Source organism: Salvia miltiorrhiza, chromosome 2 (genome assembly GCF_028751815.1).
Source record: "Salvia miltiorrhiza cultivar Shanhuang (shh) chromosome 2, IMPLAD_Smil_shh, whole genome shotgun sequence".
In the NCBI taxonomy this organism is placed as follows: Eukaryota; Viridiplantae; Streptophyta; class Magnoliopsida; order Lamiales; family Lamiaceae; genus Salvia; species Salvia miltiorrhiza.
In genome coordinates, this window is record NC_080388.1 from 18232374 (window position 1) to 18304462 (window position 72089).

Genomic DNA, 72089 nt, shown 5'->3' on the forward strand with positions numbered 1-72089 from the left:
AAAATGAAGCATCTCATCCTACAACTGATTCAAGTCGACAATATTTCCAATTAGGCACAATTGGAGGTATCGGTGCAGCATGGTCTAATAAAATCTATAAAAAATTAAAATAATCATAATCAAATAATGAATGTGAGACCATCATAGATTAAGAAAAGTCTAAAATACCTATACAAAATGATTGCCATTTATGAATCCAATCGCTATTACCCTATGTTGCGATTGCGGAGGTAGACTAGATCGCAAAGGAAGATGAAGGAACCATATTTTGATATATGATTCACGTGTCCGTGACCAATTCCGGATACCAAACGAATACATACAAAAACCATTTGTGCCTATTACAAGTGAACGAGTCTTACTTGCAAATCCGGCATTGAGTGACTCCAGTGTTGATTTTCCAACTTGTTCCCATGGCAAGACTTGATGTTGGATGGCAACGATCTTCAAGTCCTTTCTGAAGGAATATTAAACTTAATTAATACTCGATTTTCCCGAAGATCGTCTATTGGATTATCTTAATTCACCATACATCGATTAAACCTAGCATGCTCCTATTAATTTAAGTGCTGCACCTTGGAGTTAGAAATACCTGAAGAATTCCTAAGAATTCATCAATTCGTCGCTGAACAGGTCATCCAACTTCAATCCTTGGTTTGAAGCCTCAAACGTCCTCCAATCGTATTTTTCCCAGAAATACGACTTCTTCCTTTTCGGAAGAGCTTTCCGTGGAAGCCTGTTTCGTCCAAATCCAAGTTCGATAGAGGACGTTATGGTCGTTCTTCGGAAACTGCCAGAACTTGATTTCCTGCGAAAAACTGACTCCAGCTCAGATCTTCTGAACTGTATCCCGCTCAGTTCCCAACGTTGGATGGACAACGAACTATGAGAACTCCCAGAGACAGTAGCCGCCCACTCAGTATTGTCGCCCCACTCTGCTCTCTCAAAATCCTAATTTTTGTGTGTTTTATTCTGAGAGCAGATATCTGAAATCTTATTAGTATTAAGATTCTATTAAGTCACCGAGATCTTGATTCTTCACTTATGTCAGATAGAAGAATACATCTCACTGTGATCCTATCAATACGTTATGACGTACCAGTATAGACAAATAGTCAAGACAAACTTTTTCCATCTATACTGCAGCCTAGACCAACGACTCGTCATAGAGTCATCTCGGCTGTGATCTATTTATATCTCTTAAGTTTATTCCAATTATATGACCTTCTGTGATCAGTTAATCACCATATAATCAACTTATATAGAGATAAAGGACATACATAGGCAATCATGAACACAATCAGATAGGAGATTAAATAGTGAACTTAGGAAACATTGTATACAAGCATAAAATGTTCTTGCTTTCAGTATACAAATCTAACAATCTCCCACTTATACTAAAGCAAACTTTTAGTATAGAATGCGTCTATTTACCAATCACCTAACACTTCTCCCACTTATACTTAAAGTTTTCTAAGTGGGTGGCATCAATCGCATTCCCATCTTTCAATGACCATTTGCGATAAGCCTTTTGTGAAAAGATTAGTAGGTTTCTCCAATATGTGAGAATTTATTCTATGAGCACATAACCTCTATTTACGAATAATCGTATAACTTGGTACTTACTCTCCATGTGTTAGACCCCTTGTGGTTCTTGGATTCCTTAGAGTTTGCAACTGCACTTGAGTTATCACGAAGGTGATCCTCTCACGCAAACTAGAAATCACTCTTAGATCCTGGAGGTAGTGGTCAAACCAAATGGTTTTACCTCCCAAGGAAAACATATAGCTCGAGGTAATTATTCTTTGTTCTGGTCAGCCTGGAAATCCGAAATCGTATAATCCAAAAAAGAACTAAACTGTCTAACTGATAAACTATCCTTATTCTCTGGTCAGGGACTTGAGAATATAATTTATCACAATTCAGTGTCCTTAACTAGGACTATACTGATATCTTACAACCATGCTTAACTGCATAGCATATATCAGATCTCGTACATAGCAATCCATACATGAGGCTATCTACTGCGGAAACGTAGAATACTGCCTTCATTTCCTCAACCTCAATAGGCATCTTAAGACATATGTCTTTAGATAAAGGAACGTCATAACTCAAAAGTTGCAATCTTTTCTTGGCGGTATGCATACTAAAACAAGTATTCTCAGTATCAATGTAAGACACTCGAGATAAGCCCAACATCATTTTCTAGTGATCCCTTATAACCTTGATCACAAAGATGTATACTATACCTCCTTAGTCTTTCATTTGAAACTGTTCGGATAACCACTAGTTTATGTCTGATAATAACTCCATATTGTCGCCAATTAGGAGGGTACTATCTACATAAAATGCAAGGTAAACCACATCACCGATGACACGAGATGCTTCTCTTCCTCCCCCACGTAACCTTAAGGCTGCTGCACATAGATGTCCCTACCTTCTCCGAGGTAACAGTTTTAGAAAAAAATTTGACATCCATATGCCAGACCTTGATGGTTTAAGTGAGCTGCTATGTGTAAAATGGTCTGAATTCCTGAGCATAGAAACTGGCGAAAGAACATCATCATAATCTATACCCTCATACTGGGTATAACCTTTCGTCACCAGCCTAGCTTTAAATGCTACGACCTTGCTCATTCGGACTTGTCATTCTCTTGTACACTCACTTGCAACCTATGGCTTTACGGCATTCTGGTAGCAAGATTTTCCTAGTATACAACCCATAGTATTAATGAATTGCTCCATTGAGGTATGCCAGGAATCTACATTCTCGTCTCCCACTAATTCCAAATAGATATCTGGGTCGATTTTCTTATATTCACTATCAGGGACCGAATCAAAGATTCTCCCAAGAACATAAATCCATCGGGTTGTCCCACAACCCTCCCACTACGATGGAGTTGTGGTGGCACGTATATGTCAACAGTGTGTGTAGTGTCTTGTGGTACAAACTCTTGCACACTTGGCTTGGGTTATGGAATCGCCTGTCTATTGCCTTCAATTTCTTGAAGCACAATACCTGACTTGGATGAATTATTATTCACATAGTCCACTTGTAAGAATCGTTTGTCATTGCTAATAACCATCTTCTGATTCTTTAGGACTAGTTGCAAAGATGCATAACTCATCATCGAACATATTTTTCCAAGAGTGACCTATTTCTTCCCTCCACTACACCATCCTATATAGGGATTACATTGTGTAGTAAACTGGGTTGGAATCCCAAACACTAATAATGAATCAGAAAAGATCATTTCTAACACATTATTGGCCCTTTATCCCCTTTGCCATGAATGACCTGGTCTCCATCTTTTCCTTTATACAGGATTCACAGGTTCCAAATGGTACAACCTGGATTGAATCCAATGTACTATTTTGACACGAGTGATTTATGTTTAATTTACTCTATTTTTAAGGGTTTGAATGTGCGTATTTTAAGATAATCTTCTGGAAATTGGTGCGTTTATGGTGTATTTTATGCTTTGCAGGAGATTTAGGCTTTCGAGATGGAAGAATGCAGTTTTGGATGAATTTGGCGTTCTCCAGGTGTTCTGGTCTTCAGAGCAGAGGAACCGACATCTCCAGGGCAGAGAAATCACCATTCCTCTAGGCGTCAGAGAAATCAAAGTTCAGTGCAGCGAAATCCGCGAACGCCAGAGGAATCGAAGCGAGCGCGGAAACGCCAGAGGAATCATAAGGCGCCAGAGGAGTCGCCATTCCTCTGGTGATAGTCAGAGCAGAGAAATCAACTCGGCAGAGGAATCGAAGCGCCAGAGAAATCACCGTTCCTTTGCTGCCAGAGAAGTCAAGTCCCCAATTCCAGAGGAGTCACCATTCCTCTGGAGAAAGCCAGAGCGGAAAATGTCAGAGGAGTCGCTTCCCCGCTGCCAGAGTGGAGGAAGGCCAGAGCGGAGGAAGGCCAGAGCGGAAGACATTCCGCTGGCGACCCATTCCGCTGACGGAGTACCAGAGATATCACCCAGTCCTCTGGCGAAAGCTGCGAAGTTAGCAAAAGTGGGAGTATTTTCCGGAGCGCGTATCCAGCTGGAGAGTTGCCTTATTTCACACGATTCTATTACCTTTAGAATTATATTACCTTTAGAATTCAACTTCCATGGTGATCAAAGGAAATCTGAAAACTATAAATAGGTCCTCTTTTGACCTATTGAAAAGACACCCGAGAACCCTAGCATTCATACTTTAGTTTTTAGCTTTAGAATTTTATTGCTTTCTAGTTTTTAAGGCTTGGATCAAGATTGAAGATTCAAGCCACTACTTCAGTTTTTATTCGGTTTTTATTTAATTCAGTTTTTACAATTGCGTTCAATTTAATTATGCTTTTGTTTTATTGTAACACCCTAAAATCTCATAACTAAAATAATATATTTCTTTAAATCCTCAAGTTAACGGAAAGATAATTGACCAAAAATACGACTTTGTTTTAACTGATCTAAACACCAAATACTTCCACATCAAGTTCATCATTCACCAATAAAGTTAAACCAATTACCAAAGACCTTCATGAAACAAAAGCAAGCTTAACCTCAAAACAACTCAAAGAAATTTAACAAATTTAGAGTCCAACGTTTGCAGCGGAACCAAAAGTACGAAAATAACTTCACCACACCCATTCCGCCACGCCGCTCCAAAATCACTGACCTGAAAATAATTTAATGAAAGGGGGTGAGCACAAAAACGTACTCAGTGGTGGGAAACAATAAGAGAATATGATTTATCCAAACGTGTATTAAATTGTGGAAAACGATACTCATTCGCAACCTGCCTCACCATCACAACATAAATAACACACCTTACCTCACCTGCAAATAATCCAGCCACGCAGGCATGGAACCATTCTCAACATCGCCACACAGGCAAATAATCCAGCCACACAGGCATGGAAACATTGACAACATTGCCACCCAGGCAAACAATCCAGCCACACAGGCATGGAACCATTCACAACATTGCCACCCAGGCAAACAATCCAGCCACACAGGCAAGGAACCATTCACAACATTGCCACACAGGCAAATAATCCAGCCACACAGGCATGGAACCATTCACAACATTGCCACACAGGCAAATAATCCAGCCACCCAGGCATGGAATAATAATAACCGACTGGCTCAACTGTGCACAGGACCCTGTCATACTCGTCATCCATAAATCAATAACTCACCGTCACGCTGCCATAAGCACCAAAGCGCATACTCACCGTATGCAATCAAACTTGTATCTCAACCACAATATACACGTTGGATTTATAGAAAATATTTCATAAACAAATTTTAATTCACATGGTAATTGAAACATATTTATTGAGTTAGAAGAAAATTCACCCACCTCAATATCAAGCACAACAAAAGAAATTCAATCAATTCTCACACGGGGGTCCTAGTTGCGCCGCACCTAATTCAATAAAAACAATAATTTTATAAGGGCCTAAGCCTCAACCTTAAATAAAGGGTTTAAAGAAAAATAACTATTTTTCGAAGCTAAACTATTTTAATCAGAACTCACTTTAGAGATTTGAAACCCCATTAGTAAGTATCATTAGCTACTGACTTAAGAACATAAATAAATGAATCAATCAAATTAGCTTCTGCAAATAAATTAAATCTAGCTAATTAGTTAATAACCTAATCTTCTTTTCCCAAAACTTAAATACGCAAACCCAAACTATGACAAAACATTATGTATTGATTATTATAGAAATGAAACAATACCTCTTTTTTTTTAAAAAAAGAAAACTAATCACCCATTTATTTAATTAATAATTAGTTCAAAATCAAGACTTTAATTAAAACACAAGAAAAAGATTAATACAAATAATCCTAACCATTAAATAGCTTTCGTCTGTAGAGACAATATCTTTGATCAATTTGAAAATTTAATAATACTTTAAACAACCAATATATGAATCAACTTAATGAAAAAGGAACGAAAATGTGTTATAAATATTTGCGAAAATCGAACCAGCATATATTTTGTAAAACTAATCCCCAACTCCACTTTTCAAATAATAAATAAAGTTAACTATTTGTTATTCTCTTTCTTAACTTTAAAAAAAAATAGAGAACACCTCCCTCTTTTATTCAACTGACCGATACAACAAATTAAATACACAACTCAGTGGATTAAAATCAAACAGCAATATTAAACTCATTATGCTAGGACTGAATGATATCATTATATTATAATTATTAAAATTTCAGTAGACTCAAACACGTGTAATACCAAATCAATTTCTTAAGCTTTAGTAAATATTGAAAACTTTACCGGAAGTAACTCAATTTGACGAGGAAAGAATCTCACAGGCGAAACAACTTCTGACCTTGTTAGGAAAATTTGGGAGAGCGCAAAGAATATTTGTGAAATCTTGTGAATGTGGTAGAAGAGGAGTGCATAACGTAATGTATATCTATTGACGTAATTTAAGGGTTTGTAGTTATAACCCTAATAGAACCCCACTTCATCTCTAATTCTACTTAATAAAATAATACTAATTACAAGTTTTATTTCTCTTAGCCCAGCTTCTCCAAAAGCCCAAATTAAAGGGAAATTATTAAGTTATATTTACTACAAAAACTAATAATAATTCTAGAACCCTATATATATACACATATAAATATTTCTATTTGACTTTTAACAAGGGCGCAACTACGGACTCCCTCAAGTCCGAGATTATAAAATCAAACATGACAAAATTATATTTTAAATCACCAAAATAAAGAATTAAACACAAGTAAAAGGCGGGACGTTACAACCCTACCCACTTAACAAAAATTTCGTCCTCGAAATTTGTCTTACCAGGAGCTATAAGGGTTGGGTATTTAGCTAGGATTTCATCTTCTCGCTCCCAAGTTGCTTCCTCGGGACCATGACGACTCCATTGTATTTTGATTAGTGTCACTCGTCGGTTCCTTAGCTCGTGGATTTTTCGCTCTAGAATTGCAACAGGTTCTTCCTCGTAGCTCAAATCTTTATTAAGAGATATCCCATCAAATGACACCACGTGACTCGGGTCATGCATATACTTCCTTAGCATTGACACGTGAAAGACGTTGTGCACAAATGCAAGCTCGGGTGTTAACGCTAAACGATAAGCGACATCTCCAATCCTTTCAAGAATTTTAAAAATGTTCAATGAAACGCGGCCTCAACTTTCCTTTCTTGCCAAATCTCAAAACTCCCTTCATTGGTGCTACTTTCAAAAACACTTTGTCACCAACCTCGAAATGTAAATCCTTTCTTCTCTTGTTAGCATATGACTTTTGTCGGTCCTGAGCAACTTTGATTCTATCTCGAATTTTCTTAACCACTTCCACCGTTCTTTCCACCATCTCGGGACCCAAGATTTTCTTCTCTCCAACTTCGTCCCAATAAACGGGCGATCTACACTTTCTTCCATAAAGTGCTTCATACGGAGCCATACCAATGCTAGAATGGTAACTATTGTTATAAGCAAACTCTATCAATGGCAGGTGTGACTCCCAACTTTCCCCAATATCTAAGACACAAGTCCTTAACATATCCTCCAAGGTTTGAATCGTTCTCTCTGACTGTCCATCTGTTTGTGGATGATAGGCTGTTGAAAACTTCAATTTTGTACCCAAAGCATGATGAAGGCTGTGCCAGAACCTTGAGGTGAATCGTGGGTCTCTATCAGATACAATGGATATTGGTACTCCATGAAGTCGTACAATCTCCTGAACATATAGCTGAGCAAGTTTATCCATCGAAAGAGTCATCCGCACTGGCACGAAATGTGCTGATTTTGTCAAACGGTCAACAATCACCCAAACTGCATCATTACCTCTCAAGGTTTTAGGGAGTCTAACCACAAAATCCATAGTGATATGTTCCCACTTCCACTCCGGTATTTCCAATGGTTTCAACAAACCAGAGGGTCTTTGATGCTCGGCTTTCACCTGTTGACAAGCCAAACACCGTTCCACATACTTGGCTATTGATCTTTTCATTCCATACCACCAAAAATTTTTCTTTAAGTCCTGGTACATCTTGGTACTACTGGGATGTGCAGTGTATGCGGTTTTGTGTGCTTCATCCATTATCTCATTTCTCAACTCCTCATTCCCAGGCACACAAATTCTTGTATCCAACACAAGAGTCCCGTCTTGCAAGATTGAAAAACCCTTCGGATCGTCAGACACTTCTCTAGCTCTCATCTTTTGCAAAAATGGATCATCCATCTGTGCTTTCCGGATTCTATCCCGCAGCATTGGACGCACTACCAAAGCTGAGATAATTGCATCCGCTTCATCAGGGGAAGTCTCCACTTCAAGGCTCAACCGCTCGAACTCTTTTACTAACTCTTCTTGTTGAGTCAATCTTCTTGCGGGGTTAGAATTCCTCTTTCTGCTGAGCGCGTCGGCCACCACATTTGCCTTTCCGGGATGGTACATAATCTTGCAATCATAGTCCTTTACTAACTCCAACCATCTTCGTTGTCTCATATTCAGCTCTTTCTGCGTGAAAAAGTATTTAAGGCTCTTGTGGTCCGTGTAAATCTCACAACTACCTCCATAAAGGTAATGCCTCCAAATCTTCAAAGCATGAACTACCGCCGCCAATTCCAAATCATGAGTTGGGTAGTTAAGTTCGTGTAACTTCAATTGTCTAGATGCGTAGGCCACGACCTTCCCTTCCTGCATTAACACACAACCAAGCCCTTGTTTCGATGCATCGCTATAGATCACATATCCCTTGGAGCCGTCAGGGATAGTCAAAACTGGTGCAGTTATCAATTTCTCCTTTAGTATTTGGATAACTCTTTTCACATTTCTCGGTCCACTCAAAAGTTACCCCCTTCCGCGTCAGTTGAGTAAGTGGCCCCGCGATTTTGGAGAATCCCTCAATAAACCTTCTATAGTATCCCGCCAGTCCAAGAAAACTTCGTATCTCGGATGCATTCGTCGGTACTTTCCAATTGTTCACCGCCTCAACCTTCGCCGGATCTACTTCAATTCCCGCCGACGTTACCACGTGCCCAAGGAATCCAATTCGATTAAGCCAAAACTCACACTTCTTAAACTTAGCATACAACTGTTCTTTCCTTAGTATCTCCAATACCGTGCGTAAATGTGACTCATGTTCCTCTCGGCTCTTTGAGTATATCAAGATGTCGTCAATAAACACTATCACGAATTTGTCCAAGTACGGATGAAACACTCTATTCATCATATCCATAAAAACTGCGGGGGCATTGGTCACACCAAAAGGCATGACTACAAACTCGTAGTGTCCATACCTTGTCCTAAAAGCCGTCTTTGGAATATCACCCTCATTCACCTTCAATTGATGATATCCAGAACGTAGATCTATCTTTGAGAAAACTCCTGCACCTTTTAATTGATCGAAGAGATCCTCGATTCTCGGCAACGGATACTTGTTCTTTATGGTGAGTTGATTCAGGTCCCGATAGTCTATGCACATTCTCATACTGTCCGTCCTTCTTTTTCACGAACAAAACCGGTGCTCCCCATGGTGACACACTCGGTCTAATATGCCCTCTATCCATCAGCTCCTGTAACTGTGCCTTTAATTTCTCCAATTCTTTAGGTGCCATTCGGTATGGGGCCTTAGAAACTGGTGCTGCTCCTGGTACGAGATCAATGGTAAACTCCACTTGTCGGTTTGGCGGTAGTCCTGGTATTTCTTCAGGGAACACATCAGGAAATTCATGAACTACCTCGACATCCTCCACCGTTGCCTCCGTTGGGGTTGACCCCATCAAGTTTACTAGGAATCCTTGAACATCAGGCTTCCTCAACATCCTCATTGCTTTCATGGCAGAAATTACCTTTGGTAACTTACCAGCAGTTGCCCCATAGAATGTAAACTCCTTCTCATCCGGTATTTGAAATACCACTTCTCTCTGATGACACCTTATGGTGGCATAATTGCTACTTAACCAATCCATCCCTAAGATTAGATCAAAATCACGCATCTCTAGAACATGACAGTCGGCCGCTAACCTTTTTCCCCCCAAAATCAGTTCAACGTTTCTTGCCATCCTATCAGTTCTTAGAGTTTCTCCTGAAGGGAGTCTAACATCAAGTGCTAAGTTCTCTACTTCCACAAGCACATTGGTTTTCTCACATAGCTCAGCAGATATAAAAGAATGTGACGCACTAGAATCAAAAAGTGCTAAGACAGGTAGTTCAGAGATACTAATCATACCTGATATAGTACCACTTCCTTCACCGGCCTCCTGTCGAGTGAATGCATAGAGTCGGGCGTTACCACCTCGTTTCGGATCATTTCTTCCCCTTCTCGGGCAGTTGTTTGCATAATGCCCTGGATCCTGACAGATATAACACACTCCAGGTGGCCCATAACACTTGCCAAAATGCGGTCGCTTGCACTGCGGGCATATAGTTTCTGAGTTGAGGTAGTCGGTGCCGGATAAGGATTATATCTTTCCTTCCCGTTCGGAGCATTCTTATTCCACTTATTCTTATTATCCCACTTTCTCTTCACCGGATAATTCGTCTGCTTGGTATTCTTGTCGATCTCAAGCCCAGCTTCTACTTCATGTGCACGCCGAACTGCCACCCCATAGCTTACAATCTCCTGCACTGCTAGAATTCCTCGTATCTCCGGTTTAAGTCCTCGTAGGAAACGGTCCGCCTTTTGATCATCGGTATCAACCAGTCGTGCGGCATATCGAGCAAGTCTGTTGAACCTTCGTTCATATTCAATCACCGACATCTCCCCCTGCTTCAACTCAAGAAATTCTGCTTGTTTCTGATTGCGATAAGAGCGTGGAAAGTATTTCTCCATCACCACGTCCTTTAAACCTTGCCCAAGTTAAGTTCTGTCGCTGCTGCGCAGTTAAGCTGCTCCGGTACGACTTCCACCAATGCCCTGCATCTTCAGTTAATTGAAAGACTGCACATGACACCTTATGTGCATCCGTACACTCGATATGTTCGAAGATTCTTTCCAGTTCCATAATCCATTCTTCCAAGAGCAGGGGCCCGCTTCTCCCGTCAAATCTCGGGGGTGAATACCGGCGGAACTGTTCAATGACCTGGTTGGTTGCTGGCGGTGTCGGTACCTGGTTTTGCTGGTTAGGCTGTTGCTGCGCGATTCCTTGTAGCGCGGCAATTAGTGCTTGTAGCACATTCCCCTCAGGTGGATTGTTCCCTGTGTTTTCATTATTCCTAGGGATTTCTTGATTGCGTCGCGGTCGTGCCATCACCTATACAAGTTGAGCCTAATATTCAATCACCTACGGTTCTTTCTAATTTCGAGGACGCAAGAGAAACTAATTCACATTTATGTCATGCTTTACAATAATTTATCATTCAAAAAATCTTATAACTCACACTCAATGCCACATATAGATTCCACCACGTATCACCATATAGTAAAACACATAGTTATTTAAATGCTCACCAAAATAAGCAAAATAAAATAAATACCTCGAGCAGAAGCGCGTGTCGGACGTGGGTGGTGGTGGTTTTCTCAATCACGAACCAATTTAAATTTTGCAAGTCTACAGAATCGTAGACCTGCTCTGATACCACTAAATGTAACACCCTAAAATCTCATAACTAAAATAATATATTTCTTTAAATCCTCAAGTTAACGGAATGATAATTGACCAAAAATACGACTTTGTTTTAACTGATCTAAACACCAAATACTTCCACATCAAGTTCATCATTCACCAATAAAGTTAAACCAACTACCAAAGACCTTCATGAAATAAAAGCAAGCTTAACCTCAAAACAACTCAAAGAAATTTAACAAATTTAGAGTCCAACGTTTGCAGCGGAACCAAAAGTACGAAAATAACTTCACCACACCCATTCCGCCACGCCGCTCCAAAATCACTGACCTGAAAATAATTTAATGAAAGGGGGTGAGCACAAAAACGTACTCAGTGGTGGGAAACAATAAGAGAATATGATTTATCCAAACGTGTATTAAATTGTGGAAAACGATACTCATTCGCAACCTGCCTCACCATCACAACATAAATAACACACCTTACCTCACCTGCAAATAATCCAGCCACGCAGGCATGGAACCATTCTCAACATCGCCACACAGGCAAATAATCCAGCCACATAGGCATGGAAACATTGACAACATTGCCACCCAGGCAAACAATCCAGCCACACAGGCATGGAACCATTCACAACATTGCCACCCAGGCAAACAATCCAGCCACACAGGCAAGGAACCATTCACAACATTGCCACACAGGCAAATAATCCAGCCACACAGGCATGGAACCATTCACAACATTGCCACACAGGCAAATAATCCAGCCACCCAGGCATGGAATAATAATAACCGACTGGCTCAACTGTGCACATGACCCTGTCATACTCGTCATCCATAAATCAATAACTCACCGTCACGCTGCCATAAGCACCAAAGCGCATACTCACCGTATGCAATCAAACTTGTATCTCAACCACAATATACACGTTGGATTTATAGAAAATATTTCATAAACAAATTTTAATTCACATGGTAATTGAAACATATTTATTGAGTTAGAAGAAAATTCACCCACCTCAATATCAAGCACAACAAAAGAAATTCAATCAATTCTCACACGGGGGTCCTAGTTGCGCCGCACCTAATTCAATAAAAACAATAATTTTATAAGGGCCTAAGCCTCAACCTTAAATAAAGGGTTTAAAGAAAAATAACTATTTTTCGAAGCTAAACTATTTTAATCAGAACTCACTTTAGAGATTTGAAACCCCATTAGTAAGTATCATTAGCTACTGACTTAAAAACATAAATAAATGAATCAATCAAATTAGCTTCTGCAAATAAATTAAATCTAGCTAATTAGTTAATAACCTAATCTTCTTTTCCCAAAACTTAAATACGCAAACCCAAACTATGACAAAACATTATGTATTGATTATTATAGAAATGAAACAATACCTCTTTTTTTTAAAAAAAAGAAAACTAATCACCCATTTATTTAATTAATAATTAGTTCAAAATCAAGACTTTAATTAAAACACAAGAAAAAGATTAATACAAATAATCCTAACCATTAAATAGCTTTCGTCTGTAGAGACAATATCTTTGATCAATTTGAAAATTTAATAATACTTTAAACAACCAATATATGAATCAACCATTAATTCTGTAAGCATGTTTTACATGTTGCGTTCTAGATGAGCATGTTTAGGATTATGTGTGAGCATGATCAAACCTTTTGAAAGAAAAAGACTAAGCTGTATTAATAATTTTATAGACGATTAAAATTATTTAGATCTCCACAAACGGTCTCTAGACAAAGTGATTGGCGTTGTGAGTAAACGTCCACCCGCGTGGCTTACTTCATATTTGTCCTCTCATAAGTTTGTCAGATGAGGCTTCTATAAAAATATTTAAATCCATTAAAGTAGTGGGAGTTATGCAGTAAACGTCCACCCGCGTGGCTTACTTGTATAATTTTTCACGAGTACTTTAGACGATGGAATTAAATAAGATAACTAAGAAATTAAATTGAATGCGGCATGGTCCTAGTGAGTATGTCAAATTCGAGAATTTAATCTCAAAGTTAGATTGTGGTTACTACTTAATAATTTTTATTCTTAAAATTATCTAGACCTCCACAAGCGGTCTCTAGACAAAGTGATTGGCGATGTGAGTAAACGTCCACCCGCGTGGCTTACTTCATGTTTGTTCTTTCATAAGTTTGTCAGATGAGATTTCTATAAAAATATTTAAATCCATTAAAGTAGTGGGAGTTATGCAGTAAACGTCCACCTGCGTGGCTTGCTTGTATGATTTTCACGAGTACTTTGGAGAATGGAATTAAATAAGATAACCAAGATAATTAAATTGAAAGCGGCATGGTCCGAGTGAGTATGTAAATTTCGAGAATTTAATTATCAAGGTTAAATTGTGGTCATTGCTTAGATATCATATCAAGTACAATGTACAACTCCCCGAGGAGTCCTTTCTTGATTATGATATGGTCTAGTTAAGGTCCAACTATTAATTTCCTTTGTCAAAAGGTTAAGTTGACATGGATGGAAATTAAACGACTGGGTAAATAGTCTGGTTGAGGAGTTCGTGTGTAAACGTCCACCCGCGTGGCTTGCACATGGGATTCTTTGAGCGGTTGGAGGTTTCATTAATATTGTTTTAATCAAAAGGTTACAATATTATTGTTACGAATTATGTGCTTTATGTTCGTTACTTTCAGATATGTCTATGTCTCTTATTGTTTATTTATTTCTTGCACAAAGTCTTTTAACCGGTCCACATATATAAAATGGAAACGCAGTTTTGGATTTTTTATCTTTATCACAAACTAAACACATATTTTGTGCTGCTTACTACTCGACGTTCTATTTGTTCGAACAATGAGACAACTGATGGAAAAAAGGAACTGCATAAAAGGTGGCATGTGACGAATAATGTGGCTATATGCTTTATTATGAGTATAATGTCACAAACCTTGTAGCTCCAACATCAGGGCATGGACGATGCTATTAGCATCATGCTGAATCTCAAGAAAGTGTTCGGAGAGTCGGACTGAGCTGCTCATTTAAATTTGATGAGAGTAATCTTGTTAATTTTATGAGTAAGCACAGCTTAGTGCACGAGCATGTCATGCAATTTTTGACGGACTTGACTTGCTTAGCAGGAGTATCGACGGTGAGGCAAAAGTCGATATTATCCTGAACTCTCTTCCCAAGTCTTTTAATTAAGAACTTCCGCCTCAACGCTGTTATGAGCAAGAAAGATAATACTCTTTTTGAGTTGTTGAATGCTCTAGTTACGGCTAAGGAAGTTGTGGGAAAGAGATGTGCAAGCACTTGTTATTGCCAAAGGAGAGCCATCTTCTTCGTCGAATGACGGGAAGAAGAAGGGTCCAAGGGGCAAGAAAGACAAGGGAAATAGTGGGAGAAGTGGTGTGATAAGATTGAGTATTAGAAATTTTTTCTTTCAATACTCAAGGCAAAGGGTTAAGGTACTTCACTTGCTATAGTAACTGAGACATATCAGCTCATTTTCTACTCAGTTGTGAGTAGTGGATAACGAGAGAAACTGATAATGATTGTTACATCTTTAATTGGCTTTTTATAAGCTGATAAGGAAGCTGAGAAGTGATGAGATGATTGTCTTCGTTGGCACCGTGACTAGAGTCACAGTTGTTGCAATTGGAGACTTGTTTTTAAGTTCTAAAGACATAGTTTAGTTTTTGAGAGTTCCTTATCATGTTTCAAAATTTTGAATAGATGGATCACATGTCATTTTTGATAGTGGTGTTTCTATCATAAGAAATGACAAAGTTGTCTATTCTGGTATATTTTGAACATCTCTCTTCATACTATAACTTGTCTACAAAATACCTTTATATTGCATTTACATCATCAAACAAAAGAAAGAGAAAAGTTAAGGCTAATTTCTCATGAGGATCTTACACATATATTGATACCCTAAAAATAGGTCACATCTATCTTAACAGGATCCAAAGGCTCGTGTCTAAACAAGTACATTGGATTCAATCCAGGTTGTACTATTTGGAACCTGCGAATCCTGTATAGAGGAAAAGATGGAGACCTAGGTCATTCATGGCAAAGGGGATAAATGGTCAATAATGTGTTAGGAATGATCTTTTCTGATTCATTGTCAGTGTTTGGGATTCCAACCCAGTTTACTACACCGTGTAATCCCTATATAAGATGGTGTGGTGGAGAGAAGAAATAGGTCACTCTTGAAAAAATATGTTCGATGATGAGTTATGTATCTTTGCAATTAGTCCTAAAGAATCAGAAGGTGGTTATTAGCAATGACACACGATTCTTAGAAGTGGACTATGAGAATAATCACTAATCCAAGTCAGATAGTGTGCTTTAAGAAATTGAAGACATTAGACAGGCGATTCCATCATCCAAGCCAAGTGTGCAAGAGTTTTGTACCACAAGACACTGCACGCACTGTTGACACACACGTGCCACCACAGATCCATTGTAGTGGGAGGGTTGTGGGACAACCCGATCGATTTATGTTCTTGGGAGAATCTTTGGATTCACTCCCTGGTAGTAAATATAAGAGAATCGACCCAGATATTGGAATTAGTGGAAGACGAGAATGTAGATTCCTGGCACGCCTCAATGGAGCAATCCATTAAGAATATGGGTGTATACTAGAAAATCTTACTACCAGGAGGCAGTAAAGCCTTAGGTTGTAAGTGAGTATACAAGATAAAGACAGGCCCGAATGAGCAAGGTCGTAGCTTTCGAAGCTAGACTAGTGGCGAAAGGTTATGCCCAGCGTAAGGGTATAGGTTATGATGATATTTTTGCCAGTGTCATGCTCAGAACATTCGGATCATTTTACCCATAGCAGCTCACTTAAACCATCGAGGTCTGGCAAATGGATGTCATATATATTACCTTGTCAAAAGGTAAGGACATCCATGTGCAACAACCTGAAGGTTACGTGAGGGAGGGAGAGAAGCATCTCGTGTCAATCGCTCTCGTGTCATCGGTGATGTGGTTTATCTTGCATTTTATGTAGATAATATTCTCCTAATTGGCGACAATATGGAGCTATTGTCAAGACATAAAGTAATGGTTATCCGAACAGTCTCATATGAAAGACTAAGGAGGTACAGTATACATCTTTGTGATCAAAGTTATAAGGAATCACTAGAAAAGGATGTTGGGCTTATCTCGAGTGTCTTACATTGATACTGTGAATGTTCGTTTTAGTATGAATACCGCCAAGAAAGGATTGCTACCTTTTAGATATGGCGTTCCTTTATCTAAAGACTATGTCTTAAGATGCCTTTTAAGGTTGAGGAAATAAAGGCAGTATTCTACGTTTCCGCAGTAGATAGCTTCATGTATGGATTGTTATGTACGAGATCTTATATTTGCTATGCAGTTAGCATGGTTGTAAGATATCTGTATAGTCCTAGTTAAGGACACTGAACTGTGGTAAATTATATTTTCAAGTCCCTGACTAGAGAATAAGGATAGTTTACCAGTTAGACAGTTTAGTTCCTTTTTGGATTATACGATTTCGGATTTCCAGGCTGACCGGAACAAAGAATAATTACCTCGAGCTATGTGTTTTCCTTGGGAGGTGAAATCTTTTGGTTTGACCACTACCTCCAGGGTCTAAGGGTGATTCCTAGTTTGCGTGAGAGCATCACCTTCGTGGTAGCTCAAGTGCAGTTGCGAACTCTAAGGAATCCAAGAACCACAAGGGGTCAAACACATGGAGAGTAAGTACCAAGTTATACGATTATTCGTAAATCGAGGTTTTTGTGCTCATAGAATAAATTCTCACATATTGGAGAAACCTACTAATCTTTTCACAAAAGGCTTATCGCAAATGGTCATTGAAAGATGTGAATGCGATTGATGCCACCCACTTAGGAAACTTTAAGTATAAGTGGGAGAAGTGTTAGGTGATTGGTAAATAGACGCATTGTATACTAAAAGTTTGCTTTAGTATAAGTGGGAGATTGTTGGATTTGTATACTAAAAGCAAGAACGTTTTATGCTTGTATACAATGTTTCCTAAGTTCACTATTTAATCTCCTATCTGATTGTGTTCATGATTGCATATGTATGTTCTTTATCTCTATATAAGTAGATTATATGGTGTGTTGTAGATCACAGAAGACTATATAATTGGAATAACCTTAAGAGATATAATATAATCACAGCCGAAATAACTCTAGGACAAGTTATTTGTTTAGGCTGCGGTATAGATGGAAGTAGTTTGTCTTGACTACTTATCTATACTGGTACGTCATTACGTATTGATAGGACCACAGTGAGATATATTCTTCTATCTGACTTAAGTGAAGAATTAAAGATCTCGGTAACTTATAAGATCTTAATACTAATAAGATTTCAGATATATATGTTGATTTGTTTATCACTTTGACTTACTATGAGCGAGAGTTATATAGTAACTTGAGTACTCTGTATCTTGGGTGATAGCGGTTAATATATGATATCTGATTATCTGTATTAGTACTCGTATCCGGTATAGGATAATGACATCCCCTTAAGGAGCTCAATAAGGTTTATTGCGCTAAACCCTGCAGGTTGATTAAGTTCAGGCGCAATAATAAGGTTTGAGTGGTACTGCTTAAGGATTACAAAGAGATTAATTAAATTAGGCTGTCAGAGCTCTAATTAATTAATGGATGTCGGATATTTTAAATACGAGGATTTAATAAGTCTAAATACAAGCCCCGACTCATCACCGGCAATAAAGGGGTAAGTCAATATCGGTTCTCTAGTGGAATGAACTGATATTTATAAATTAATTATGGTCTGGGCTGACCATAGATAAATTAATTTATTTGAGGCTCATCTTTATTCCTTGTATCTGGTCCCTGGACTGGCCCAAAGTCTCGTAGCCCTAGAAGAAGAGAAAAAACGCCTCCTACACTAATTCTGTGTCTACACGTATTTATTTTATTATAAATACAGCTGTCAGCTCTCAGGAAAACACACTGATAAAATATTAGGGTTTTGGAGAGCTGTGGGGCGTAGGAAACATGAGGAGCTTTTTCTCTCGTGGGACTTTCACAGTTCGTTGTCCATCCAACGGTGAAAGCTGAGCGGGATACAGTTCAGAAGATCTGAGCTGGAGTCAGATTTTCGCAGGAAATCAAGTTCTGGCAGTTTCGGAAGAACAGCCATAACTTCCTCTACAGAAGTCCGATTGAGGTGAAACAGGTGGCCACGGAAATGATCTTTCGAAGACGAAGAAGTCGTATTTCTGCACAAAATACGATTGGAGGTCGTTTGAAGGGTCAAACAGAGCGTTGAAGTTGGCTGATCTGTTCAGCGACGGATTGACGAATTCTTAGGAATTCTTCAGGTATTTTCTAACTCCAACGTGCAGTTGTTAAATTCATAGGAGCATGTTAGGGATTAATCGTTGTATGATAAATTAATAATAACCAAGAAACGATCATCGGGCAAAGCGGAACGTTAATTCAGTTTAATATTCCTTCAAGTTGTACATTGTACTTGAAACGATATCTAAGCAAGCGACCACAATTTAACCTTGACAATTAAATTCTTGAAATTAGCATACTCACTAGGACCATACCGCTTTCAATTTAATCTCTTGGTTATCTTATTTAAAATCCATCCTCTAAAGTACTTATGAAAATCATACGAGTAAGCCCTGCTTGGGAGCGCAGGCCTGCCTGGGAGTGCAACTCTGCCTGGGAGCGCAGCTCTGTCTGGGAGCACTGCTGAGCGCAGCCCTGACCCGGAAGTGCTGCTGAGCGCAACTCTGTCCCGAAGCGCTGCTCAGCGTAGCTCTGCCCCGGAAGCGCTGTCGAGCGCAGCTCTGCCCCTAAGCGCTGCTCAGCACAACTCTACCCCGGAAGCGTTGCCGAGCGCAGCTCTGCCCCGAAGTGCTGCTGAGCGCAGCCCTGCCCCGAAGCGATGTTGAGCGCAACTCTGCCCCGAAGCGCTGTCCAGCGCAGTTTTGCCCCGGAAACGCTGCTGATCGCAGCCTTGCCCCGGAAGCGCTACTTAGCGCAGTCCTGAGGCACGCGCAACAGCGCAGCCCTGCCCGGCCATCCACTCCAAAAAACATGTTCTCCGTTCTTCGTCTAATCGTCGTCGTCTTCGTCTCGTTTTACCATAATTACAGATTACAGCCGAAAAACAAAGTACAATTTGAAATTCTAATCTAACCACGGATTTTCTCGTGGTGGAAAAATGATTACAACGTCAAAACGAGGTATCCCACGAATCAAAAGACCACGAAAAACAACAACAGATAAACAAAATAAAAACATGCACATATTAATCGAACGTGAATTATCAGACAGAGCCAAGAAAACTAAATCTGGGCTCTGATACCAATTGAAGGAATATTAAACTTAATTAATACTCGATTTTCCCGAACATCGTCTCTTGGATTATCTTAATTCACCATACATCGATTAAACCTAGCATGCTCCTATTAATTTAAGTGCTGCACCTTGGAGTTAGAAATACGTGAAGAATTCCTAAGAATTCATCAATTCGTCGCTGAATAGGTCATCCAACTTAAATCTTTCGTTTGAAGGTCCTCCAATCGTATTTTGCCCATCAATACGACTTTTTCCTTTTCGAAATAGCTTTCCGTGGCCACCTGTTTCGTCCAAATCCGAGTTCTGTAGAGGAAGTTATGGTCGTTCTTCGAAAACTGCCAGAACTTGATTTCCTACGAAAAACTGACTCCAGCTCAGATCTTCTGAACTGTATCCCGCTCAGTTCCCAACGTTGGATGGACAACGAACTATGAGAACTCCTAGAGACAGTAGCCGCCCACTCAATATTGTCGCCCCACTCTGCTATCTCAAAACCCTAATTTTTGTGTGTTTTACTATGAGAGCATATAGCTGTATTTATAGACAAAACACAGACCTAGGGCCCTTATACTGCTGTTGGGCGTCCCCTACTGCTTCCTGGGCTCAGGAGACTTTGGGCCAGTCCAGGGATCAGATACAAGGAATAAAGATGGGCCTCTAATGAATTAATTCTTATGATCAGCCCAAATCATAATTAATTCATAAGTATTAATTCATTCCACTAGAGAATCAATACTGACTTACCCCTTTATTATCGGTGATGAGTCGGGGGCTTGTATTTAGACTTATTAAATCTCTGTATTTAAAATATCCGGCATCCATTAATTAATTAGAGCTCTGACAGCTTAAACTAATTAATTTCTTCGTAATCCTTAAGCAGTACCACTCAAACATTATTATCGCGCCTGAACTTAACAACCTGCAGGGTTTAACGCAATAAATTTTTTTGAGCTCCTTAAGGGGATGTCATTATCCTATACCGGATACGGGTACTACTACAGATAACCAAATATCATATATTAACCGCGATCACCCAAGATACAGAATACTCAAGTTAATATATAACTTTCACCCATAGTAAATCAAAGTGATACACGAATCAACATATATATCTGAAATCTTATTAGTATTAAGATTCTATTAAGTCACCGAGATCTTGATTCTTCACTTATGTCAGATAGAAGAATGCGTCTCACTATGATCATATCAATACGTTATGATGTACCGGTATAGACAAATAGTCAAGACAAACTATTTCCATCTATACTACAGCCTAGACCAATGACTCATCATAGAGTCATCTCGGCTATGATCAATTTATATCTCTTAAGTTTATTCCAATTATATGACCTTCTGTGATCCGTTAATCACCATATAATCAACTTATATAGAGATAAAGGATATACATATGCAATCATGAACACAATTAGATATGAGATTAAATAGTGAACTTAGGAAACATTGTATTTAAGCATAAAACGTTCTTGCTTTCAGTATACAAACCCAACACTTTCCACCTCTAGGATCAGTGTCCCTCTTTCTCCTTCTGCTCTCACAGAACTCTCTTTTTTCTGGCTTCACGTTAATGCTCAAGTAAGTAGGTTTAGGGCTTTCTTATTATTTATACTAGGTATTAGTCATACCTAAATAATAAGCCCATAACTTAATTAAAGCAAATAAAGCCCAAGAGGAGAACAATTGAGAAAGTGACGCCCCCATGGAATTACGCCTTTAATGGGCCAAGCGGGGATCTACTAGCTTGAATAAAGTTTGGTCTCCCAATGCTCGATTTTCTAATTCAGCCCAGAATAAAATCAAAACACAAATATTAATTTATTCCACTAGAAAATTAATATTGAATTACCTCTTTATTCTTTTGGTGAGTTGGGGCTAGCATTAAACTTAATTAATCTCCGTGTTTAAGATATCCAATATCCATTAATTAATTAATTGCTCTGACTGATCAAGTAATTAATTAATTAGTCATTTAATTATAAATGGCATCTCGAGTGCTACCACTTAAACTTATTATCGTATCGGAACTAATTCCACCTGCAGGGTTTAATACGATAAACTTATTAAGTTCCTTGAGAGGATATTATCATCCTGTTATTAGCAGGACACAGATCCTTATTGCAATATAATCACATGTCAAATAATAATTGCTATCACCCAAAGTATCGAGTATATTGAGCTTCAAGAGAACTCTCACCCATGATAAATCAAAGCAATAGTCAATATATTATTCACACCGATTAATCCAACTAAGGTTAAGACTATTTAAGTCGCCTGAGATCTTGATTCTTAATTAGTCAGAATATAAGAATTCATCTCACTGTGATCTTGTTAAATACACGAAGGTACTAGCATAAATAAATAGCCAAGACAAACTATTTATCCATTTATGCTACAATCTAAACCAACAACTCGTCCATAGTTGCCTTGATTGTGAACTCAATTTATATCTCAATTTTTTTCAATTATATGATCTTTTGTGATCTACAACACACCATATAATCTATAGTATGATATAAATTGGACTATAATAGGATTATGCAATAACAATATTTCAGATAGAAGAATCATAGTGAACTAAGGAATCAATGTATACAAGCATAAAGTCTTGTTTTCAGTATACAACCTTTCAATTCTCCCACTTATACTAAAGCAAACTTTTAATATACAATGTGACTGAAAAAAGTGATAATATCCTCTAGCTATTACAACAGAAGATATGTGCAACATTGTTGTTTAGAAATAAGATAAAGCAACACTTTTAGAAATAAAAACTGAACTAGTGCCACATTATATCTCGTAGCAACCAAGGAACCCATATCAAGTAAACTCATCCGATTTTTATATGGGGTTGGAATTGAAAAATAAGATAAAGCATCCAACAATTCAACAACATTTTTCACTGACCCGTAGAACTTCACATAATAAGAACGATAACTGCATAATTCTTCAACCAACTCTCCCCTGAACTTTTAACCAATTATCTTCCCCAAAGCCAAGTACACCTGCAATTGCACGAAAACCACAATGTTCATATGCTTTCACATCAGTTATACTACGAACATGTTGGTGTATATATAATGAAAAAGAATCCAAATAATGCATTGTGCGGTTAGATCTTTTCACTGTTAATTTTGCTCGCTCTTTAGTGGTAACTGATTTTGCACTAAGCATTGCTTCATGCTCTGTAATAACCCGCTCTTTTAATTATATTAAAACTCGTAATGCGATAATTAATTATTGTGTTCTTCAGTAATAAAACCCAGTGGTTATCTATGATTTAATTTCGGCTTATGATATACTTATATATATATTTAGAAGCAGAGTTGTTATTTTATTTAGGTCTGTTAGCTTCACGTGAGAAATCACGATAAGGATTATTGGGCAGTCAATAATTTTTATTTCAGATTTATAAATGACTTAGCAAAGTCATGTTACTTAGTAGAATTATGATTTATATTATTAGTTGTTATTATTATTGTACTTGCTTAAGTCGTGAAATTATTCCGGCTTGTGAGGAGAATTAAATCTTCAGATTTAATTTAGATATTAGATGAGCAAACGAATTAAATCTACGGATTTAATTTAGATTTATTTTGAAGTTCATCTAGGCTAGCAAGCGAGAAATCAGATACTACATTAGTGAGAATCCAAGACTAGTATTTCATTAAAGGCGTTACTATATTACAAGTTTAGAATTCCCAAAAGACAAGAGCTTTACTTTAATCATATCCCACATTACTACACATCAAATGCAACACATTCTTTTGTTTAACACCATCAGCCAACAAGGAAGCAAAGGAAAAAAAAAAAGAGAAAGGAGGGGGGCAGGCGTGTGGCTGAAACAGCCCAGCTGGCAGCTGCCAGCCGCCCAACTCCACCAATTCCCTTCTCCCTACACCCTACCACCTCCTTAGCATGCTCCAGCAGCCCCAACTCCTCCAATCACCCCCACTCTACCCCTCTTCCTATTCTCTAGCATACTAAAGTATGCAGCCAACAATCCTCCTCTATTAACTTCAACTCCAGCCAACAGACTCCCCTTTCACTCACAGCAGCGTCGACTTCCCTGCTGCCATACTTGAACAAGCTTCAGTTCATTTGAGACTTCATTAACGGGAGAGAAAGAGCTGCCCAACTTCCGCCAAATCTTCAAGGTAAGCTTCGGCTTGAACGTTTCCACCTCCTGCCATAACCTCCACCTGCATTTTAAAGCAATAACACCTTCATTGTATTTCAGTTATTCCCCATCTGAATCATCAATACCACAACAGCCAACCAACAAGCTAGATACTCAAGGTATTTATGCGACCTCAGTTATTCAATCCAGTTTGCATTCATACCATCAAACATGATCAGATTCAAATGATAGAGGACCTATATAAGCATAATGGACTTAGCAGCGAAGTTACACTTCATAATGCAGAACACCAGTTACATTTATTTTATGTAAGAATTAGTGTGTAGAACTCGAGCAACTCAACATACTAAGCACAGCAGGGAAAATCAAGCTTTACAATAGAGTAGATGGGGACTTAGCTTTTAGAGATGAGGGGCGCTGCTCTACTTAGTCGAGCTAAGAGACGATATCTGGGCGGCGAACTCGCGGGAACAGCAGCGTCGACGGTGTCGAGCGGTGAAAGGCAGACGACTCCCGACCTCGGTGATGGCCCTCGCCGATTCTGGATTGCAGCAGCGGCGGAGTACCCTTCGCCCGAATCCAGCAGCAGCGTGGCGTGGCTCGAACCTTCGACCCCGGAGATAGCAGCAACGGCGGACCCTCCCCTGCTCGCCGGAAATCGCACAGCAGCAGCGGCGCCGCTCGCCGGTTCCGCGGCGGTGGCGGATCGAAGCAGTGGCGGCGATCCCCAATTTGTGAAGTTAGGGCTTCCTTTGTTCCGTCGATTTGGGGAGGGAGAAAGAAATTACGAGAGGAGCAGGTAGAGACCGTGGCGACGAGCGGACGGATTCCGACATGCAGCGGCGCGGCGAATCTCCCGGCCTTCCAGTTGCAGCGGCGGCGGCGCTCTCTGATTTGGGGAGAAAATCAGGGCTCCCTTTTCGTTTTGCCTTCGTCCGTGAATCGAGAGGGAGAATAGAGGTGTGAGAAGGAGAAGGCGGCGGCTGGCTCGCCGGATTGCGGAGCGGCGGCGGCGGGCGCCTCGGCTGGAGACTAATCGAGAGAGGGAGAAAATCGAAGGGAGCGTCTGTTTGAGAAGAGAGAGAGACCGAGTTGTTGAAGGAGGGAGAGGAATTTGGGCTTGTGTTAATTAGTTTTGGGCCAACCTTTATTATTTTATTGGGTGCAGACATATTTATTTTCATTGGGCCTGCTCAGTATTATTCTATTAATTAAGCCCAGTTAGTAATTCAGCCACTTGGGCTGAAATATTTTCTCTGGGCCGATTTTATTTAATTAACTGGGCCCATATCCTTTATTTCATGGCAACTGGAGTTTAATCCGTTTAAATAGGCCGATTTTCTTGGGCTGAGTTATATTGAATTAGAGCCTTTCCTTTCTTTAATACTTAGGCCCTGATTAATTATTTTATTTGGATTTCAGATTCATATATAAATAAGACTGTAATTATTTATTTCATTCAAGCCCACTTTTAATTAATTAGTAGGCTGCCTTATGTTGAGCCTTCTAATTACTTGAACTTATAATATTATTAATTGAATAAGCCGAGTCAGCTCCTTTCTATCTACTACATAGAGCGGGATTATTTATTTGGCGAATTAGAACACCCTGATGTGAACGGATTAATTATGGTGATTTATCCGACCTCATGCGACGAGCCTTATTTTAGTTATTTTATTTAATCCGAGAGTTAGGATTAATAGTAGATTTCCCGGACTATTAAGCCGGAATAATGAATCATGCATAAGAGAGTCATGCATATTTATTTTCGCATTCTCATTAACCGAGGATTCTCTTCGAGCACATATCTTATTTAAATCCCCCAATAAAGGTCAAGCGCGCGAGCAATAATTAGAGTGAGAGCAGCTGCGCCACAGCAGGAGCGCTGTCAGGTGGGCATTACTTTCATATATATCAAATGAGTTTAAATGTTACGTTCAAGCAAGTTATTTCATGACAAAACCTTTGAGTTGAAGTTATTTCAAGTATTGTCTTGCCATAAAATGTTTCAATTTCAGTATGATATCTATCTGATGTGGCTTTGCCAATTTGTAATCGAATTCGGGCCCTGAGCAGTTGATAGCTATCCTGCCAGGGCTAGTGTACACCAGTGACCGTGAGTCATCTAGCGGGTTGGCCGGTCAAGTGACCGTGAGAGGTGGCCACCTCTCCGGCACATAGCTTCAGATATGATGGATTATGGGAACTTAGACTGCAGTCGAAATTTAAGAATCACAAATGAATTTAGTAAGCTTGGGCCTATTTCACGAAAACTCCCTTGCTGTACTGTTTATGATGGCATGACAATTTACAGTTTTGAAGCATGTATTTTTATACTTAGGCATACGTGCCACTGAGTACTTTTGTACTCAGCCCTGCATATATTTCTAAATGTGCAGGTTGAGCAGCTGCTGGTGGTGATGAAGTGACGAGCGGAGTCCTTTGTCTTATCCTTATGTATTAATGAACTCTGGGGATACATGTCTTCATACATGTAATCAGAACCTTATTCCGCTGCGTACTCAAAAGTATTATGATATTTTGGCTAAGTTGGAATTATCCGAACTTACTAGTTTATTTGAGTCAATATGACTAAACCTTCGCTATATTATAAATATTCCTTTTGTTAGCAATGATAGAATGCGATCCTCCATATTTGATTATCCCCCTTTCTACCCCGCTTCTAATCTCCCTCCCTTAGTCACGGTTTCCCCGGCTTAATTATCCTTAATTTGGGCCGGTCGTGACAGAGTGGTATCAGAGCGTTCATTTGCTCTGAACCCTAGAGTTAATCCATTTTTCTAGTATGATCACTAGTATATAAGAGTCAGTCAACCAAAGCTCAACACTTCATCACATCGCCGTGCTCAACCAGGAAGAAGAACATCAAGAGGTTTTCAAAAGTTGAAAGCTTTATATTTCGCGCGAATGCGCAAGTGTTTATTATCTTGCTTATGCCTTTATTAAGAAGATCACTCAATGAATTTAGATGCGTTAAGTATGCATGATCACTGTTGTGAGAAAGACAGTAGAAGCAACTAGCAGAAACACAATTGCTTTTCACCACAAGTTAAGGTGAAGAGTGAGCCACAAGAGGTGGAAGTCAAACGTCACCCAAGGGGACACAAGAATCTGACAACCAAGGTATAGTGAGGTGCAAAGAAGTGTGTCACGTTAGTTAGTGATACGAGCATAGTTCTTCGTTCGGACTGTTCACGCAAGGCGGAACGCCGAATCAGCTATGGCCTTAATCAAACGAGTATCTTGAGCATTCTCATAACGATGAGTGTTATATATATATATATATGGTTAGCTAGTCGGGCATAATACAGTACCTCCCTCGAACCCTAGTCAGTACTACTTACAGCATGGTAGCAACTACACGATTTATACCCGAGTATAGTATTAAGATCTTACGATGTTGAGGTATGGTAGTGCAAATTGTGATCACCCGAACCGCAAGGCGTTCCGTGACTGAATACTTTGTAATGATTCCGCCAGATGGCCAGTAAGTCAGGGGTAGCACTTAGATAAATCTTTAGATCTGGACTTTCATATCGTTGTGAAGTCCTCATTGGGGGTAATTTTTCTTATGATGTGTAGTGACCTTATTAGTCTTTCGCGAAAGGACATTCCGCTAGGTTTTATTTATATGTTCGCTTGAGTTTTAGCAAGAGCAGAACTCGATGAGTTAAGGAGCGACTATAGAAATGATAGCATGTCTTAATTGTGTTTTAACGCGCTGACAACTTGTGTTTTGACTCATTAGAATGCCACCAAGACGAGGACGTCCGAGAGGAAGGGGAAGGGTTCCCCGAAATGAGGAAAGAGGTCCGGAAGCTGGGCCAGAACCGGAAATTGTTCCACGACCTGTGCAGCCGGAACGACGAATCGAAGAATTATTCCTACGACAGAACCCTTCTACCTTTAACGGAATAGGGGATCCGGCAGAGGCCGAAACCTGGATATGCACTATAGAGCGCATTTTCAACTTTCTGCGCTGCACTGATCAAGAACGCCTGAATTGCGTGTCCTTTCAACTGTCTGGATCAGCTGATTTCTGGTGGGAAGCAAGGATGAAAACAATGACAGCCGAGCAATTGGAAAATCTGACTTGGGAACAATTCAAAGCGGGCTTATATGACAAGTATATACCCAAGAGCTATCGCAAGAAGAAGGAGGCTGAATTTTACAATCTGAAACAAGGGAAAATGTCGGTAACCCAATACGACAGGATGTTCTGCGATATGTCTAGGTATGCGCCAGGACAAGTTGACACGGATGAGAAAATGGCTGAGAAGTTTTGTGCCGGTCTGAGGCACGAAATTAGGATGGCGTTGGCAAGCCATGGAGGATTGTCTTATACTGAGTCGCTCAGCCGAGCATTGGACATTGAGGCAGCAATGCCGGGAGAAAGACCAACATCTATACCTATGCCAACACCTCCACATAATCAGAATCATGATCAGAATTTCAAAGGAAAGAGAAAATGGGACAATAGTAACTCGGGCCAAGCCGAGAAGAGGCCATGGCAGGGGCAGACTTTCCCGTCACAGAGCTATGGGGGTCAGAGTGCATCGAAACAGATGGGAAATAGCCAGCAAAGAACTCCACCTTGCCTCAAATGTAACAAAAGTCATGTGGGAATCTGTAAGGCCGGCAGTGATAGTTTCTTTATCTGCAACCAGAAGGGGCACTATGCAAACCGGTGCCCGAATAAACAACACGGGACGGGTTCAAGGCCGAACCTACATATCCAGGCTCCGCATCTGCGAGCAATCCAAGCTCTGCCCCAACCATACCCAGGGCAGCAACCACAGTATCAGCAGCCACAACAGCACCAATCGCTACCGTACCAACCACAACCTCAACAACCGTATCAGCAACAGGCTCGCCAACAACAGCAGCGACAACAGAAACAACATGAAGAGCCTCGTCATGCTAGAGCCTATGCTATAAGGCAGAAGCAGCCCGAGAATAACCAGGGAAACCTGGCAGGTATGGGCATGCTACTCAATACTCCTGTTGTACTCCTATTTGATACGGGCGCATCGCATACTTTCATTGCAAGTGCATTCGTTGATGCCTTAAGATTAAAAACGGAGAGAGCTGATCAGGAGTTGAGTATATCATCACCAATAGGAGGGATGACGATAGTAAAACATGTGTGCTTGAACCTAGAACTGAACATAGGACCACTCAGGGTTTTAGTGAACAACGCATATGTTATACCGATGGAAGACGTGGACATAATTCTAGGAATGGACTGGCTGGCTGAGAATTACGCCACCATCCTATGTAGTGAAAGACGGATATCGTTTCAACCCCCAGGAAGGGAGCCGTCGCATTTCCACGGAATTAGCATGGGGAGAAGAAAGATGATCATCTCTGCTCTGCAAGCAACGAGAATGATGAAGAAAGGACACCCAGCCTACCTCGTGTATTTACACGGAGAACCGGGACTCGAAAGGAGCATAGAAGATGTAGCAATTGTACGGGACTTTTCAGATGTATTTCCAGAGATTCTGCCAGGGCCGCCACCGGACAGACCAATTGAGTTTACCATTGATTTGGAGCCCGGGGCAGCTCCCATCTCAAAGGCACCATACCGGATGGCTCCTAAAGAGTTGGAAGAACTCAAGATACAACTGCAAGAACTTTTGGATCTTGGATTCATTAGGCCAAGTGTATCACCTTGGGGTGCACCCGTACTTTTCGTGAAGAAAAAGGATGGCACATTGCGAATGTGCATAGACTATAGGGAATTGAACAAAGTGACACTCAAGAACAAATATCCTTTACCAAGGATAGATGACCTCTTCGACCAGCTCAAGGGAGCAAGCGTGTTCTCGAAGATTGATTTGCGGTCTGGTTATCACCAGCTGAAGATTCGACCAGAAGACGTACCTAAGACGGCGTTTCGAACTAGGTATGGCCACTACGAATTTGTAGTTGTGCCATTCGGGCTAACCAACGCGCCAGCCGTGTTCATGGACCTCATGAATCGAGTGTTCCATCCGTACTTAGACAAATTTGTCTTGGTATTCATAGATGACATCCTGGTCTACTCGAAGAATGAGAAAGATCATGAGGAACATCTGAGAATTGTCCTAGAAACGTTGAGGACGGAGCGCCTTTATGCCAAGTTCAGCAAGTGCGAGTTTTGGCTCAGCGAAGTCACGTTTTAAGGACATATTGTGTCATCAGAATGGATTAAAGTGGACCCTGAGAAAGTGCAAGCGGTGCGCGAATGGAGATCGCCTACTAACCCTAATGAGATAAGAAGTTTCTTAGGATTGGCAGGTTACTATCGGAGGTTCATAGAAGGATTTTCCAAAATCGCAAGGCCAATGACGCAACTGCTCAGGAAGGGAATAAAATTTTCTTGGACAGAGGAGTGCGAGAAGAGCTTCCAAGAACTCAAGAAAAAGTTAACTACGGCACCAGTGTTAGCCGTCCCAACAGCTGACAAGGAATATGTGATCTACACAGACGCGTCCAAAAATGGACTTGGCTGCGTGTTGATGCAAGAAGGAAGAGTGATAGCATATGCATTGCGACAACTTAGACCACACGAACTTAACTACCCGACTCATGATTTGGAGTTAGCTGCGGTGGTGCACGCACTGAAGATTTGGAGACATCACCTATATGGAGTTAGGTGCGAGATATTCACGGACCACAAAAGCCTGAAATACTTTTTCGAGCAAAAGGACCTTAACATGAGGCAAAGGAGATGGCTCGAACTAGTGAAAGATTATGACTGCGGTATTAACTACCACCCAGGCAAGGCCAACGTAGTGGCTGATGCATTGAGTCGTAAGACTCAATCTAAATTGGGATCTCTCATCACTCGAGAGATGGAGCTCATAAGAGAATTTGGTAGAATGAGCATAGAAGTGGTCAAACCACCAGGAACGATAGCAAGCGTTGTGGCAACGGTACCTAACTTGAGGAAGATGATCGTAGAAGCACAAAGAAAAGACGAGAAGATGGAAAAGCTACGGGAAGCGGTAAGGAAAGGAGGCGTCCAGAATTATCAAGAAGCATCAGATAATGCTATCCTCTTTGAGGGAAGGATATGCATCCCCCACGATGATGAACTTAAGGATAAAATCATGAGCGAAGCTCGCGATACCCCTTATACTGCCCACCCGGGGAGCACGAAGATGTATCAAGATCTAAAGAAGCATTTTTGGTGGGAAGGCATGAAAATAGACATAGCATGCTTTGTACAGAGGTGCCTAGCTTGCCAACAAGTGAAGGCCCTACACCAAAGGCCATGTGGAAAGCTACAACCATTGGAAATCCTGGAATGGAAGTGGGAGCACATAGCAATGGACTTTGTGACCAGTTTGCCCAAGACAAGGAAGGGAAACACTGCCATTTGGGTAATAGTTGATCGACTCACGAAGTGTGCTCATTTTATACCAATACCGATCACACACGGGTCAGACAAGCTAGCTCAGTTGTATGTTCGAGAGATTGTGCGCTTACACGGCGTGCCCGTGTCGATCACTTCAGACCGAGACTCGAAGTTTACTTCTAGATTTTGGATGAGCTTACAGAAGGAGTTAGGCACGAGGCTAAATTTCAGCACCGCCTTCCATCCACAGACAGATGGTGTAACACCCCGTACTTTTCCTCATGTTGTGAGATAGTGTCTTAACACTATTGAGAATACTGAGATGTCAAAATACGAGACTACTTTTTTTATGAGTAGATAAGACAGTTGTCTTTTAAATAGAGATACGAGTGAATAAACCGATGATGGAATTAGAGTGATGAGATTTGAGAAATGAGTTGAGATAGAGATGCTGATTGAATTGAGCTGAGATTTTATTTTATTTCCAACTACCGGGAATAGAGTTACCGGATACTGAATTATTAGAGATTGACTGTCCTATTAAGAAAAATAGGAATACTGAGTTGGATATAGAGCCGAGGAAGAAAGAGTGAGAACCTCGATGAAAATAGTCGGTTAGAGAGAGACGTTTAGTCTGTTTGTGTTTGCCGACTGCTTTGATGTGATGTTATGTGAATTTACGTGACTGAGTGATTATGTGATTTTGTGACGTGTGTCATTATGACCAAGTGATTATGATTTTTATTTGAGACCTTAGCATTTGGAATTTCGTTTAAGTTTCCAAAGCAAGTATGATTTATTTTTATCAAGAAATCGAATGATGTCGGTTTATGAAAAATTTTTCGAGCATAATATTTTTTAAATTATTTTCCTTCCTACGAAGAGGAATATTATATATATGTGAGTGCACTAATATGAGTGCTATAATTATTATTTTGGTCACATGAATATTTATGATGTGGTATTTTATTAATGAGTGACATTACCATAGTTTGTGATTTTATTTGATCACCTTTCACACACTTTATTTAATTACCCATACCATATGTTATATGCCTAAATTTTGCTAAGTATAGAATTGAGAGAGTAGAGAGTTGAGAGTACATTAGAGAGAGTGTAGAGATTAGTGAGAGGAAAGTGTAGAGATTTGAGAGAGAAAGAAGAGATTAGAGTGAGAAGATGCATTAATTAGCAATATTCCCTAAGATTGTGAAATCTCCTTTAAAGATCCACAAGATCAAATACAATCTTGCAAGCTAAATTCTTCTCTCTCCCTCACATGGAATTTTCGAAAATCATCTCTCTCTCTCTCCCAAAATTTTCGACCAACACAAACATACACTCATCTTCTCCATTACTCAACTCCACCATTTTCCTCCATTAATGGGAACCTTCGAAGCTTCCTAAAATTTTACCAAACACTTCAAACCACTCTAATATCCTTCATAAACATATTCTATCCACTTTTAAACAAGAAAATCCTTGAAGAAGAAGCTCCAAAGTAGAGTGAGAAAGTTTGAGTTTTGGTGAAGAACTTGAGTAAGTAATCTCCATATTTATAGATTAGACTTGTATGAGTGTGTATATGAGTTTATTTGAAGGATTGGAGCAAGAAATCACCCCCTCCCTTTTTCCTTCAAATTTTCGAAAAATGGGTATCTTACCCTTCAAAAATTTTTCTTCTTCTTTCCTTGAATTGAGGTGAGAAAAATGATCTATGTGATGTTTGGTGGTGATTAGCATGTGTTTTGAAAAGCTATGCTTTGTGATGTAAAAATTTGGTTGAGTTAGTTTACCCCAAATTGGGAATTTTTGAGTTGATGATCAAGGTGATGAATTGATGATGAAAATGAGTCTATGAGGTGTATATGGTGATGATTGATGGAGTAATTTGAGTATATGATGTCAATTGGAGTTTTGATGTGAGTTAGTTTACTAGAATTAGGGATATGTGTATATATGCCCTTATTTGTGAATTGATGGTTTTGATGTGAGTTTAAATGACTAAAATTGATAGATATATGATGAGATTAAAGATCCATGTGAGTTTATAAAATTTCTTAGAGTTTAGTTTAATAAAAATTAGGATCTTCTTGTCTATGTGTCTATTAAGTGATTTAACTTAAGATATGTGTAATTGAGCATGATAGTAGTGTTTTAATATGTTTGATTAAGTCTAATGTAAGCTAAGTAAAATTTGGACTTAGTTTAGTTTGAAGGAGTTTTTGAGTTCTCATATGATGTGGGGTTAACGAATGATAAAATGAGGTCAAATTGATTTATGATCATTTTGTGAAGTTGTCATGCTTTTGTTGAGAATTTTATGATGATATATGAGTTTTTCACTAGAGTTAGTTTACATGATAAAAAGGGAAATATATGTGTAAAATGAGTTACATGATGTATGAGGTCAATAATGAATGATTGAGAAATTTTGAGCATGAGATTGAAAAGAGAATTTGATTGATACGTTGTAGAAACGTTTTCCTTGGGATTTGAGTGGATGATGAAAGAAAAGAGTCAAGATTGAGTATTATGAGTATTTTGATGTATTTGAATGTTTTTAAGTGCTTTAAGTGCTTAAAATGAGTTTTGATGTGGTTGCTTTGTATAAATGTTAATTTGAGCATTTAAGAGTTGGGAATGAATTTTTGGTGATTTTTCGTAGGCTACTGACCTACTGTGATCGACGGTTTGTCGATATCAAAAAGCTTTGAAAATTTTACATAATGTCCCTACATGAGTCTTGAGCACCTCTGTAAAATTTCAAGTCATTTGGACTTGATTTACTATTTTTATAAAATACAAAACCAAATCTGCACATTTCTGCCGGGAATTTCAGAGAACAGGGGACAAAGTCATTCATTTCAGTGACTTCCTGTGTGAATTAGATTTCCAAATTTTTATGGTATCAACCTTACTGTATGGGCTAGATATCCACCAAATTTGAGCTCAATTGGACAACATTTACTATTTTAAAAAAATCAATGTTTCCGATTGCTCAAAACTGCCGAATATGGTAGACCTTGGTAAAAACGCCATATCTCCCAAACCACTTGTAGTTTCTGACTCTACTTTTTTTTAAATGAAACTAGACTCAAATACCTTTCTTTTGGTATGAGTCTGGAGTCCAGGGGATGTCGGAGTCAGAACTTGTTAAAGTTTGAAGTCGAGTCTGTGTAAAAACAGAACATGTCTTGATGACGTTTGATGGTATTTTCTTATGTGCCTTATGTGATTGTGTTGCCTAAGTGTTTGAATGATATTAGACGAGCCTTATATGAGTGATAAATCGAGACTTAGAACCATGATTTTCTTGAAACCTATCCTTGGACTTAAGGTTTTGAAATGAGTAAAGAGTTTATGTAGAGTTGATTAAGAGATAGAATATAATATAGAGCATGAGTTGAGGCATGAGTTTTTGTCGTTGAGTTTCTAATCGGGATTCATTTTATGACATGAACCTTCGATGATGACGATGATCCCTGAAGACACGAGCAGAGCAAGGAAGTAAGTAACTCCACTTTGACGGGAGTTTTTGAGTAAGGTCTTCAGGTGGGCAATATTTTGAGTATAAATATATTATCCGAGTTTTCTAAAATGATTTGATGATATAATGATGTTATGAGATTAACAAATGTTTTGAGATAAATGATATTTGAGAACTGTTTGACTTGCCAATTTTTGATGTTGAGCTTGTGTGTTACCCTCTACTGATGAGACGAATTCGGTCCTGCCACAAGCGGGATTTTGTGCACAGAGGTGACTGTGAGCCGTCTTCGGGTCGGCCGGTCACGGTACTTGAGAGGGAGGCCTACTTCTCAGTACCTTTGATGATGAGTAGTGGAAGTGGTACATACATGATGAATGTTTAAACTGCGCAGTTACTTATTTATGATGTTGATTATGAAAACTGCATGCACAGATTCATTGATACTAACTTATTTCTGTGTATTGCTGAGATGTGGCAAGCTTCAAACTTATAGCTCTAAGAGCGCCTTTCTTGTTTTTCGGCGTTTGCCCACTGAGTATTATATACTCACGCCCTGCATGTATTTCTAAATGTGCAGGCTAAGCGAGGAGTGAGATTGGTCTGGTGCTGGTGGGGAATCGTTAGATGACGTATTTACTTTATCGTATTTCCTTTTTATCGATAAAGTCTTGATGTGAAGTTACTTTGAATATGAATCAAGTAATATACTCACGGTTATGTGTCTCCATACATGTAACTGGTTCGCCTTTTGCTGCGACACTCTGCATTTTATGTTTCCTTATGAAAAATAAGCTATACCTGTTTTGTTTTTGTTCGTGAAATTCCTGATAATTAAAAGGTTACAACGACGTTGACGATTTTACCCTTGAGTTCAATTAATAATATTTTCCTTAGCATGCTTTGATGTGAGCTTCCGCTTGATGTTCGACCTATTCTTCTTATCTTTTATTCTTTAAAAATAGTCGTATCGATACTCGTACCCCACTATCACTAGTGTCGGGATTTCGGGCTGCGACAGGGTGGTATCAGAGCAGGTCGTCTGCTCTGAGTCTATTGCTTGACTGAGTTGAACCTTTGATTACTGGTATCTTTTTAACTTGAGTACTAGTCTAATTTGAATTCTTAGGCTAGTTTGAGAGAGTCAGTTTGAAACGAAACCCCAGCACCCCATCTCCTCCGGCTTAACGAGGTAAGAGGTTGATGTTGTTTCTTATTGCTTTTCTGTTAAAAGCTGAGTTTGGGTTACTAATGAGTTATGAATTGTTTTGATGACGGAATTATTTGAGATGATGGAATCTGATATGAGGCAGTTGATGTGGAATATGAGGAGGAATGTTGAGGCTAGTATAGCCGATGCCCCACCGTACCAAACGAGGACGAGTATGTTGTTGATTGAGATGTACCAAGTAAGTTTCGTCATCCATTTTCTAATGGATATGATGTTTTATATTACAGGATGCCGAGTCATATCGAGACAGCGATGCAGCGATGGTTCAGGGAGTATACCCCGGACGAGGATGACACCTTGGGTGAACTTCTGGCACACTATCACCGACGATGGAGGAGGGCTATTCCCTATGGGATCGATGGCGCGGAGGCCATTACGCTTTTGATTCCACTACTGCCACCTTTGTGGCGAGACTGGGCGACATCTTTAGTGCCCCAGTACGTAGATACTACCTGGTTGGAGGGCATCAGGTACGGAGACCTTAGTGGCTTCATCGCGACGCTGAGCCACCGTTATTTTGCTCATGGCGATCCGCCTTCACCGCCGTATAGAGAGCTTGAGGGACCTGCCCAGGGAAGGGAGCTAGTTGTTGTGCCTCCAACTCTCGAGGAGCCGATTCTGATGGCACCTCTACCCCCAGCTGATCCGATTCCAGTTTCTCTCGAGTCTGATGATCCAGAGCCGATGATCTTCGAGCCGTACTCACCTGGGATTGAGCGTGATCCGTTTGCGTTTGTATCACTTATTCCTTCTCCCAGTGCTGATTTCCCGCCTTGGGATTTGACACCGGCGACGACACCGTTGCCATTGCCACCTGTTGAGTCGACACAGCCGATTGATTCTACTGAGTCTGAGACGCAGCATGTTCCTTCCGATCCATATCCGAGGGTTGCCCCGCTGCCTGAGCTTGGCACTTTGGCCTTCCAGACGTACATGCACCCGATTCTATATTCACCGTACCGAGACGCTCAGGAGGGAGGATCTCGGCCGGCACGCTCCGATAGTGATGAGGAGGACCCCGATGAGGAGACTCCAGAGATGACGGTCGGCTATGGTTGGACTCAGCCACTGCAGCGTCAGACTACGGCCGATGGAGTTGATACGTGGATACCTATTCCTGAGACACCTGTCTATACTCCGATAGTGGATGAGTCAGATTATGACAGCCCGTATTGATTGAGGCGACGAGCTGGATCTCGAGAGATGATGCCTAGTGATTACGTATGTCTTGTAGACGCGTATATATGTATAGGTGCATAGTTGTTATATATATATATAGGTAGAGAAGCATAGTATAGTGTGTATGTGTGTATAGCCTAGATCTATATATGCTTAGTATGTATGATGCTTGTATAGCCAGAGCATCATTTTGGAGTTAGGACTTTTGTGCATAAGACTTCACTTTTGTAAAAGACCTCGATAGAGAGGCAATTTTCCATATATATATATACAAGAGATGTTTATGATTAGTGAGTTTCACTATCTTTAGCAGAGCTTTGAGAATGATGATGATGCTGATGCATGATGAAAAATGAGAAATAGAGATTGATGAGAATTTCGAACGATGATAGACGAGAAATAGACTGGATGAGAGTTTTGAGAACTTTGAGATCACAAATGAGTTATAGAAGTGAAATGAGAAACGAGGATTTGTATTTTGTAAAGACAAACGGTTAGTTTAGAGATCGATAGTTATATAACTCTTTTTCCTTTTGTAGTATACCTCCGAAAAGAAGAGGGAACCAAGCATAAACCGAGAAGAAGATGAAGAAGATGAAGAAAAAGAACAGAGAAACCAACCGTTGAGATAATACGACGAGAGTTAGAGTTTTCATCGGGATTTAGGGACACGACCCTAATAGGACGAACGTGTTATGGAGACTTCATGGAATGCATAGATACTATTGACCAATAGTACTTTGAAATAGAGGTACTTTCACCGGGACCGCGCGTTTCATCGCTAGAGTAGTCGTGAGAGTAGACTTATTGAGTCCCTATCCCGCTTGGTCGTATTTAAATTTTTCTGCATCCATTTGAACTCCAACAGGAGATGAACTATTTCCTATTGAGAAAATTTTTCCAGATCCACTGTGTTTGAGCCCGAGCCATTTGTGTTGGAAATCCTTGCCCCTTGCTTTAACAGTGGACAATTTATTCATTTTCCACTTAATGGATTGTTTCTACCTCCAGTATTGATTTATTTCTATCATATCATATCTCAGTTTTTGTTCTAGATTTTGTTCTAGCTTTTGATCTTACCTTAATTGTAACTTCTTCATTATCCTTGAAATAGCACTGGCTATTATGGAATCATTCCATTACTTGAACTCGTCTTGTTCAAAATCAAGCATTTTTATTCATCACATCCTATTTCCTACCACATCCGACAAGAGCTAGGAATGTCTAGGTAACTAGGATGGTATAACAATAAGAGTGTTTGGAAGAAACACGATATATGGGAGCAGCCATAGAATATAATAATTACGGGACGAGCACAACTTTTCGATTATGGATTTTCTTATATTAGCCAAGTATGCAACAAGCTAACAAATTCGAGGACGAGAAGAAGTGATGCTAAGCCAGAATAGGCAATAGCAGGTTCAAGAAGATCGAGATGATGGGTTAGAGCAGATAATGTTTTCCACGATAGTAGACTGAGATGACGACTAGTACAGATGTAGCATCGTCGAAGTATTAGGGGATGTTTATTTTCGTTACGCCCCGCAATTAGTAAGAGTTCTCGAAAGAGAAAATTTTCTTATATGTCTATATGACGATGACCAGAGAGTCTCTATGCTTGAGTAGAATTTTGAGCTGATGTTGTATTGATAGACATGAAATATGTCTTTGACGATGAGTTATGAGAATTGAGAAAATAGTATGATGTTGAGTAAGAGTCTTATGATTCGTGAGTTATGAGAATTAGTTCTAAGGTTGATACATGTTCCCTTAGACTTTTACCGAGAAAGAGAAAACCGACCGAAGCAAGAAATATAGTTGATGATATGAGATAAGGTAATAAAACCGTAGCTGAATACGAACGTCAGTTTCGCGACTTGGTTCGGTATGCCACTTGTCGAGAAGAGTTGAACGAGAAAATGTTCGATCAGGCTTGAGACAAGAAGTACGAGACGATTTAACGAGTCAGAATGCGGTTATGAGTACTGAAGCATTAAATAGAGCATTTGATATAGAATTGGCAATTCAGCCAGAGAACGTGATTTGAGCTTCAGCACCCAAACGAGTTAGAGCACTCAGACGTGCAATCCATCCTTTCCTGGATGCGGGCAAGAAGAAAAGAGAAAATGGGACGACCGAAGTCAATACCCCAAGAAGCCGTGGCAGAGTCATGATGCGCCACCACAATATCAGAACCGAGACGAACGGCTTTTAATTGGCCCAGCTGCCCCAGCAGCAGTTTTTTTTTAAGGACCGCGAGGGTTATCGCTTTGTCGAAGAGCAATAAATTACATCTGAGAGAATGCATGATGAGAAAGAATAAGCATTATACCTGCGGAAGGATCGCGCACTACTCGAACCAGTGTCCGAATCGTCAGCAAAGTGGAAGCGAAAGACGACCGATTCAGTTTCGACCGCAACTCAAAGCAATGGAGGGAATCTACCGCTATTTCCACCACAGCGACAACAGCCAGCCTATCGACCGCGTCAGTCAGGAAGGCAACTACCAGCCCCGCAGGCGAATCGACTGCATCGTCGTGGGCGTATCAACCGCATCGCCAGAAACTGTTCGCGCTTAAGTAGGAAGCACCGGACAAGAATAGAGGAAATTCGTTAGATATAGGCGAGTTGAAAGATGTGCCCATAGTATGTTTGTTCGACACTGAACATAGAGCTTGCTTCACAACCTCTAAAGAGTAGCCATACCCATAGACAGAATTACTACGGTTTCATCCGTATGCCCTAACTTAGAATTTAAGTTAGAATCGATTAAGCTCGAGATTAGAAATCTGAGACTGATGCATATGTGGTACTTGGATATAAATGTGAAGAATGGACTGGTTAGAGAAAAATCGTGCGAAGAAACAATGCACGGAGAGACGAATATATTTTCAGCCTTTTGGCCGAGAACCAATTTCCTTCATTGGTATTGAGAGAAAATGGAAGAAGACGCTGATCATCTCGGCGCTGCAAGCAAGAGATCACTTGCGAAGAAAAGATACAACCGCGTATGTTGTATATTTTGAACCAGAGAGATGAATTCGAGGCAAACGTTGATGACGTACCAGATGTGCGAGAGTATAAAGACGTTTTCCTGAGACTTTACCGGGTTTTCCCCAGATCGACAGCTTGAGTTTACGATCGAGTTAGAACCTAGCGCCGTACCGACGTCAAAAGCGCCGTACAGAATGACCCCCACAGAGTTGCAAGAGTTAAAGCTGCAACTATAAGAACTTCTAGATATGGGTTTCTTTTCGACCCAGTGTTTCCCCATGGGGAGCACCAGTTCTTTTTGTTAAAAAGAAGGATGGAAACTTGAGGCTGTGTATCGATTATCGAGGGCTGAATAAAGTAACGTTGAAGAATCAATATCCGTTACCCCGGATCGATGATCTGTTCGATCAACCACGAGGAGCAAGCACCTTTTTACAGATTGACTTGAGGATGGGATACTATCAGCTGAAATTACGATCGGAAGATATTTCCGAAGACGGCATCGCGTGTGCAATATGGCATTACTATAAACTCAAAGATGTTTGGAAGATATGTCCTTCGGTTTGACGAACGTCCCGACAGTATTCTTGGATAACATGAACCGCGTTTTTCGCGAATACCTAGACAAGTTCGTGTTAGTCTTCATAGACGATATCCTGATTTACTCGAAGAGTAAACGAGAACACGAAGAGCATTTGAGGATCGTATTGGAAAGATTACGAGCTAAAAAGATTTATGCGAAGTTTAGCAAATGTGAGTTGAAAAGTTTTATACGAGTCTTGGCTGAAGAAGTCAATTTTCTCGGCCATATTGTTTCTGCGAGAGGAATTGAAGTAGACCCAGCAAAAGTTCAAGCGGTACAGGAGCGGAGATCGCCAACCACACCGCACGAGATTCACAGTTTTCTGAGATTAGCAGGGTATTATCGACGTTTTATTGAGGGCTTTTCAGAAATCGCTAAGCCATTGACGCACCTGCTAAAGAAAGAAGTCAAGTCCGTCAGACGGACGAATGTGAGAGAAGTTTTCAAGAGCTGAAAAAGAGGCTCACTATAGCCCCAGTGTTAGCTATTCCAGAAGGGGATCAAGAGTATGCAGTTTATATTGATGCATCGAGAAATGGTCCAAGATGTGTACTGATGCAAGAGTGAAAAGTTATAGCGTATGCTTCGCAACAACTGAGATCACACGAGATGAGTTATCCGACGCATGATTTAGAATTAGCAGCCGTAGTGCATGCTTTGAAGATCTGGAGACACCATTCCTATGGAGCACGGTGTGAGATATACACCGATCATGAGAGTCTCAAATATTTCTTTGAGCAAAAAGATCTGAACATACGACGAAGAAGATGGCTAGAGTTGATGAAGGACTACGATTGTGGAATAAATTATCACCCTGGGAAGGCTAACGTAGTAATTAACGCGTTGAGCAGAAAGAATCAGGGAGAGTTAGGATTTCTCCTTACTCGAGAAGAGAACCTAATCGAGGAATTCGAGAAGATGAATTTAGAGGTAGTAATACCACCACAAACGACAGAAATAATAATTTCTGCGCTGAACGTTACCCCTGACCTACGATTGAGACTGGTCACAGCATAGAGAGTGGATGAGAAGATAGAAAGATTGCGAATAAAGTTTCGAACCGAAAAAGTAGAGAATTATGAAGAGATGTCAGATAATGCCTTTTTGTTTAAAAAGAGAGTGTGTATACCCGATAAAGAAGAGTTGAGGAATGAGATTATGAGCGAAGCTCATGACACCCTTTACACCACACATGTGGGTAGTATAAAGATATGCCAAGACTGAAACGACGCTTTGATAGGAGAATAAGAAGCGAGAGATGGCATCATTCGTAGAAGGATGTTTAACGTGTTAACATGTGAAGGCGCCACTTTGGCAACCTTATACAATTATACCTATTAGAGACTTCCACAATAGAAGTGAGACCACTTAGCCATGAATTATGGCATCGATTAGCAAAATCGAGAAAAGAAAACTCAACAATTGAGTATTTGTGAATAGATTCTGTTGATGATAGAAACGATGATTATGTGAGTTTTTCCCTATCTCGGGGAGCATGTTATTTTCGAGTTAACAAGAACTCAAACCGAGATATATAGGACCTTATGATATGTATTAGAGTAAATAGGCCATGTAGCCTATAAACTAGCGTTGCCTCTGAGCTTCGCGAACGTCCATGACGTTTTCCATGTTTCTCAACTGAGAAAGTACGTGTCCCTCGAACCAGATTTGAGCTATGAAGAGAGACCTGATGCTATTCTGAACGGAAGATCCAACAATTGAGGAACAAGACGATTCCTTGGTAAAAATCCAATGGAGACATCACGGTCAAGAAAGAATCAACATGGGAACTTGAAGAGAAGATGAAAGAGAAGTATCCAGAGCTTTTTCCTGAAGAAGAATAACTCAAATTTCGGGACGAAATTTTTTTTAAGGGGGGTAGGATGTAACACCCCGTACTTTTCCTCATGTTGTGAGATAGTGTCTTAACACTATTGAGAATACTGAGATGTCAAAATACGAGACTACTTTTTTTATGAGTAGATAAGACAGTTGTCTTTTAAATAGAGATACGAGTGAATAAACCGATGATGGAATTAGAGTGATGAGATTTGAGAAATGAGTTGAGATAGAGATGCTGATTGAATTGAGCTGAGATTTTATTTTATTTCCAACTACCGGGAATAGAGTTACCGGATACTGAATTATTAGAGATTGACTGTCCTATTAAGAAAAATAGGAATACTGAGTTGGATATAGAGCCGAGGAAGAAAGAGTGAGAACCTCGATGAAAATAGTCGGTTAGAGAGAGACGTTTAGTCTGTTTGTGTTTGCCGACTGCTTTGATGTGATGTTATGTGAATTTACGTGACTGAGTGATTATGTGATTTTGTGACGTGTGTCATTATGACCAAGTGATTATGATTTTTATTTGAGACCTTAGCATTTGGAATTTCGTTTAAGTTTCCAAAGCAAGTATGATTTATTTTTATCAAGAAATCGAATGATGCCGGTTTATGAAAAATTTTTCGAGCATAATATTTTTTAAATTATTTTCCTTCCTACGAAGAGGAATATTATATATATGTGAGTGCACTAATATGAGTGCTATAATTATTATTTTGGTCACATGAATATTTATGATGTGGTATTTTATTAATGAGTGACATTACCATAGTTTGTGATTTTATTTGATCACCTTTCACACACTTTATTTAATTACCCATACCATATGTTATATGCCTAAATTTTGCTAAGTATAGAATTGAGAGAGTAGAGAGTTGAGAGTACATTAGAGAGAGTGTAGAGATTAGTGAGAGGAAAGTGTAGAGATTTGAGAGAGAAAGAAGAGATTAGAGTGAGAAGATGCATTAATTAGCAATATTCCCTAAGATTGTGAAATCTCCTTTAAAGATCCACAAGATCAAATACAATCTTGCAAGCTAAATTCTTCTCTCTCCCTCACATGGAATTTTCGAAAATCATCTCTCTCTCTCTCCCAAAATTTTCGACCAACACAAACATACACTCATCTTCTCCATTACTCAACTCCACCATTTTCCTCCATTAATGGGAACCTTCGAAGCTTCCTAAAATTTTACCAAACACTTCAAACCACTCTAATATCCTTCATAAACATATTCTATCCACTTTTAAACAAGAAAATCCTTGAAGAAGAAGCTCCAAAGTAGAGTGAGAAAGTTTGAGTTTTGGTGAAGAACTTGAGTAAGTAATCTCCATATTTATAGATTAGACTTGTATGAGTGTGTATATGAGTTTATTTGAAGGATTGGAGCAAGAAATCACCCCCTCCCTTTTTCCTTCAAATTTTCGAAAAATGGGTATCTTACCCTTCAAAAATTTTTCTTCTTCTTTCCTTGAATTGAGGTGAGAAAAATGATCTATGTGATGTTTGGTGGTGATTAGCATGTGTTTTGAAAAGCTATGCTTTGTGATGTAAAAATTTGGTTGAGTTAGTTTACCCCAAATTGGGAATTTTTGAGTTGATGATCAAGGTGATGAATTGATGATGAAAATGAGTCTATGAGGTGTATATGGTGATGATTGATGGAGTAATTTGAGTATATGATGTCAATTGGAGTTTTGATGTGAGTTAGTTTACTAGAATTAGGGATATGTGTATATATGCCCTTATTTGTGAATTGATGGTTTTGATGTGAGTTTAAATGACTAAAATTGATAGATATATGATGAGATTAAAGATCCATGTGAGTTTATAAAATTTCTTAGAGTTTAGTTTAATAAAAATTAGGATCTTCTTGTCTATGTGTCTATTAAGTGATTTAACTTAAGATATGTGTAATTGAGCATGATAGTAGTGTTTTAATATGTTTGATTAAGTCTAATGTAAGCTAAGTAAAATTTGGACTTAGTTTAGTTTGAAGGAGTTTTTGAGTTCTCATATGATGTGGGGTTAACGAATGATAAAATGAGGTCAAATTGATTTATGATCATTTTGTGAAGTTGTCATGCTTTTGTTGAGAATTTTATGATGATATATGAGTTTTTCACTAGAGTTAGTTTACATGATAAAAAGGGAAATATATGTGTAAAATGAGTTACATGATGTATGAGGTCAATAATGAATGATTGAGAAATTTTGAGCATGAGATTGAAAAGAGAATTTGATTGATACGTTGTAGAAACGTTTTCCTTGGGATTTGAGTGGATGATGAAAGAAAAGAGTCAAGATTGAGTATTATGAGTATTTTGATGTATTTGAATGTTTTTAAGTGCTTTAAGTGCTTAAAATGAGTTTTGATGTGGTTGCTTTGTATAAATGTTAATTTGAGCATTTAAGAGTTGGGAATGAATTTTTGGTGATTTTTCGTAGGCTACTGACCTACTGTGATCGACGGTTTGTCGATATCAAAAAGCTTTGAAAATTTTACATAATGTCCCTACATGAGTCTTGAGCACCTCTGTAAAATTTCAAGTCATTTGGACTTGATTTACTATTTTTATAAAATACAAAACCAAATCTGCACATTTCTGCCGGGAATTTCAGAGAACAGGGGACAAAGTCATTCATTTCAGTGACTTCCTGTGTGAATTAGATTTCCAAATTTTTATGGTATCAACCTTACTGTATGGGCTAGATATCCACCAAATTTGAGCTCAATTGGACAACATTTACTATTTTAAAAAAATCAATGTTTCCGATTGCTCAAAACTGCCGAATATGGTAGACCTTGGTAAAAACGCCATATCTCCCAAACCACTTGTAGTTTCTGACTCTACTTTTTTTTAAATGAAACTAGACTCAAATACCTTTCTTTTGGTATGAGTCTGGAGTCCAGGGGATGTCGGAGTCAGAACTTGTTAAAGTTTGAAGTCGAGTCTGTGTAAAAACAGAACATGTCTTGATGACGTTTGATGGTATTTTCTTATGTGCCTTATGTGATTGTGTTGCCTAAGTGTTTGAATGATATTAGACGAGCCTTATATGAGTGATAAATCGAGACTTAGAACCATGATTTTCTTGAAACCTATCCTTGGACTTAAGGTTTTGAAATGAGTAAAGAGTTTATGTAGAGTTGATTAAGAGATAGAATATAATATAGAGCATGAGTTGAGGCATGAGTTTTTGTCGTTGAGTTTCTAATCGGGATTCATTTTATGACATGAACCTTCGATGATGACGATGATCCCTGAAGACACGAGCAGAGCAAGGAAGTAAGTAACTCCACTTTGACGGGAGTTTTTGAGTAAGGTCTTCAGGTGGGCAATATTTTGAGTATAAATATATTATCCGAGTTTTCTAAAATGATTTGATGATATAATGATGTTATGAGATTAACAAATGTTTTGAGATAAATGATATTTGAGAACTGTTTGACTTGCCAATTTTTGATGTTGAGCTTGTGTGTTACCCTCTACTGATGAGACGAATTCGGTCCTGCCACAAGCGGGATTTTGTGCACAGAGGTGACTGTGAGCCGTCTTCGGGTCGGCCGGTCACGGTACTTGAGAGGGAGGCCTACTTCTCAGTACCTTTGATGATGAGTAGTGGAAGTGGTACATACATGATGAATGTTTAAACTGCGCAGTTACTTATTTATGATGTTGATTATGAAAACTGCATGCACAGATTCATTGATACTAACTTATTTCTGTGTATTGCTGAGATGTGGCAAGCTTCAAACTTATAGCTCTAAGAGCGCCTTTCTTGTTTTTCGGCGTTTGCCCACTGAGTATTATATACTCACGCCCTGCATGTATTTCTAAATGTGCAGGCTAAGCGAGGAGTGAGATTGGTCTGGTGCTGGTGGGGAATCGTTAGATGACGTATTTACTTTATCGTATTTCCTTTTTATCGATAAAGTCTTGATGTGAAGTTACTTTGAATATGAATCAAGTAATATACTCACGGTTATGTGTCTCCATACATGTAACTGGTTCGCCTTTTGCTGCGACACTCTGCATTTTATGTTTCCTTATGAAAAATAAGCTATACCTGTTTTGTTTTTGTTCGTGAAATTCCTGATAATTAAAAGGTTACAACGACGTTGACGATTTTACCCTTGAGTTCAATTAATAATATTTTCCTTAGCATGCTTTGATGTGAGCTTCCGCTTGATGTTCGACCTATTCTTCTTATCTTTTATTCTTTAAAAATAGTCGTATCGATACTCGTACCCCACTATCACTAGTGTCGGGATTTCGGGCTGCGACAGATGGGCAATCTGAAAGGACAATTCAGACCCTCGAAGACATGTTAAGAACAGTGGTGTTAGACAAAGGTGGAAATTGGGAATCGATGCTGCCATTGATCGAGTTTGCCTACAATAATAGTTATCAGGCGACCATTGATATGGTGCCTTACGAGGCGCTGTATGGAAGGAAGTGCAGATCCCCACTTTACTGGGATGAAGTGGGTGAGAGAAAATTTTTAGGACCGGACATGGTCAATGAGATGGTTGAGATAGTCCGCCAGATCAGAGGGCGAATAAAGGAGGCACAGGATAGACAGAAATCTTACGCTGATGCACGCCGAACTGAGTTACGTTTTGAAATAGGAGACAAGGTCTTCCTAAAGGTATCTCCTACCAAGGGGATAACTAGGTTTGGTGTCAAGGGAAAACTTAGGCCCCGATTCGTAGGACCTTATGAGATTCTAGAGAGGATAGGCCTAGTGGCCTATAGGTTGGCGTTACCGCCAAGTTTTGGAAACGTTCACAACGTTTTTCACGTATCACAACTCAGGAAGTACGTTTACGATCCAAAGCACGTGATCCACCAAGAAGAGATGATCCTTAAACCAGACTTGAGCTATGAAGAAAAACCAGAGGCCATTCTAGATCGAAAAGTGCAACAACTCAGGAATAAGGCAATCACATCAGTGAAAGTCTTATGGAGACACCACGGACAAGAGGAAGCCACGTGGGAGCTTGAAGACAAGATGAAGGAGAAATACCCCGAGCTGTTTTAGCAGAGATATGCAAATTTTGGGACGAAATTTTTGTTAAGAGGGGTAGTATGTAATAACCCGCTCTTTTAATTATATTAAAACTCGTAATGCGATAATTAATTATTGTGTCTTTCAGTAATAAAACCCAGTGGTTATCTATGATTTAATTTCGGCTTATGATATAATTATATATATATTTAGAAGCAGAGTTGTTATTTTATTTAGGTCTGTTAGCTTCACGTGAGAAATCACGATAAGGATTATTGGGCAGTCAATAATTTTTATTTCAGATTTATAAATGACTTAGCAAAGTCATGTTACTTAGTAGAATTATGATTTATATTATTAGTTGTTATTATTATTGTACTTGCTTAAGTCGTGAAATTATTCCGGCTTGTGAGGAGAATTAAATCTTCAGATTTAATTTAGATATTAGATGAGCAAACGAATTAAATCTACGGATTTAATTTAGATTTATTTTACAGTCCATCGAGGCTAGCAAGCGAGAAATCAGATACTACATTAGTGAGAATCCAAGACTAGTATTTCATTAAAGGCGTTACTATATTACAAGTTTAGAATTCCCAAAAGACAAGAGCTTTACTTTAATCATATCCCACATTACTACACATCAAATGCAACACATTCTTTTGTTTAACACCATCAGCCAACAAGGAAGCAAAGGAAAAAAAAAAAAAAAAAAGAGAAAGGAGGGGGGCAGGCGTGTGGCTGAAACAGCCCAGCTGCCAGCTGCCAGCCGCCCAACTCCACCAATTCCCTTCTCCCTACACCCTACCACCTCCTTAGCATGCTCCAGCAGCCCCAACTCCTCCAATCACCCCCACTCTACCCCTCTTCCTATTCTCTAGCATACTCAAGTATGCAGCCAACAATCCTCCTCTATTAACTTCAACTCCAGCCAACAGACTCCCCTTTCACTCACAGCAGCGTCGACTTCCCTGCTGCCATACTTGAACAAGCTTCAGTTCATTTGAGACTTCATTAACGGGAGAGAAAGAGCTGCCCAACTTCCGCCAAATCCTCAAGGTAAGCTTCGGCTTGAACGTTTCCACCTCCTGCCATAACCTCCACCTGCATTTTAAAGCAATAACACCTTCATTGTATTTCAGTTCTTCCCCATCTGAATCATCAATACCACAACAGCCAACCAACAAGCTAGATACTCAAGGTATTTATGCGACCTCAGTTATTCAATCCAGTTTGCATTCATACCATCAAACATGATCAGATTCAAATGATAGAAGACCTATATAAGCATAATGGACTTAGCAGCGAAGTTACACTTCATAATGCAGAACACCAGTTACATTTATTTTATGTAAGAATTAGTGTGTAGAACTCGAGCAACTCAACATACTAAGCACAGCAGGGAAAATCAAGCTTTACAATAGAGTAGATGGGGACTTAGCTTTTAGAGATGAGGGGCGCTGCTCTACTTAGTCGAGCCGAGAGACGATATCTGGGCGGCGACTCGCGGGAACAACAGCGTCGACGGCGTCAAGCGGTGAAAGGCAGACGACTCCCGACCTCGGTGATGGCCCTCACCGATTCTGGATTGCAGCAGCGGCGGAGTACCCTTTGCCCGAATCCAGCAGCAGCGTGGCGTGGCTCGAACCTTCGACCCCGGAGATAGCAGCAACGGCGGACCCTCCCCTGCTCGCCAGAAATCGCACAGCAGCAGCGGCGCCGCTCGCCGGTTCCGCGGCGGTGGCGGATCGAAGCAGTGGCGGCGATCCCCAATTTGTGAAGTTAGGGCTTCCTTTGTTCCGTCGATTTGGGGAGGGAGAAAGAAATTACGAGAGGAGCAGGTAGAGACCTTGGCGACGAGCGGACGGATTCCGACATGCAGCGGCGCGGCGAATCTCCCGGCCTTCCAGTTGCAGCGGCGGCGACGCTCTCTGATTTGGGGAGGAAATCAGGGCTCCCTTTTCGTTTTGCCTTCGTCCGTGAATCGAGAGGGAGAATAGAGGTGTGAGAAGGAGAAGGCGGCGGCTGGCTCGCCGGATTGCGGAGCGGCGGCGGCGGGCGCCTCGGCTGGAGACGAATCGAGAGAGAGAGAGAGAACCGAAGGGAGCGTCTGTTTGAGAAGAGAGAGAGACCGAGTTGTTGAAGGAGGGAGAGGAATTTGGGCTTGTGTTAATTAGTTTTGGGCCAACCTTTATTATTTTATTGGGTCCAGACTTATTTATTTTCATTGGGCCTGCTCAGTATTATTCAATTAATTAAGCCCAGTTAGTAATTCAGCCACTTGGGCTGAAATATTTTCTCTGGGCCGATTTTATTTAATTAACTGGGCCCATATCCTTTATTTCATGGCAACTGGAGTTTAATCCGTTTACATAGGCCGATTTTCTTGGGCTGAGTTATATTGAATTAGAGCCTTTCCTTTCTTTAATACTTAGGCCCTGATTAATTATTTTATTTGGATTTCAGATTCATATATAAATAAGACTGTAATTATTTATTTCATTCAAGCCCACTTTTAATTAATTAGTAGGCTGCCTTATGTTGAGCCTTCTAATTACTTGAACTTATAATATTATTAATTGAATAAGCCGAGTCAGTTCCTTTCTATCTACTACATAGAGCGGGATTATTTAGTTGGCGAATTAGAACACCCTGATGTGAACAGATTAATTATGGTGATTTATCCGACCTCATGCGACGAGCCTTATTTTAGTTATTTTATTTAATCTGAGAGTTAGGATTAATAGTAGATTTCCCGGACTATTAAGCCGGAATAATGAATCATGCATAAGAGAGTCATGCATATTTATTTTCGCATTCTCATTAACCGAGGATTCTCTTCGAGCACATATCTTATTTAAATCCCCCAATAAAGGTCAAGCGCGCGAGCAATAATTAGAGTGAGAGCAGCTGCACCACAGCAGGAGCGCTGTCAGGTGGGCATTACTTTCATATATATCAAATGAGTTTAAATGTTACGTTCAAGCAAGTTATTTCATGACAAAACCTTTGAGTTGAAGTTATTTCAAGTATTGTCTTGCCATAAAATGTTTCAATTTCAGTATGATATCTATCTGATGTGGCTTTGCCAAGTTGTAATCGAATTCGGGCCCTGAGCAGTTGATAGCTATCCTGCCAGGGCTAGTGTACACCAGTGACCGTGAGTCATCTAGCGGGTTGGCCAGTCAAGTGACCGTGAGAGGTGGCCACCTCTCCGGCACATAGCTTCAGATATGATGGATTATGAGAACTTAGACTGCAGTCGAACTTTAAGAATCACAAATGAATTTAGTAAGCTTGGGCCTATTTCACGAAAACTCCCTTGCTGTACTGTTTATGATGGCATGACAATTTACAATTTTGAAGCATGTATTTTTATACTTAGGCATACGTGCCACTGAGTACTTTTGTACTCAGCCCTGCATATATTTCTAAATGTGCAGGTTGAGCAGCTGCTGGTGGTGATGAAGTGACGAGCGGAGTCTTTTGTCTTATCCTTATGTATTAATGAACTCTGGGGATACATGTCTTCATACATGTAATCAGAACCTTATTCCGCTGCGTACTCAAAAGTATTATGATATTTTGGCTAAGTTGGAATTATCCGAACTTACTAGTTTATTTGAGTCAATATGTCTAAACCTTCGCTATATTATAAATATTCCTTTTGTTAGCAATGATAGAATGCGATCCTCCATATTTGATTATCCCCCTTTCTACCCCGCTTCTAATCTCCCTCCCTTAGTCACGGTTTCCCCGGCTTAATTATCCTTAATTTGGGCCGGTCGTGACATGCTCGGAAGCTAATGTCTCAACAATTTCAAGGTACGATGGATCATGACGAGTTGAGTCAGACTTTTTGTAAGAATGTTGTCGTCCCTTGGTCTTAGACTTTTGCAGTGGTGGAGTAAGAAAAGTTGTTGTCGGATTTTCAAGCTCTCTTAACTTTCTTTTCGACATCAACTTTCCTGTTTGATCAGAAGCATGAAAACACGATAATATCGTATTTATTTCATCATCAATACTCACCTCAAATTCATTAGTACACTGGGTTTTTTCAAAATTCAATTTGAACCAGTGGGGATGAATACTTGAAATAGAAATTAGGCGAGAATCTCTCAAGCACTCAACAATCTCATGTGCACAAGGTAATCCATGTGTACTTTTGAAAATGCACTTACATAAAGATAGGTCAACTCCAATATTATTTACTCGTTTTGACTCATCAAGAATCATATTTAATCCCCCAAGTAAAAAAAATCATATTTAACGCCTTCCTGGAAACAAAACCCCCCTGCAACTCTCTGAACAATGCAAGCTTGATATTATGTTCTAACACATTCAGGCTTTGCTCAAATGAAGTTTTGATTTCAATATGTTGCAACTCAATCTAAGAGTTAATTGTATTCCAAGAACTTTCAAATCACTTTGAGATGAACCAAGCGATCTCTTTAACTTTGCATAGTGCACTCTCAACTCTACAAAAAGAATTATATATAAATATAATTAATTAATCATAACTTATAAATGGCACCAACATTTCCTTTAAGTAAAGAACAATAATTATCTACTCATGCTATAAAAATAAAACGCAATTAAATTGAATAACGAAAGCATAACTAATAATATATCTACTAAATATATGAACCAAAATAAACTCACCAAAATTCCAAAAAAATAACCATGTCGGATGCACAAGATTATTTCTTTCATGCATAAAAAGTTAAAGTTTGTCCTATCTCAACTTATGTGTGCAAATATTGCTTATTTTATTTCTCAAAATATTTTTTATATAAACCTCCATCCATACGCCTCTCGAATGCCACATAAATTAATTTAAAGTAAGATCATATGTCAAAATGCAGGGTAACATAAACAAGTTAATGAATATGATTTCCTTTACATGGTAATCTACATCGCAGAGGTTTCCTAATGATACAAATCATTATCAGATAGATAGAAACAAAGTGACAAAATACGCAAAGTAAACAACCAACTTTATGGATACATGATATAACAGAGTATGATAATTAAAATAAAAAACAAAGGTAAGAACCAAAAAATTGAAAAATAGGAATAGTCATTTTTCAGTAATTAATACAGGATACATTAATTTGAAATATAAATATATTACCTATTTGTTGTCAAATTCCAAAGTGCATGATTTTGTCTGTCCAAGCTGCTACGAATCTCTCTTTATGTGGTGTCAACCATACATCTCTGATATATTTCAAAACTGTCGAATAATCTTTATAATCATTATGAAGAGATTCTAAATTTTGATCATAATCAATTTCAGACGAGGAAAACACAATTTTGCTCCACGCGGACATGAAAGCATCACACTTTTTTTTGCTTTCAAATAATTTTTTAGAATTGGCAAACACATTCTTCGTGATTTGAAATCTGCACAAGAGATTCGTAGTATCTAGAAACACTCTTCTAATAGAATTCATCAGTGCTAACTCTCTATCAGTTACAATTATCTTTGGCATAATATTTGGTCTCATGAGACCCTTTAACTGATCTCCATTGCCCATGTATAGTTCTCTTCATGTAACGCCCCGCTTTTCCCTAGCAAAGTTTAGAATTATTTTGAACTTATAAATCAGGATGATACGTCGTATAAAGAAACTGATTTATTTTTAATTCCAACAAAAATATTTTACAAAAGCTTTTATAAATTTTATTTATTTAAATTCTTATACATTGCATATTTTTTTAAATTGAGCATTTGAACATTTACACGAGCTATTTATTTAACGAACCCTAGAGAATTATTTCAGTTCGACAATTCATCGCAGATGTTTTAATTGTCACATCACGTCATTTCATTGCTTTTAGCAACCCTTACCATCAAAGCCACTCCCTACAATTAAAGTCTATTCCTACACTCTATTTTCCTTCATTCACGCATCTACTCTTGAAAGAGCAACAACATAGCCTTGCTAGGCAGTCCCCCCACCCTATGCATCCCTTTATCTCTGTAACACCCCGCCCATTTATATTAAATTTAGAATTTATTTTAAACTTAGATTAGGATGATTTACGCCGGAAAAATGAAAAATGATTTATATTTTAAATTCCAACAAAATTTATTTTCAGAAGCCATATAAAAATTTAGTCTTTTGAAATTTTGTGCATTGCATAAATTGAATTATATGAATGTGATTATTCTATATGATTAGTATTTATTTGTACATGATTTAATTTAAGTCTATGTTAGGCTTTAATTTTGAATGTGTTGGGCTTTGACAAATATTATTTTGGGCCCTAGTTTTAATTAAGCCCAAGAGTCATTTTTCCTAAAAGAGAAGCCCAACCCACCACCTCCATTGCTGCCAAGTACAGCATGCTCAACCATGCCTTGAGATACCTTATTTTCGAGCCATGCCTTAGATGCACAGCTCAAGTTCATCCATGCCTTAGCTGCACTATTCACCCATCAATTCAATTGTTCAATCCTTTCCCTTTAAAATATCATTCCTCATTCACCTTCTTCATCACAGCAGCAAATCTACTCCTTCCATCGGTAAAGACCTTCTTCTCTCTATTCAATTTCAGCTTTGGCATTCTTTGCTAATAATCACTTATTTCTTCCATATGCAGAGAAATCACCAAGCATAACCCATCAAACATCTGCATCTTCTTGCAGAAATCACTACACCAAATTCACATAAAAGGTTTAACCTTTAACCCTCTACGCCAGTTTCTTCCATTTGCCAACATGATTCATAAACAAAGAATTTGATAGTTGTGCTACCTTTAAAATTCCAAGTATAAGAAATAGCTATATACATGAGTATCAACTGCATTACTTGTATACTACATAATTGTGCATTTACAATGTTTTACATAATAAATCAAGACCTGTAATGTGGAAAAAGATTCGAACTTGATTCTTGTGTTGAACTTGAGCCTTGATTGTTGACTGTTGAATGTTGAGTGTATGCTTGCTGTAATGAGAGTCGAGTCAGGGGAGAGAGGGCAGGCGGCGGTCAGCGGTGGCTTCGAGCTGCTGTCTGGCCGGAGTGCGTAGAGAGAGAGAATGAAGCTGAGGGTGAGTGTGTTCTGTTGGCTGGGTCGGAGCTCGGAAGCGGCCTGGCAGCTGCTGTCTGTCGAAGCCAGAGAGGGAGAGGGAGGTAGAGAGAGAGATGGGGCGGAGGCGGCGTCGTGTGTGGCGTCGTCGCTGTCGGAAATTGAAGGTAGGGCGCAGTCAATCTAGATTTTGAGGATCTAGGGTTCCAGTGGGATTTAGAGAGAGAGGAAGGTTAGGAGGGAAGTGAGGTGATTTAGGGCTTCGGGTTTGGGCGAGCGGCGGCGGCGGTGGTTTCAATGCCGCTGCGGCCGCCGGATTTCAGAGAGAGTCGGCGGCTTGAGGTGGTGCGTCGTGTGTGTATTCCGTGGGAGAGGGACGAGAGAGAGAGGTCAGAGGGTGGCGTGGCGTTGACCGGGGTTCCCCGGGGTTGCTGCTGCGCCGGAGGAGGGCCGACGTTGGCCGGAGATGAGGGAGAAGGGGTGGGGAGCTGGGCGACTGTGTGGGGGGTGTGTGTGTGTTGTGTGAGGTGTGTGTGTATGCGTGAGTTGTTTAACAAAGAAGACGGGGAGAAAATAGAGTTGGGGGGTTTGGGCTTTGTCTGGACTGATTTGTTTTTAAAGAAGTTGGGCCCTTTTAATTTTGGAAATGGGATCCCTAAAATTTTCAAACTGGACTGGTCTATTTAATTAAATTGGTCCTCTGATTTTATTTAAGAAATGGGCTGCAAATTATTTTTATAATTGATTTGCCTTACATATTTGATTGATGATTTAATTTCCTAAATATTTAATTAGACCAAACTGATTTATTTTAATTATTTTTAAAGACTAAGTTGCATAATATTATTATTATGTGCATATGTATTAAGTTTGATTATTGGTTATATGTTTTAAAGCATGAAAGAGATTTGCATCGAAAATTGTGCATAAAATCATTTATGATTAAATTGACTTTATTATTAATTCAATTATTTAAGTAAAATCGAGCAAGGATATTGTTGGTGTCCTTAACTCAAGAATTTAGTTTTCAAATATTTTTTAAATTTTGAAAACCCGGCTAAGTGAATCATAGGATGATAAGCACTACACCATGACTTAAGATTAGATTCAGGAGACCTATTAAGATTATAGATTTCTTGTAGGTTTTGTGGATCGTGAGGATTAGCACTGCTATACTGATTCAGAGTTAAGAATAAACGACAGGCATTGCCTAATCAGGTAGGCTTATTTTCCAAATGTATGGTTTAGCTATTGAGCTTAAATATTTCAATGAAATGAAAACTGTTTATCCGATAAAATATTTTGTGCACTCTGCTCTGTTTAAGGCTCGCATAAGTTAATCGATCGAGGTTCTCTCTTGACCTAACACGTTATTTGAGAATTGTGTACACCTATTAGCTGACTCGGTGGGTTGATCTCCATTCGGGCACTAATCATGTATGAGGCGTTATAAGGGTGCTCGACAGGATGTGTTCCGGAGCATTGGGTCCCAAATGGGAACTTGGCTGGGTTACGCCCTCAGTTCAAGTAAGCAGGAGTAGTGGATCCGTCGGTGGCTAAAAGGTCCGGGATCACAGCGAGTAACGGAAAGGGAGTGTGACAATTGCGCGCAATACAATAAAATGTTTTAACATGCTTAGAAGTTATTTCAATTTAAAACCTTCTAAGTCATGTCAAGTATAATTGGATAAACTGCTCTTATGATTATGAAATGTTTGTAAAAATGCTAGCCCACTAAGTACATTAGTACTTAGCCCAAAAATACTTTCAAATGTTTTCAGGTTGATTGGTCGGTGCTGACGGGGCAGAGCTGAGGCTAGGGTTCAACTCCGTATTTTGTCTTCCGCTGTTGCACTAGCTTTTATTTGTCTTTTGTTTCTCCAACTTAAGACTTTTATGTTAAATTCCGAATTATGTTTTATCGAGCTTAAACTCTCAACTTCTAGCTCTATGTTATTTAACGTTGGTTATCGGAAGCATGAAACCGAACTTGTGATCCTAAGGCTTAGAATGTTGTTGATTGATTAGTATCACCTGATTTTTGTCTTTCTTCACGCAAAGGGTGTTCCCCGACTTTTATCCTATTATTTGAATCCCACAAGGTTCTTTCCTTGTTTATTTCTATGATTTTAGTCGCACCTCGATTATATTTTATTCGTTCAAGAATTGGGGTGTGACAGAATGGTATCAGAGCATAAGTTTTCTTTCATGTCTCTGATAACCGTAAGCTTCTAATATCGAGTCTAGAATAGTACCTCTAGGATTCTAAGAAATTTGTTGACCCTCAGCTCGCCGTCACACTGCCGCAATGAAAAGGTACGACTTAAAAGTTTCAATGATTTTAAATGCTTTCAAAGTTTTTAAGAAGTGTGCGCTTTCAATGTATGATGTTATATGAATTGCTTATCGCTTTCATATTGTTATTTTGAGCCTTTGACTCATATAACCAATGTATGTATGTATGTCGTGTTTGGGACTACCCGAGCCTTTAACGAATCAATGAATTTATGGTCGAGTTAGATTCCATTAATCTTTCCGACTTAAGAAAATTTTTATGAAAGGGGCATTTATTGTCCATATGTTTTAAGGTTTCAAAAGAAACAAATGATTTATGAATGAAAAGTTTTATGTTATCATTTTAGGTCCACTGCCTATATGATTTGAATGATGAGTCCTCTTACAAACCGTTTGAGTACTACCCAATGATACTTTAGAAATGTTAGTCATGAAAACTCCGCTTGATCGATTTAAGTAAGGATGATAAGATAGCAACGTTTAACATAGATATGTTACAACGTAGAAGAAATGTCATGAGATTAAGGTTTCACTTAAGTTATTCCACTTAAGTTTAGATTAGTTTCCACGTAGAACTAGTCTTTCACATGGTTACACCATAGAAGCGATATATCTCGTGTATATCTATATATGTATGTATGTATGTATGCCGAATGAGTCTCTTCGTCTGCTGATTCTCGTCCGTCAATCAGAATGGAAGGTGCACCGAGAGGACGCGGTGGAGGTCGCAGACGTGGCCGTGGGCGCGGTAGGGGATTCATCCCCGAAGAACCTGTTTCACAAGTAGCACCAAATCGCACAGCTGAGGAAAAGTTTCGTAAAGAAAAACCCCCAACGTTTGATGGATTGGGCGAACCCACAGATGCTGAGAAATGGGTTAGAGCAATAGAGCGGATCTTCAACTACATCCGTTGCGATGATGAGGATAAAGTGGCATGCGCAACTTATCAGTTGGTGGACGAAGCTGACTTTTGGTGGGAGTCAGTTAGGCGGACCATGACTGACGAACAGTGGGAGAATTTCACATGGGAAGAGTTCAAGGCTGAATTGTATGAGAAGTATATACCGGGATGTTACCGACAGAAGAAACAGAATGAGTTTTGGAATCTGAGACAGAAAACGGGAACTGTGACTGAATACGACAGGGCTTCAATCAGCTATCAAGATATGCTCCGACGTTGGTGGACAGTGATGAGAAACGCGCAGAGAAGTTCAGAAATGGACTGCGTCACGAGATAGCGATTTCCCTAGCAAGTCAAGGGGGTCTCACCTATGCGCAGACATTGAGCAGAGCCCTCACTATTGAGTCATTGTTGCCAAGGGAAAAAGGAAAATCCCCCGAACAGTCTGGATTTGTACCATCTCAAGATGGTAGTAAAGGAAAGAGAAAATGAAATGAAGGAACCGGTGGAAACATTGGAAATGGGAAAGAAGCCGTGGGTGGCAAATCAAAATCAGAATCAGCATCAGAATCCACAACCTCAAGCAATGGTTCAAACTCCTTGCCCAAAATGTCAAAAACTCCACCCTGGAGAATGTCTAAAAGGAATGAACGTCTGCTATAACTGCGGGGAGGCCGGGCATTATGTCTCGACATGCCCAAAGAAGGGAGGAGGAGCACCCCAACAACAAAATCCGGGAAACCAACAACGACAAAACCAAGGTCCTAGAGGAAATCAGGGGCAACCACAATACGCTAGGGCCTATGCCATTAACCAACACCAAGCAGCAGGAGATCACGGAAACCTGGCAGGTACGATTAATGTTTTCGACATGTCGATTATAGCTCTATTCAATACTGGAGTATCCTATTCTTTTTTTTTCATACGCTGCTTGTAAGATATTAGAATTTACGCTATAATTGTCCGTAACAACGTTAGAAGTTAGTACAACTGACGATGAAAGACTGCTACTAAGGACGTCACCGCGAACTCAGAGCTCGATATAGGCGCCGAAACATTTAGACATACATACATGTTATTCCTATGATAGAATTTGACGCAATCCTCGAATTGGTTGACTTACTCAAGTCAGCGCCACGATACTTTTGAACAAGAGAAAGATTCCTCCTCAATCTTCAGGAGAGGACGAGACAAGTTTCCACGACGTACCAGATTTTGAGGAAAATTTTCTAGTTTGCTAAACGATGTCGCGCAGTTAGGAATTAAGTACGTATGATTTAATGTCGCACAAGAGTTGAGTGGAATGAAAGTCTAGTAATCCAAACTAGATGACCCAGATATGCAATTTCGAGGACGAAATTTTTATAAGGAGGGAGGGATGTAACACCCCGCCCATTTATATTAAGTTTAGAATTTATTTTAAACTTAGATTAGGATGATTTACGCCGGAAAAATGAAAAATGATTTATATTTTAAATTCCAACAAAATTTATTTTCAGAAGCCTTTATAAAAATTTAGTCTTTTGAAATTTTGTGCATTGCATAAATTGAATTATATGAATGTGATTATTCTATATGATTAGTATTTATTTGTACATGATTTAATTTAAGTCTATGTTAGGCTTTAATTTTGAATGTGTTGGGCTTTGACAAATATTATTTTGGGCCCTAGTTTTAATTAAGCCCAAGAGTCATTTTTCCTAAAAGAGAAGCCCAACCCACCACCTCCATTGCTGCCAAGTACAGCATGCTCAACCATGCCTTGAGCTACCCTATTTTCGAGCCATGCCTTAGATGCACAGCTCAAGTTCATCCATGCCTTAGCTGCACTATTCACCCATCAATTCAACTGTTCAATCCTTTCCTTTTAAAATATCATTCCTCATTCACCTTCTTCATCACAGCAGCAAATCTACTCCTTCCATCGGTAAAGACCTTCTTCTCTCTATTCAATTTCAGCTTTCGCATTCTTTGCTAATAATCACTTATTTCTTCCATATGCAGAGAAATCACCAAGCATAACCCATCAAACATCTGCATCTTCTTGCAGAAATCACTACACCAAATTCACATAAAAGGTTTAACCTTTAACCCTCTACGCCAGTTTCTTCCATTTGCCAACATGATTCATAAACAAAGAATTTGATAGCTGTGCTACCTTTAAAATTCCAAGTATAAGAAATAGCTATATACATGAGTATCAACTGCATTACTTGTATACTACATAATTGTGCATTTACAATGTTTTACATAATAAATCAAGACCTGTAATGTGGAAAAAGATTCGAACTTGATTCTTGTGTTGAACTTGAGCCTTGATTGTTGACTGTTGAATGTTGAGTGTATGCTTGCTGTAATGAGAGTCGAGTCAGGGGAGAGAGGGCAGGCGGCGGTCAGCGGTGGCTTCGAGCTGCTGTCTGGCCAGGAGCGCGTAGAGAGAGAGAATGAAGCCGAGGGTGAGTGTGTTCTGTTGGCTGGGTCGGAGCTCGGCGGTGGCGGCAGCGGCCTGGCAGCTGCTGTCTGTCGAAGCCAGAGAGGGAGAGGGAGGTAGAGAGAGAGATGGGGCGGAGGCGGCGTCGTGTGTGGCGTCGTCGCTGCCGGAAATTGAAGGTAGGGCGCAGTCAATCTAGATTTTGAGGATCTAGGGTTCCAGTGGGATTTAGAGAGAGAGGAAGGTTAGGAGGGAAGTGAGGTAATTTAGGGCTTCGGGTTTGGGCGAGCGGCGGCGGCGGTGGTTTCAATGCCGCTGCGGCCGCCGGATTTCAGAGAGAGTCGGCGGCCTGAGGTGGTGCGTCGTGTGTGTATTCCGTGGGAGAGGGACGAGAGAGAGAGGTCAGAGGGTGGCGTGGCATTGACCGAGGTTCCCCGGGGTTGCTGCTGCGCCGGAGGAGGGCCGGCGTTGGCCGGAGATGAGGGAGAAGGGGTGGGGAGCTGGGCAACTGTGTGGGGGGTGTGCGTGTGTTGTGTGAGGTGTGTGTGTATGCGTGAGTTGTTTAACAAAGAAGAAGGGGAGAAAATAGAGTTGGGGGGTTTGGGCTTTGTCTGGACTGATTTGTTTTTAAAGAAGTTGGGCCCTTTTAATTTTCGAAATGGGATCCCTAAAATTTTCAAACTGGACTGATCTATTTAATTAAATTGGTCCTCTGATTTTATTTAAGAAATGGGCTGCAAATTATTTTTATAATTGATTTGCCTTACATATTTGATTGATGATTTAATTTCCTAAATATTTAATTAGACCAAACTGATTTATTTTAATTATTTTTAAAGATTAAGTTGCATAATATTATTATTATGTGCATATGTATTAAGTGTGATTATTGGTTATATGTTTTAAAGCATGAAAGAGATTTGCATCGAAAATTGTGCATAAAATCATTTATGATTAAATTGACTTTATTATTAATTCAATTATTTAAGTAAAATCGAGCAAGGATATTGTTGGTGTCCTTAACTCAAGAATTTAGTTTTCAAATATTTTTTAAATTTTGAAAACCCGGCTAAGTGAATCATAGGATGATAAGCACTACACCATGACTTAAGATTAGATTCAGGAGACCTATTAAGATTATAGATTTCTTGTAGGCTTTGTGGATCGTGAAGATTAGCACTGCTATACTGATTCAGAGTTAAGAATAAACGACAGGCATTGCCTAATCAGGTGGGCTTATTTTCCAAATGTATGGTTTAGCTATTGAGCTTAAATATTTCAATGAAATGAAAACTGTTTATCCGATAAAATATTTTGTGCACTCTGCTCTGTTTAAGGCTCGCATAAGTTAATCGATCGAGGTTCTCTCTTGACCTAACACGTTATTTGAGAATTGTGTACACCTATTAGCTGACTCGGTGGGTTGATCTCCATTCGGGCACTAATCATGTATGAGGCGTTATAAGGGTGCTCGACGGGATGTGTTCCGGAGCATTGGGTCCCAAATGGGAACTTGGCTGGGTTACGCCCTCAGTTCAAGTAAGCAGGAGTAATGGATCCGTCGGTGGCTAAAAGGTTTGGGATCACAGCGAGTAACGGAAAGGGAGTGTGACAATTGCGCGCAATACAATAAAATGTTTTAACATGCTTAGAAGTTATTTCAATTTAAAACCTTCTAAGTCATGTCAAGTATAATTGGATAAACTGCTCTTATGATTATGAAATGTTTGTAAAAATGCTAGCCCACTAAGTACATTAGTACTTAGCCCAAAAATACTTTCAAATGTTTTCAGGTTGATTGGTCGGTGCTGACGGGGCAGAGCTGAGGCTAGGGTTCAACTCCGTATTTTGTCTTCCGCTGTTGCACTAGCTTTTATTTGTCTTTTGTTTCTCCAACTTAAGACTTTTATGTTAAATTCCGAATTATGTTTTATCGAGCTTAAACTCTCAACTTCTAGCTCTATGTTATTTAACGTTGGTTATCGGAAGCATGAAACCGAACTTGTGATCCTAAGGCTTAGAATGTTGTTGATTGATTAGTATCACCTGATTTTTGTCTTTCTTCACGCAAAGGGTGTTCCCCGACTTTTATCCTATTATTTGAATCCCACAAGGTTCTTTCCTTGTTTATTTCTATGATTTTAGTCGCACCTCGATTATATTTTATTCGTTCAAGAATTGGGGTGTGACAATCTCATCAGCCAAAGTCCCCTTCATCCCACACAACAACTCTCTCGCCAAGGAAAAAAACTTAGATTCCATATTTTAGATTCAAGGACCAAGCTTTTACCGAATATACATCAAAATCAACAAAGTTCACATAAGCTCAACCGAAAGTTTTAAGGTTTCATTTTCTTTAAACTTCACTACTTGTTTTTACAGTATTCTCCATTACTTTCAGAACACACAAACCTCGGCTGCCCAATCAAGAATCACACCCATACACACATTCATCTACAATAAATGTTATACGAAAACATATATGCATTCATGATCTGTGTACATATATATATATATATGAAGCATGATTAAAAGAGGATTCCAGTGAAAGATATATGGAGTAGATTAGGATATATTTGATATATTCTAATAAGCTTTAATTAATTAGTAAATAGTTTGACTATTGGATTAATTAATTGGAGATAAAAGAAAAGCTCGGCCTGTTTAACTTAGGGTTTATAGGCGTATCTTATTCCTATAAGAATAGGAATATATTTCTTTTGTCTGGGAAATGAACGCACGTGAGATACGTAAAACCACAAGAGAGAAAACACTTAGAGCACTATAGAATTCAATCGGAGATTTCCTAGCTTTCGAAGATTGGATTGTGCATCGGGAATTGTTCCTGCATCGAATTTGCAATATGCGTGGATACCATAGTAGTGGATTCAACTGCAGGATTACTAGAAGAATTGCTACAGGATTGTTTGCTACACAACAAGTAAGTTATTCTAACTGTTGTTGTGTGTTTGTAATCTCTACACATGAATTAATTGTAAATCTTGATCTTTTTCTTGACTGTTATTTCCGCTGCGTATCATTAGATGATGTCAAGGATTTTCAACAGTGGTATCAGAGCCCGGGGCTCGATTTATAATTGTATTTGTGTTCTAATTAATTATGGGTTAATTAATTATGATTTTAGAAATCTGTTTCTGAAATTTACAATTTGGAATTGAGTTTTGTAATTGGGATTTAATCATGGCTACGACAACGTGTAACATGGCATTGAAATTGGATTTCGTTAACTTGCTGGGCATATCTATAATCGGTTTTGTCCATCCCTCCGCCGGAGTTTCCGTTCATCGCCGGACAATTGTAACCGCAGCCGGGCGGCGGCTATACAGAGGATGAAATCAGATGGTGTGCTGAGCCCGACCGCCTGCCGCGGCCTACATCGCGTCAAGGTTTTGAACTAGCGTGCTTCTCTTCCTCCGAAACCGTGTCCCACGCAAAAGCTTCAACGCCGGCGTGTTGGTGGCGACGGTGGCTGAAGGAAGGTAGTGCAAGACTGACAATGGTGTTTGACAACCACGTCACGGCCGGCCACGGGTAGCTTCGAGCGGCGACGATGGGCAGAGGGAGCAGCACGCCGGAAGTCGTGCTGTGTACACGAGGGCGGGCTCTCTGCGCAGATGTCAGCACACAAGCTTGCGCATCGGAGCTCTGCGTCAGGCGTCGACCTCAAGGCACGACGGCAGAGATTGAACGTTGCTGCTGGGCTGTTGGCGGCGACGTCGTGGGCACGCCACGCCTGTGCCCAGCTGAAGAAGAGGAAGCGGTGGCGCAAAGTTGCTGCAAACCCACCCTAGCTGCAGACTGGGTCTGGGCCGCGGGTTTCTTGGGCCCTATGCTGGGCCAGCGAATTTTTTTAATTAATTGCCCTTTTGGGCTTTAACAGTTTTATAAAAAAAATCTGTTATTAATCTAGAATTAATAATATTAATCCCAATTTCAGAATTAAGTTTATTAATTAGATTAATAAATCTTGATTACTATTATTTTAGAAATAATAATAATCATTCTGTGTTTATATTAATTTGGAATTAATATAAATTAATTAGATTAATGAATTTTGTTTAGTATTATTATTTTGAAATAATAATATTGAATGTATATTTATATTAATTTGGAATTGATATAAATTGACTAATTCATTAATTGGATTTAAATCATGGATTATTATTATTTTTGAAATAATAATATTTGATGAGTTTTTATATTAATTTTGAATTAATATATGAAATTATTATTTTTGAAATAATAATGTTGCATTAATTTGGAATTAATACAAATTGATTAACCCATATTTTAATTGGAGAATAAAATTTTATTTGGATTAAGGAATTTTATTCGTATAGATTTTATGTTGTTTTGTGATAAGCATACTATTTGATTTTATGCTTACTATTTAACTATAGTAGTTAAAGACCGCTTTTATGCTTGAGTAGGCAGCGCCCTCTATATGTAGTCCGCGTTACTATGTATGGGTAGGCGGCACCCAATATGTGTGGTCCGCATTTCATATGCCTGGATAGGCAGCACCTGTTAATTGTTTTGCTATTTAATATTGGATATTAAATATAAGCAATTAGTATCACATGCAAAATTCCCACTAAATATAAGTCTTTGTGTAAGCGCAAAACGCGTCGTCCATCATAATTGTTTGAGCAACCCATCCTTTTCGTTAAAGAGTATTTACACCCAAGTGTTTGCTCTGATCTACAAGGCCAAGGCTCATTCATAGGTTGGCACCGTGTGATGGGGTTGACTTGCTTGATCATTTGTGGCGTGAAACTCGACCAAAATGATTTAAGGAGTAAGATTAATTAGATTAATCAACCAAGAGTTGTAAAATTGTTGTTGCAATTGGCTTAGAGGCCTACTAAGTAATATTATTGTAGTCATCAGCCCAAGCAGAGGCTGCATAATATTTGACTTGGATCTTGGACCACTATAATTTATGTTTAATAAATTCGTATTTTATGTTGGGGTCATAAAATATGCAAAAAATAGTGGGATCTAATCAAAACAAAATGTCATGTTTGATTAGTAAAATAAATGTGATCTTATTTGATTCGATTTTATTTTATTGCTTTCTTTTATCTCTGTTATATCTTCAACTGTTTTGATATGTTTGTTGGATACGGTAAATTGACTAGGTCAAACTTTCTGGATTGACCGCGCAATTTGCGTTTGGTGCTAAGGCTAGATAGGATTGATTATGTCTTAGAGAAATCAATCCACATCATCCTTAATGTGACTTTAGAAACTTTCAAAATGTTTGACATTGAAAGTTATAAGAAACATATGGATGATGTAACTTCTGCTAAATATGTCATGATTGTGTCTATGAGTTTGGAACTGCATAAACAACGTGATCATATGTTTTCGATTGAGATGTTGATGCACCTGAAGAGTGTTAATGCTTTAGAAGCTAAGACCATAAAGTATAAGATACTTATGGATCTCTTCAGGATTAATCTACATGGAGTAGACAAGGTCTCTGTGGATGTCTTGAAAAAGATTCAGTTAATTAAGAGGCTAGCCACGATTGGAATGAGACTATTCGATATTTGTCTCAATCAACTTAATCTTGCAGTAATGATCTGTCTCATTTGTGAACTTCATAGTGAATTCAAAATGAACAATAGGACAGTGACACTGCCATGAGTTTCATGACATGTTAAGAATGATTTTGAATCGTCTTCCACTAAGGACAAATAAGTTCTTATGATTAATGCTTCTGCCAATTCTAACTCAAAAAGAAAGAAAAGGTAGAAAAAGGATCAAAGAACTAAATTTTGCATCCTAAGGTGGAAACCAAAAGAAGCAGAAGTTACCCAAAGATGAAATACTTTTTGTCAAGAAAATGACACTGGAAGGGATACTGCTTGATGTTCAAAACATTGGATGTTTTGATAGCAGAATTTGGTATATTTTTCATTGAGGTGAACATGTAACAACTCATACTCCTGGTATTAGATACGAATTATAGTTCACACATTTGTTAAAATGTGTATTGTCTAACTAAAAACAAGAGTGGTGATTCAAGGACCAACACCTATAATCTAAAGAGTAATAAGCGTGATTATACCTAGTGTAGATGATCGGAGAAAGCAAAGTAAACAATTGGAAAACCGGAGCTCAAGAGAAAATTAGCTGTTGTATTTGAAAGTAGGAGATCGCGTAGTCACAATGCAAGAGCGCAAGGTCTATTTATAGAATACATAGGAGGGCAAAATAGTAAATTCATTTATACTGCATGCATCCGTCGTGTTTAAGGGTAGTATGGTAATTTCGTCTTCACGCGGGAACTCTCCCGCGTTTTCTGGTGATTCCACTGATGAAGGTAGCTCCTCTGTCGAAGATGACTTCTCTGGCGAGGATGACTTCTCTGGCGAAGGTGACTTCTCTGTCGAGGATGACTTCTCTGTCGAGGATGACTTCTCTAGCGAGGGTGACTTCTCTGTCGAGGATGACTTCTCTGGCGAACATAATTCCTCTGGCAAGAGCCATTCCTCTGGTGGATGAGATATCTATGGTGAATGAAATCCTCCCGGTGAGAATAATTCTTCTGACCAGCATGACTCTTCTGGTGAAGATGATTCCTCTGACGAGTGTACTTCTTCTGCCATACTTGTCCCGCTGGTGGGGTCGATTCCTCTATTTTGCATCGTTTCCCTACTCTGCACATATTACTCCTCATCAACCACTCACCCTCTAGTCTGGTTGAACCGGGTATTCTTCGCGTTCAACCAGTGGGGTATGGTTAGGATCAGCACTGTGCTGTTTTCCTTGGCCCCTGCAAATCATGAAGACATAAGCATTCTAACATTATGAGAAAGCAAAGGTAAGCCCTGTAAATTGTTCTCTGGCGTTTTTGTTACTCCCACCCCCTGGTCTGGCTAGTTCACTCTGGGATAGTGCAACTAGTCAGAGGATTCGCCCGCGTGGGTGACGTCACCTGCATTAAATGCCTGCCCGATCTACAGTGCTTTTCTCGTACCCCGAGGTTACTTTTTAACCTTTGCGTCTTTTTCGCCTCTCCGTAGGGATTTTCAGCCGTTGAATCATTTTCGTATGCCACGTGTCGTCCATCCCGCATGCTGGTAGTTGCCCGCGTATATTTTACTTAGTCGATTCGAATTATCACTTTTCACTATTCTTCTTCTCCAATTTTTCCGAACTCCTTTATCTGCATTTTCCGGCGATTCTCTCCCTGTTCCGGCGTATTTCCCCGCGACCCCTCCGCTACAGTTTTACCGTCAATCTTTCTCTACCCTAGGTAACTCGCGTATCCTTTTCTCCCAATATTTATGATTAGTGATAGCGTAGTGGTGTAATTGTTGGTGCTCTGATTGAGCGTGCTAGAAACCCTAGGATTAAAATTTCTGATAATGGCTTCCACTTCCGCTCCTCAACCCTTGCCTTCGCCTTCTCCTTCTCTCCGAGATTCTTCATCTTCCTTTCCCCAGCACCAGGATCTCGAAAATCTTCCTTCGCCCTCTGCCTCTGATGACTCTCAACCTGTTCTCAGTCCTTCCCAACCAAAAAAAAGAACCAGAAAGACACCCCAACCTCCCAAGCGTGTTCCTGAATCCCGCCTTGGTGTCGCGGCCGTGGAAAAATTGGAGAGCAAGTGTCGACACCCTGAAGGTTTAAAATTCGTGGCCTTCTCTAAAGACTCAACGCCCCCCGAGAACCTTCGCCACCACAAAATAATAGTCATCTGGCAAGCCCAGATAGATGCTGGCCTGAGGCTCCCTCCTCCTCCCCTTCTGGTTGATGTCTGCAACCATTTTCGCATCCCTTTTTTTCAAGTCGCCCCCTCTGCCATCCGGAGGTTATATGCTTTCCATATTCTATGTCGAGCCCACGGTGTTGGGGACACCGCCAAACTGTTCTGTCAGACACAGTCTCTTCGTATGCAGGGCAATCCCCTGTATAGCTTTGCTGGTCTTCCAAAATGTCCTACTACCTTTCTTTCCTCTCTAAATTCTTTTGATAAGGGTTTTTTGAGCTACTATTGTTATGTGCGCACCCTTTTCGGCTCCTGGCGCGATTATAATGTTCGGGAACTAGAATGGCATAGTCCACGGACTACTTATAGGCCAGCCTCCCTAGAACCTCCCTCGAACTTTGACCTAGGGGTTATCGCCCGTCTGAATGCTATGAACGAAGCCCAGACCTTAGAATGTAGGTACCTCGCTGAAAACAATTCGGCTCTGGCATACAATGGCCTATTTCCCCTATATCCAAAGAAATCAATAGGTAAAAATTATGAATTAGAAAATACATTAACTTTTGTTACCCTGATTTTAACGATGTAGAATTTTGGTTTGCAGACATGTCTTGGAGAAAAAGGTGCGGGGACAATTTGCCTGACGTTGCTTCTCCCGCTTGTGGCGGGGATCATGGCATGGGGGGCTCTGCTTCCCGAACGGGTCCCTCAGAGCAACCAACTGGGACCGAGCTGGTCACCATTCCCCCTGTGGTAGAGGTCCCAGAGGAGAATGTAGAAGCCTCCCGCACATTTGATGCAGAGGAGGTTGATGCAGGTGGCCTTGTTCACATGCGCAAGCGTCCCAATACTGGTGAAGAAGATGTCCAGGTTGTGGACATTACTGATGAGGTTCCTTCTCCCCCCTCTGCCCTGGACATCGCCACTCCTGATCCCTCGAAGAAGCGGAAGAGGGGCTCTCTGATCTCCGTGGGTGAGAAGGAGAAGCAAGAAAGTCTGAAGAAGGCTGGCAAGTCCGTGGAGCCAACGAAGAAATCTGCGGGTAATGTGAAGGCTCTTCCCTCTGCTGCCAAAAAAGGCAAAGGCAAAGCTAAGGTTCCCGCTGAGGATGAGTCGGAGGATCTTGTTCCTGGCCCAATTTCAAGTTTGTCGGGGCAGGGATTTATTGATGCCTTGTCGTCTCGCGTCCATTCGAAAGACCAGGAGAAAATGGGGAACTTGACGAGGGGCTCTGGCAAGTCAGCTTGCCCAGATGGTTCTTCAGGTATTTTGCAGCTTGTATCCTTATCTAAAAATTTAAGTCATTAACCTTTTGACTGCTCTGGTGGTCCCCGTTTCTCTGAAGAAAGTTATTCCTTTAGCGAAGAGTATTCCTTTGTTCTGACATGATCCATTCTATTTCTTTGTAGGTGGAGTCTTGGGTATGGGGAGCTATCCTGCGCATCCACGATTATGACATGCTGGAGAAGGAGAGGAAAAAAGAGCAGGCTGCAGTAGCCAAGCGTGATGACGACGTCGCCGGGGTAGTGGCACGTCTGAGCGGAGCTGAGGCAGAGATTGCTGAGTTGAAGGCCAAGCTGGCCCAAGTAGAGGTGGAAAAATCGTCCCTGGCCTCTGAACTGACACGGGTGACAAGGGAGAGCCATGAGAGCCTTATGAGGTTCAAGGCGGGGTACGAAAAAGACTACAGGGAAGCCAGGCGTGACTGGAGGAGGACACTTGTGGAGGCTCAGAACCGTGCTTATGTCCTTGGGGCGCGGGATCAACGTCTGGAATATTTCTTATCTCCACAAGGCCAGCACTTCCTGGAGGTGATGCTGGAAGATACATTGGCGGCCTTCAAACGAACTCCCGAGTATCTGGAAGATTTCGGGCCCCTCTTTGCTTATGTGATACAGCGATCCGCCACGAAGGCGTTAGAGATGGCGGGGGCATCTCCGGAGCAGCTTGCCACCCTGGATCTACGGGCCTTGATGGAGAATCTCAAGGATGAGGACATAAATAAGCTGATGAAGATCCCTGAGAATTCCCCAGAGAAGCCGGTGTGGTGGTATCCTGTGCTGGAGAAGGCCCTTCCTTATTTTACCTTTGGAGTTGGGTCTGACCCGTTGCCCTCCGCTCCCAAGTATATGCCTGCCTTCTCTGCTTCCCTGGTGGGCTTTGTGAACCGGCTACGGGATCCTACTGGCAAAGGCACCGGGAAATTTTCTCAATATAGCATGGTGCCTCCCCTGCCCTCTGACTTGGCGGCCTCAGCTTTTGAAGACTCGGCTTCCTCTCGTTCTGCGGTGGAACAGCTTTTTACCCTGTATAGAGACGAGAAAACATATGTACAAGAAGCTGCGAAGCTGCTGGACGTGGATTCCCGTCTCCCGAAGATGAAGGAAACTGGCACGTTGTCGGTGTTTACAGAGGGAGCCTCTGCTAGCCAGATCCCCGCAGCTGCCACCTCTGCTCCAGTCTCCCCTGCCCCTGCTGAAGATTCCTCTGTTCCTCCTGCTTGATAACCCTGCTCTCCTTTTTGGATTTGGCAAATATTTTTGTAACTTTTCAATTTCCAAAAACTCGATACTTACCTCTGATTGTTCAATGTATAGCTTGCCTCTTTGGCATTCTTTGTTTGAATGAAATTGCTTTGCTATTTGTCTTGCCTTTTAAGTTTCTATGCTGCTTCTGCCTTCCTTTGTACTTCGTGTTATTTTTGTTATCCGCTGATGTTGAGTTTGCGTTTCCGGTTCTCCAACTGTGGTATATATTTTTGGTGTTGATGTTGATTTCTGACTTTGTTGAAATCTGAATGACCTCTCTGCTGATTTTGGCTGACTTCCTCTGGCGAGGATTTTGATGACTCCTCTGGCGAGGATTCTGATGACTCCTCTGGCGAGGATTCTGATGACTCCTCTAGTCGAGGATTCTGATGACTCATCTGGCGAGGATTCTGATGACTCATCTGGCGAGGATTCTGATGACTCCTCTGGCGAGGATTTTGATGACTCCTTTGGCAAGGATTTTGTTGCTGCTTCCCGTTCAAGCCTTCTTTTGTTGCTTCCCATCCAAGCACTCCTTTGCTGCTTCCCATCCAAGCTTGAACACTCTGCGCGGAGCATGGAAGACCCTGGGGGTGCAACCAACTTTCGCGGCTTACGATTAAGTAGTAACCCTCTGCGCGGAGCATGGAGGACCCGGGGGGTGCAACCAACTTTCTTGATGCTTGGTCATGTGGTCTGGGCCACACTGACGAACATTCTCCGGTGTGATCAAGACTGCTACGAGTTATTTGAGCTCCATGATCTCCTTCTTCAACTCGTTGAGGTTGTCATTCTCCACATTCTTTGGTACTTCCAGATTGCATTCATATGCTCCCAACTCCGTGGCCATACATTCAATGACTTGCAAAACATCTTTGGGCGTCTTGTCAAACATCGAACCTCCACATGCCGCAATAACGAGTTTTTTCTCGTACTTCTTGAGTCCCGTTATGAAGTGCTCCACCAAATTATATTCAGGAATTTGATGGTGTGGGCATTCTTCCAATAACCCTTTGAATCGGCTCCAATACTCGTTCAATGATTCGAGCTCTCCTTGTTTGATGTTCTGTATGGTCCGCCTCATACTGAAGACTTTTGCTGCTGAGTAATACCGCTCTAGGAACTTTTGTTGCATCTCAGCCCATGTGGTCACACAGCCAGCGGTTAAGCCATAGTACCATTTCCTTGCACTACCTTGTAGTGTGAAAGGAAACAAGAGCAACCTAATGTATTCTCCCATGGACGCCTGGCTATCCTCCGTAGAGCATATCATCTCGAAGTCTCGGAGATGTGTGATTGGATCATCTTCAAGCATGCCATGGAATTTGGACATTCAGTTGGATCAGGTTTGGTCTCAGCTCATACCGATCATCGATGGTCGGTAAGGTTATACCGCTGGGCTTCAGGTTCAGGTCAGCCAGGA

The 72089-nt window shown here is 40.0% G+C and overlaps 3 long non-coding RNA genes across 3 annotated transcripts; 2 read left to right on the plus strand and 1 right to left on the minus strand.

Annotated features, from left to right (window-relative positions):
- Positions 1-4403: 4403 nt before the first annotated feature.
- LOC131011447 (uncharacterized) lies at positions 4404-6408 on the minus strand. Its single transcript, XR_009096930.1, has 3 exons — positions 6283-6408; positions 5347-5412; positions 4404-4659 (listed from the first exon to the last, which is right to left on the minus strand). It is a non-coding gene; the product is annotated as an uncharacterized LOC131011447 (long non-coding RNA).
- Positions 6409-32618: 26210 nt separating this feature from the next.
- Positions 32619-35729, plus strand: LOC131011448 (uncharacterized). Its single transcript, XR_009096931.1, has 3 exons — positions 32619-32931; positions 34884-34947; positions 35463-35729. It is a non-coding gene; the product is annotated as an uncharacterized LOC131011448 (long non-coding RNA).
- A 7992-nt stretch (positions 35730-43721) lies between these two features.
- On the plus strand, positions 43722-46832 carry LOC131011449 (uncharacterized). Its single transcript, XR_009096932.1, has 3 exons — positions 43722-44034; positions 45987-46050; positions 46566-46832. It is a non-coding gene; the product is annotated as an uncharacterized LOC131011449 (long non-coding RNA).
- Positions 46833-72089: the final 25257 nt, after the last annotated feature.